Consider the following 72089-nt stretch of genomic DNA (forward strand, 5'->3'; position numbering starts at 1 on the left):
AGGCCATACATGTATTGGTAGATCGTGCGCGTGCAAATTTCTTATCACTATGTGAATTGTGCTAGAATCAGGGTGCCTAAATATCTAGACTAAGACTCCTAATAATTACATATTTGCACAAGAGTCAACATTTCAAGGTAAATGAGCTCCATTTTTATGATTTTTCATTTTTTAATTTTTTTGAATTTTTTTTTTCGATTTTTTCAAAAGAAGAAGGAGTTTTGTTTTCAATTATGGCATATTATCATGGTATCTACTCTATACCCCCAAACCTAAACTAAACATTGTCCTCAATGTTTCAAAATATGGAAAGAATTAAAATGCAACATATGGAAAGGGACATGCTGAGTAGAGTAAAAGGAGAGAGAATACCCGATTTCGGCGAAAGCAGAATTAAAACTCCGTTATTCAAGGAAAAAAAATCCAACATATTTCAGCCGAGATCATATTGGATTAGCAAAATATATACAAAAGGAATAAAAGGGTTTTAAGAAATTGTATCTACTGGATTATATACAAAAAATTCACCATACACCAACAATCTAAAGAGTTGAGGATCAACCCAAAAGACAAAGTGTAGAGGTTTCAACAGCTTCACACAAATATAACAGGAAATAAACGCAAGAGAAACTGTGAAACAAAATGAGCTACCCCCAAACCTGGATTTTTCAACGGATAAAATTTTGGAAACAAAATCTCGCAGTTTTGGGGGTTCATCATGTACAAGGTCTAGCTCAAAGTGAACTGTGCTAGGGACGGGCAAACATGCTAATTCCAACTGTGGTTCCTCAAATGTATTATACTTAGAAGCAAAATAGTCCAAGAGGACTTGGGATGCACACAGTTCCAAACCTAGATTAGGGACTCTCAGAAAAGTTGGTTTGACAATATGGGTACAAACCAAATCTAGGTTGGGTGGAAGGCCATCAGATTGCGACTCATGTAGGAGAATAGGCACATCATTATTAATCACATCAACATCTCCTAAGTCTTCTACAAGTGTCACAACATGTTCACAATCATCAAACAAATTGGCAAGATCACAATCAGAGTCATCAACATCATCAACAGATTCATTCTCATGCATCGGCAAATCAGGAGAAATATCACAATGTGACCTAGGTAGAGAATCAGACACATCACTTATATTTTCATGCATAATAACATTAGTGTCTACAGAAGATTCAACTATTCCTATGTCATGCTCATCTTCACAGAATAATTGTACGAATCCCATGTCAATATCAAAATCATATGAATTACAATGAGTATTAGAAAAAACAACATTCATGAAGGTCGAGGGCGAGAAGCCATATGTTATTGAACCAACAGGTTCCACAATATTTTCATGTTCTTCTAACACATCATCATAATCATCATAATCATCATCATGGTAGCATGCATATTGGTCCTCATTAAAAGTGGTGGTGTCGTTAGTCGATTCATGTTCCTCTAAATTAGGTTCATATTCAACATCATTTACATGAATGGACTAGACACTTCATTAGGGACAACATACATTTCCTCATGAATTTCCTCCTTTTGTAGGTGAAGCAAAATCTGATCTAAATATGCCTGAATTCGTGATGTAGATCTATCGAAGTTTTGCTCACTGAGTCTGAAAGCTTCTGTGGTGGAGTCTAAATTCATGGGAGTACAAAATTCTTCATGTTCAAATTGTGGTGATTGGTACATGTGTGCATGGTCATTAGGGTTTTAAAAGATTGATCGCAACCCTCAAAGGATTGATTATGGTCCCAATGACTACCATTCTCACAATTTATGGGCATTTCATACCTTGGATTTTCTCTAGATTGCCTAAAATTATGCAAAATATGACAATTCTCAACAGGGTGGTCTAAACTACCACATGCGGGACATGCATAGATTTCAGGTTGCCTAAGAAAATTAGATGTGACAGATTCCTCATGTGATTGCATTTCTAAAGCTGCGATTCGAGCTTCTAATTGATCCTCAAGAGATGATTGTGTGAGTGAGGTATTAGCAAAATGTTCATTTTCACGTTGTGGCGAATGATGCATGTGTGAATAGTCATTAGGGTTCATGTATTGAGGCTCGGGACTTTGAAAATGTCCATAATAATTCCTATGACTATTGACATCATGGTCTATGGGAGGTTCATAACGTGAAGTTGTCCACACGCAAGTTCTCTAAGGGATTCGTTGTATTCCCCAACTGTAGAAAGATCTAGACATGATTGGGCTCAAAGGCTAAGTAAAGAGTTTACAAAGCTCAAAATTTGTTTTTAAGGGAATGAAAAACATTTGGTTTTTGATGGGAAACATTTGGTTTTATGGGATAAAAGAAAAAAAAATTGGTTGTTAATGTGGGAGCAAAATAAAATTTGGTTTTAAAATCTGGGAGCAAGTAAATTTTTTTTTTTTTTTTTTGAACTTATCCTAGCATAAATTAGCACAACCCATAAAAGAAAATAAAAACAACTATAATAATTACAAACCCATAAAAGAAAGAAAAAGAAGAAAAAGAAAAATTATTACAAGCCCAAATAAAAAATAAAGAAAAACAAAAATTATTACAAGCCCACAAATTAAAAATGGAAGCCCACAGGTTGGGTTCTCTTAATGGGTTTAGGCTTACTTGCTTAAGCACAGCCCAGCTGCTCAGTTAGGTTGCAAAAGCCCAGTTGGGCTTTGGATCATCCTAAGCTTTGGTTTTTCTGAGGCCCAGTTGGGTATTTCAGTTGCAAAGCCCAGTTGGGCTTTGTTCTTTTTCAGCTGCTTGGAATCAGCCCAGTTGGGCTTTGGATCATAGCAACAGCAGGACCAGCAGGGGGTAGCAGCAGCTTTGGCCTGGCACCAGCAGGAGAAGCACCAAAGCACAGCAACAGCAGCAGTTCAGTTCAGCAGCAGAGCAACAAGGAGAGTAACAGCCTCAGTTCCACCAGTTCACCAGCAACATCAGAGGCAGTGCAAATGGGCTAAGCAGTTCACAGCAGTGCACTAAAGCAACATGCAATAAGATGCTCTGATGTTGTGCAAGAACAAAAAGCCAACAACTAGATGAAGATGTAAACAGCAAGAATGCCCTGTAAACAGCAAATGATGCAAGTGCAGCTGCAAGTTAAAAGCAGCAGCAAGCAAATGAGCAAGGAAAGAAAAACAACATATGCGCCGCAACCGAGTCCCCGGCAGCGGCGCCAAAAACTTGGTGGGTTTTATAAACAACCTACAAATTGACCTGCAAGTATACAGGGTCAATTGTAGCTAGAATGGGAAGAAAGGTAAAGTCCACAGGGACAAGGGGGAGCAAATGTTGTTTTCTAGCTTCTCTAGATGCTTCCTAAGCTAACATGGAGCTGAATGGAGGCAGTAAACAGTGAGTGAAACAAGTAAAGATTGTGGTGTTAGGACACCACTGTGAGCATGAGGGAAAACAAACAGAGAACAATGAAGGTAAAATAAATGAAAGAAAACAGAAAACAAGCAAAACAGTTGAAGATGGAGGTGTATGAAGATGGATGAGAATTCTCCTTCACCTAGCTAGTTCACCTTGGTTACATCCCTGTCATGTGGTTAGTTAACTACCTACAGTCCTTGGATAACCCCTAACATTGTCTATCTGATTAAAGCATAGGCAATCACAGGTCATTTAGGGTCTAGGTCTCTAACTAATATGGCTTTGTGAATCCCTTAGATTATGACTAACTCCTAGCATTAATGGTCTGTTTAAAGCACCACTAATAACAAGCCAGTGAACCTTTAGAATGTTACTAACCTAAATGTTTTGAGCTCAACAGGGTCTAACCCAAATGGCTAACCAACAAAGTTCAGTTGACTTCTCACCCTAGTGGTGAATTAGAACTTAACAAACATGGTGATTTACATGAACATTAACATACACAAGAACATGAACATAACAATGCAAAATAGAATTGCAAAAAGCATAACATAACAGGACATTGAAATTGCAAATTAAAGATTAAAGAACCCTAAATTAACAGTAAATTGACATTGGAATTAAACTGAAATTAACCCAATTAGGGGGTATCTCGGCTAACCAAGAACACCACTAACAGTGATACCCAACCCTCAATTTATACCCAAACATTAAAATTAGGGTTTCCCCCAAATCCCAAAAATTAGGGTTTGTTGAATCTTACCCATACTTCTCTGATTTGCTTCATAGCCTTCGACCCATTCTTCTGCTTCCTCCCATGCTTCTTTGGTGCGAGTTGGTGCCCTAATCCTTACCCCTACTCCAACTAATATTAACCTAATTCTTCACTGAGAGGAGAAGGTGAAGATGTAGGCTGATAATAGGTGGATAGAAGAGTGATGGTGATGTATGAGGATCGAGTAGAGATGGTGGTGAGGGTTTGTTTACTCGAGCTCTGCTCGAGTTGGTGGATGCAGCAGGAGAAGGTGGTGGGAATGGTGGTCGCAGAGGAGGTGAGGGAGAGAAGAACGAAGAGAAATTGGGTAAGGTCTGTTTGGTTTGATGGGTATAGGGTTAGGTTGTTCGAGTGTGAGGCGGGCTCATCAGATTTCGATGTTAGGCAAGTGATAGGCGTTTGATCGATACATCTGAAATGCATCCAACGATAAGATGGAACATAGCCTTCAGCGACCGTCGAATGAATAGATACAACGAAACTAACGGCGTGAGATGGAGTTAGGTGCTGTAGTGTTGGTCAGGAATTTCAGACTTTGATGCACGAAGAGGAGGCGACCGTTGGATGATGATATGGATCCAATCTGACGGCTACATGAGAAGTGGGTTATGGATTTGGGTTTTGGTTTGGGAGATAAGTTGGGCTTGGGATAATTCTGAGCCCATTTCTTCTTTAAGAACAATTCTTCCTTCTTGAGCCCATTCCTAGCTTTTTTTGGTCTTGTGCGCACCATTCTTTGCGGCTTCCTTGCGTAATTTCTTCCGGCTTTTCACCACTTTTCTGCTCTTTTCCGCTCCGCAAGTCATCCAGACTTTATTTATTACCCAAAAAATGCAAAATTAAGTAAGAAAAATATTTATTCTTGAAAACAATGAAAATACAGAATATGGGATAAAATGTAGAATTAATGCACAAAAGATGAGTTAAATGCCAAGAAAAATATATAGAAATATGCACTTTTTAGCACTCATCACTTGTCCCAGTCACTCTCCCAAATCAGATAATATATCTTTATCCTAGCCGATGCCAGCTACAGAAAATAATTTTCTCTCTCAATACGTCAAAACAAAAGCCGACTCATCCACACAAAAATGTGGGAATACCAATTGTGGTTTTGGCCTGGCAGTATACGACACATGTGACAAATACCCAGCCTATTTCCCACCGTATAATAGAGTAACGGCGGTGGAATAAAGAGATAATTAAACTCAACCTAGTTTATCTTTATCTATTCATAAAGATGCGGGAAGAGTGGTACGCACGATAAAAATACATATCTTCACCTTCCTGAGATTAGAGAAATCATCTATCAACAGGTCTTATATTTCTCCAAGCTAACACATGGGTTTTCTTATAAACTCTCAGCAATTCTTCTTCAAATCCTAGAATTCACTGATCTCTTTCTTCCCTCCCTAAGATCTTGTGAGTTTGAATCAGTTAGTTATCTCTATAAACTTAGAAGAGTATAAATCCTAATTGTCGAGGTTTTCTTTTACATCCTTTTTACCTGCACATCCCTTAAAGAAAATAGATTTTCATTGCCTTGATTATCATATCTGAAGGAAATTGAATAGATGTCATGTTAGAGGCATGGCAGCACTAGCCTTTGTGAAGTACTATGGGAAAATTTCTAAGCCTGGAAGCTCAACATTTAAAACATCTCGATTTTTTTTGCTGGGAATTTCTTCAGTCGAATAAATCTCACTTGTATCATCCTCTTAAATAAAAGTTTTGGATTTGAGAAAGTTTTAAAACTAGCTAGTTTTACAAACCTTAGCTTTTGAGAAAACTTATTTTTAGTGATAGAAAATTTGATGATTTTCGACGGGTTACTGACTGAGGTGTGTGTTTTGATCAAAAAAGTACAACGATATTTTTTTTTATATATACTTGATTGAATAGAGCTGATTACCGTTGTAGAGTCTAGTAAGAGAGTGATTTAGGGATTTCATGTTTGGGTACTAACTCCTTTAAATTCATCCCTAGGTAACTCAATCCGGTTCTCTACATATAACTCTTCAAAATTGGGATGATTTTGAGTTTCAAATTCTGGTTTAAAGACATGATTTTGGAGAATTTTGGTTTGCGAGAATCTGAAATTCCCTAATTGGAAGTGAAGCAATTTTCCATAAAGATGTAACTAACGATGTTAATATAATTATATAGAAAATTTAATTATTTATTTTTTTCTAACGGTCAAGACGGTCAACTATAGTCTTTGGATCCAAATTCTAATTTCAAACTTTCTGGAACCAATTAATGCAAGTTGAAACCCAATTCAAAGTCTATATATCCCTATCGAGTTTTCCCAAGAGGCACTCTTGGGATTAAGGTGTAATTTTGGTTCACAAGATGCAATCTCGGCCAAAATATAAATTTTGAGTCACAAGACAACTTTTCCGCTAACGAAGTAGAGTTTCAGACAGTAAACAAGCTTGGTATATATTAAGTAGATGTTAATTTATATTTTGAATATTTGAGCATGTGATGACATATCATTATAGACATGATGTAAATTTTGGTTCACTAATAAATTTGGGTTAACAAAAAGTAATCATGATAACACTTTGATTTTGACTGGAAAATTTTGTGTTGGGTAATTAACAGAACCAATATAAATTCCACAATAATGAAATTATCAACTAAAACATACTTCCTTTAGGAAACAATAGTTACTACTGCGTCAGCTACAAACATTTATTCATCGTTACACACCTTGAATACCGATGAGTGCTAAAAAGTGCATATTTTTATATCTTTTTGTTGGCATTTAGCTCATCTTTTGTGCATTAATTCTACATTTTATCCCATATTCTGTATTTTCGTTGTTTTCAAGAATAAATACTTTTCTTAATTAATTTTGCATTTTTAGGTACTAAATAAAGCCTAGTTAACTCACGGAGCGAAAAGAGCAAAGGAACGGCAAAGACTCCCGCTAGGAGGAAGCGAAGAATAATGTTTGCAAGAGCCGGATCAATTAGAAGTGGGCTTGAAGAGGAAGAATTGTTCTTAAAGAAGATATGGGCTTGGCATACCCAAGACCCAAAACCCTTACCCAAATCCATTTCCATTATCCATACCCATTTCCATGAGAGTCGTCAGATTGGATCCATCTCATCATCCAACGGCCACCTCATCATTGTGCATCAAAATCCGAAGCTCCTGTCAAACACCATAGTACCTAACCCCATCTGGAGTCGTTAGCTTCGTTGTATCTCGCAATCCACGGTCGCTTAATCCCGTATCCTTGATGCCGTTCGATTCCATCTAGTTTGTTGATCCGTCGCTTTTCAGTCGCTGACATCAAACTTTGATGAGCCCGCCTCACACCGTATCTCCAAATCCATCGACTTCACCCAAACAAGTTCTTCTTCCCCGAATATTTTTTTCCCAAAAACCTTCTTCTTCCCCCGACAGTTGCAGTCGAGCTCTGCTCCTGCCTCTCTTCCATGTCCACTGCCACCCTCTGCCTCACTACCATCTCCATACCCCGACACCACCTCAATCACCATCACTTTCCCCAACCCTCTAGCCTAGTTGCTTTTTCAAACCCACATCTCTCTTAACCCTAGGTGTGGAGTTGATGAAACAACTCGAGCTAGGGTTGCAGTACATCAATTGGAGCAGGAAGAGCATCAGAGGGACATCAACAAGCATGGGTCGAGTCTATTTGCATCAGAGGGTGAGTTAATTTTATTTATCGAAACCCTAATCCTGCTGATTTGGGGATTTTCAAATTAGGGTTTGTAGAAAATTTGGGTATTTTGTTGTAAGCTATAAAAGGGAAACGATGTAGAATGTTAAAGGCATGCCTGGATTAGCCAGAGCTTCACCCAAGAGGACTGGACTAGCCAGTTCCTCAACTGTTGGTTCATTTGTTTTGTAAATTTTCAGTCATGTTTTGTTTGATTTTGCTCTTATTATCATATGTGATGAATGTTAATTTTGTTTATATGTTGAGCATGAGCTAAATTGTTGCAGCTGAGGTTTAGATGAAACCTCAGTGCACTGTCTGATAGTGGAATGCTAGGTTAGAGCCTTAGTGCATTGTTTTGATTGAGCAATGGGAAGAGACTAATGCTCATAGTGCCTGTGATTGATTGTTCTGTCAAAAGACAGTCAATACTAGGGGCAAACTAGTGAGCAAATTAGTTTTCCTCCCATTCTAGATGTATGCATAGGATATTCAACTCAACCTAGGATCACATTGTTTGGCTAGGACACAAAGGTGGACTCTAAGCCTTAGCTTAGACCACAATACCTTATTTTAGTCACTTACAATTTCAGTCTTATTTTGCTCCCTGCTCAACTAAATTTCTTAGATATCTTGCTGTTTATTTCTTGTATTTTGAAGCCTGTTGTGCATTGAAATCAGTGCACAAACTCACCCCTGCCCTTGGCTCACAGCCTTGGTTCCATGTTGTTTTGTCATCTTTGCTTTGTTAACTGTTTTGGTTCTTTGCAATTGCCATATTACTTTGCCTTGCTCACTGCCATAGTGCCTTGTCTCCATTGCTAGATTAGGAAAATTTCTTGTATGCTCCCACTCCCTGTGGACTAATCCCTTGCTTACTCTCTATACTAAAACTTGACCTTGTATACTTGCAAGTCTTTTGTGTGTCGTTCCCAAGCACACCACCAGCTCCAGCAATAGCAACAGCAGCAGCCAAGGTTCCAGCAGCAGCAGCAACTCAGGTGGCCAGCAACACAGCTCTGCAGCAACTCAGTGGCACCTGCAATGATACTGATGAAGCTCAGACAACTCAGTGCAATGATTGCAGGTCAGGACAACAAAGGAAATCAGCAGCAGCAAGCACCACTCCCCGGCAGCAGCAAGCACCACTCCCGAGCCGCAATACATGAACCCTAATGACTATTCATACATGCATCATTCATCGCAACGTGAAAATGAACATTCTGCTAGAGCCTCACTCACACAATCATCACTTATGGATCAATTAGAAGCTCGAATCACAGCTTTAGAAATGCAATCACATGAGGAATCTGTCACATCTAATTTTCTTAGGCAACCTGAAATCTATGCATGTCCCGCATGTGGTAGTGTAGACCACCCTGTTGAGAATTGTCATATTTTGCATAATTTTAGGCAATCTAGAGAAAATCCAAGGTATGAAATGCCCATAAATTGTGAGAATGGTAGTCATTGGGACCATAATCAATCCTTTGAGGGTTGCGATCAATATTTTGTAAACCCTAATGACCATGCACACATGTACCATTCACAACAATTTGAACATGAAGAATTTTGTACTCCCATGAATTTAGACTCCACCACAGAAGCTTTAAGACTCAGTAAGCAAAACTTTGATAGATCTACATCACGAATTCATGCATATTTAGATCAGATTTTGCTTCACCTACAAAAGGAGGAAATTCATGAGGAAATGTATGTTGTCCCTAATGAAGTGTCTAGTCCCATTCTTGTAAATGATGTTGAATATGAACCTAATTGAGAGGAACATGAATCGACTAATGACACCACCACTGTTAATGAGGACCAATATGCATGCTACCATGATGATGATTATGATGATTATGATGATATGTTAGAAGAACATGAAAATATTGTGGAACCTGTTGGTTCAATAACATATGGCTTCTCGCCCTCGACCTTCATGAATGTTGTTTTTTCTAATACTCATTGTAATTCATATGATTTTGATATTGACATGGGATTCGTACAATTATTCTGTGAAGATGAGCATGACATAGGAATAGTTGAATCTTCTGTAGACACTAATGTTAATATGCATGAAAATATATTTGATGTGTCTGATTCTCTACCTAGGTCACATTGTGATATTTCTCCTGATTTGCCGATGCATGAGAATGAATCTGTTGATGATGTTGATGACTCTGATTGTGATCTTGCCAATTTGTTTGATGATTGTAAGCATGTTGTGACACGTGTAGAAGACTTAGGAGATGTTGATGTGATTATTAATGATGTGCCTATCGTCCTACATAAGTCACAATCTGATGGCCTTCCACCCAACCTAGATTTGGTTTGTACCCATATTGTCAAACCGACTTTTCTGAGAGTCCCTAATCTAGGATTGGAACTGTGTGCTTCCCAAGTCCTCTTGGACTATTTTCCATCTAAGTATAATATCTTTGAGGAGCCACAGTTGGAATTAGCATGTTTTCCCGTCCCTAGCACAGTTCATTTCGAGCTAGACCTTGTGCATGATGAACCCCCAAAACTGCGAGATTTTGTTTCCAAAATTTTATCCGTTGAAAAATCCAGGTTTGGGGGTAGCTCATTTTGTTTCACAGTTTCACTTGCGTTTCTTTCCTGTTATATTTGTGTGAAGATGTTGAAACCTCTACACTTTGTCTTTTGGGTTGATCCTCATCTCTTTAGATTGTTAGTGTATGGTGAATTTTTGTATATAATCCAGTAGATAAAATTTCTTAAAAACCTTTTTGTTACTTTTGTATATATTTTGCTAATCCAATATGATCTCGACTGACATATGTTGGATTCTTGCCTTGAATAACGGAGTTCTAATATTGCTTTCGCCGAAATCGGGTATTCTCTTTCTTTTTTCTCTACTCAACATGATCCTCTTCATATGTTGTATTATAATTTTGTTCATATTTTGAAACATTGAGGACAATGTTTAGTTTAGGTTTGGGGGTGAAAAGTAGATACTTTGATAATATGCCATAATTGAAAACAAGAACTCCTTCTTTTTGAAAAAAATGAAAAATGAAAATAAAAAATGAAAAATTGAAAAAACAAAACATAAAAATGGAGCTCATTTACCTTGAAATGTTGACTCTTGTGCAAATATGTAATTATTAGGAGTCTTAGTCTAGATATTTAGGCACCCTGATTCTAGCACAATTCACATAGTGATAAGAAATTTGCACGCACACGATCTACCAATACATGTATAGCCTCGATCTTCAAGGTGTTTGATAGGAAGTCACGATTGCCAATCACTTTAGAATACTGAACGAAACTTGACTAGCTTGTTCTTTGGTTGGTTGGGATAGAAGGTGGAGGTTACATTAAGAAAGACAACCATCGAATTTAACTGGGTGCATCAAAAAGGGCTACCTCTTGCAAAGTGTCATGTAATCTTTTGTTTCCTTTTGTATATGTATCAAAAGTGTTTCCTTTTCAAAAAAAAAAATAAAAAAAATGATGTTTTATTCAAAAAAAAAAAAAAAATCAAAAAAAAGAAAAAGAAAAAGAATGAAAAAAATGAAAAAATCAATCAAGTATTTATCAATTCCATCATCTCTTGTTCCAAAAATAAAAGAGAGTAGTCAATGTAAATAAGAGTCATGTAAATAGTCAATTTGTTGTTTCATTGTAATAAGCAAGGAAGGGTGTATGCCATTGATGTACAACGCGAGTAATTGTGAAATACCTCCTACTCATTCACAATTCTCGTAAAGTCCGGACAGCTAGCTAGATTTCGACCTTGGTTCTTAGCCTGAGAAACTATCTCTTGGTGATTAGTAGTCATAACATCCGATCTTTCTTTACACATGTGTAGATACACTTTACACTCTTATCACATGTCTTTATTTGTTATCAGTGCTAGGATTGTGCCTTTGATAGCTAGATTGACATCTCCATTTTGCTGTGAGCTTAAACTGACTTGCACATGTCACATTTGATGGAATCTGAGCTTATATTTTGACCTAGAACTTTGTAGGTACGTTCTAAGCAAACCTTCACGAGACTTAACTCGTCCACTAGGGACACTTAGTGGTTTAAAAGGCTTAGTGCATACGCTAAATGCATTCGAGAGACCAGCGACAGTGGTATAGGTAGGATTTCCTTAGTTTTGTTTTACTTGAGGACAAGTAAAATTCAGGTTTGGGGGTATTTGATGAGTGCTAAAAAGTGCATATTTCTATATCTTTTTGTTGGCATTTAGCTCATCTTTTGTGCATTAATTCTACATTTTATCACATATTCTGTATTTTCGTGGTTTTCAAGAATAAATACTTTTCTTAATTAATTTTGCATTTTTAGGTACTAAATAAATCCTAGTTAACTCACGGAGCGAAAAGAGCAAAGGAACGGCAAAGACTCCCGCTAGGAGGAAGCGAAGAATGATGTTTGCAAGAGCCGGATCAATTAGAAGTGGGCTTGAAGAGGAAGAATTGTTCTTAAAGAAGATATGGGCTTGGCATACCCAAGACCCAAAACCCTTACCCAAATCCATTTCCATTATCCATACCCATTTCCATGAGAGTCGTCAGATTGGATCCATCTCATCATCCAACGGCCACCTCATCATTTTGCATCAAAATCCGAAGCTCCTGTCAAACACCATAGTACCTAACCCCATCTGGAGTCGTTAGCTTCGTTGTATCTCGCAATCCAACGGTCGCTTAATCCCGTATCCTTGATGCCGTTCGATTCCATCTAGTTTGTTGATCCGTCGCTTTTCAGTCGCTGACATCAAACTTTGATGAGCCCGCCTCACACCGTATCTCCAAATCCATCGACTTCACCCAAACAAGTTCTTCTTCCCCAAATCTTTTTTTCCCAAAAACCTTCTTCTTCCCCCGACAGTTGCAGTCGAGCTCTGCTCCTGCCTCTCTTCCATGTCCACTGCCACCCTCTGCCTCACTACCATCTCCATACCCCGACACCACCTCAATCACCATCACTTTCCCCAACCCTCTAGCCTAGTTGCTTTTTCAAACCCACATCTCTCTTAACCCTAGGTGTGGAGTTGATGAAACAACTCGAGCTAGGGTTGCAGTACATCAATTGGAGCAGGAAGAGCATCAGAGGGACATCAACAAGCATGGGTCGAGTCTATTTGCATCAGAGGGTGAGTTAATTTTATTTATCGAAACCCTAATCCTGCTGATTTGGGGATTTTCAAATTAGGGTTTGTAGAAAATTTGGGTATTTTGTTGTAAGCTATAAAAGGGAAACGATGTAGAATGTTAAAGGCATGCCTGGATTAGACAGAGGTTCACCCAAGAGGACTGGACTAGCCAGTTCCTCAACTGTTGGTTCATTTGTTTTGTAAATTTTCAGTCATGGTTTGTTTGATTTTGCTCTTATTATCATATGTGATGAATGTTAATTTTGTTTATATGTTGAGCATGAGCTAAATTGTTGCAGCTGAGGTTTAGATGAAACCTCAGTGCACTGTCTGATAGTGGAATGCTAGGTTAGAGCCTTAGTGCATTGTTTTGATTGAGCAATGGGAAGAGACTAATGCTCATAGTGCCTGTGATTGATTGTTCTGTCAAAAGACAGTCAATACTAGGGGCAAACTAGTGAGCAAATTAGTTTTCCTCCCATTCTAGATGTATGCATAGGATATTCAACTCAACCTAGGATCACATTGTTTGGATAGGACACAAAGGTGGACTCTAAGCCTTAGCTTAGACCACAATACCTTATTTTAGTCACTTACAATTTCAGTCTTATTTTGCTCCCTGCTCAACTAAATTTCTTAGCTATCTTGCTGTTTATTTCTTGTATTTTGAAGCCTGTTGTGCATTGAAATCAGTGCACAAACTCACCCCTGCCCTTGGCTCACAGCCTTGGTTCCATGTTGTTTTGTCATCTTTGCTTTGTTAACTGTTTTGGTTCTTTGCAATTGCCATATTACTTTGCCTTGCTCACTGCCATAGTGCCTTGTCTCCATTGCTAGCTTAGGAAAATTTCTTGTATGCTCCCACTCCCTGTGGACTAATCCCTTGCTTACTCTCTATACTAAAACTTGACCTTGTATACTTGCAAGTCTTTTGTGTGTCGTTCCCAAGCACACCAAATACAATAGAAAAGAACGCGTAAATGGGGATATGGAAACAAATTGGGGATATGAATTACTTCCCCCAACCAAAGGTGTCTTCTAAGGAGTGTTTTTTGGACCGAAAATACTAAAACACCCTTACATTAATTAAAAAACATTCTGAAAAGACTTTTATACCCTTTCAACTAAAACATAAAATTAAAAACCAAATCAAATATCCCCCATTTCCACACTATCAGTTCCGGCATTCTCAGTTAGGTTAGGTTTCAATTTTTTTTTTCTTCATCTTCTTCATCATTCACACCATCGTTCTTCATCGTCGATTAAGCGTTAATTCAAAAATTTCTTCTTCGATTAAAACCAACCCATAAGAATGCCTCCATGATTGAAATCAGATGCCCAATCGAAATCAAAATCGATTGCTCAACTGAAATTAAAGAAAAGGCTTGCTTTGATTGCTCAAGAGAAAGAACACGAACAACAAGAGTTATCGGACGATCAACTACTCAGAAATATGGCTTATGTGAGAAGGTAAGTCATCTACAAACTGTTTAATTAGTGTTTCAATCGATTTGTAGCTATGGGTTTAGGTCAAAATCGTGAAACCCTAACTGAAACAGTTGAGTTTCAGTAGTTCCGGCACTCAATTTCGTATGAATACCACACCGAAAATCAATACCGGCATTCAATCTAGGATGAAAACCACACCGGTAGTCAGTTCCGGCATCTAATTTAGGTTGAAGACCGCACCAGAACTTAGTTTCAGCATTGTATTTAGGATGAACACCACTTCTGAACCTAGTACCGACATTGATTTGAACTTTTACGAGTACGCCGGTAGTAAGCTTCTAATAAACAGAAAACCCTAGGATTTTGTTATTTGTACCAACGTACATTTTAGATTAGATTACATGCCGGTACTTGATTTTTGGTATCCAGAAACTTTAGAACTACTACCGGCGTCCTTGACAAATTTTTTTCAATGCCGGTACTCTGTTTCGGCATTTCTTTTTATTTTACGTAGCTTCCGATACTGGTGTTTTCTTATCCAGGAATTTCCTATAGTGTACCGGCATCCTAAAAATTTATTTGTCAATGCTGGTAGTTACTCCCGGTATGTAATCGTTTGAATTTACAATGCTGGTATTAGCTCCCGACATGTTCGATATTTTTTTCAAGATGCCGGTATTATAAATGAAAGTTAGTTGTCTTATATTTATTTTGTGCTTCTTTTGAAATAGATCCAAAGCAAAGGAATCTAAACCAAAGGAGGCTAACAAAGGAAAAGCTAAAGATGCTGTCACTAAGAAAAGAAGGAAGGATGGTCTTGATACACCTCAGCCTCTGCCTCCTCGAGGGAAAGACCAAGGTCGCAAATCCGATTGGGGGATGATACAAGAGGTGAAGTTTGGGAGAGTGTTCGTGACCGTAGTAAACTCGTAATCCGTGAATCTACCGAAGCAGTTGAGGAGGAAGATGAGCAAGATGAGCAAGATGAAGAGGAAAGTGAAGAGGAAGATAATAAGATTGATCCAACTCAATTAGAAAACCAAAGCCAAGGAGTAGTGGAAGAACGTGTAACAACCCACACATGGCAAGGGGAAAGGCAAAGAAAAAGTAAAAAGTTAAAGGTTCGCACCTTCCTCATGTTGATGACATGATACCCGACCTTGATCGTGGTAAAATTTGGGGCGCAACTTCTCATGATCCGGGGTATCTGTTTGGCTACAAGAACTCGTGGGCTCGTACTATATATCAAACCTATGTAAGAATTTCTATCTCGTGCATATGTATTGTTTTGTATTTATACAAAACCTCTTAATCGTATTATCTCCTAATTGTAGGATCATACGAAGGCGTGCGTGTTTGCCGAAACCAAGCCGCGGCTCATTGGGATTTGTCTAAGGAGCATGAAGAGGTTCAAGCAATAGTTAAGGATTCTGGTCTATATCGTTTGGTTCAAAATTATGTGAAGCCATATATTGTGACAGTCAATTTCTTCGTCGAAAGGTATCATGGTGAATCAGATACCATGCACTTCCCGTTTGGCGAGATGACCTTGATCCCTGATGATGCTCAGAACATTCTAGGCTTGAGTTTTACAGACAAATCAATTGCAGAAGGATATAATCATTATTTTGAGCTAGAATGGACGAAGTTGCACGAGCTTACTAAAAAGTTGCTTGGTTGGGACTATAAAACTTCTGTGGAAAGCTTATATGTATCTAAGATTAGTAGGACAAAGACCATCAAGCTGACCCTGCTTAAGAAGAAGTTTCAAAACTCAAAGGAAAGAAGTTTGAAGGATGGACGGGACCCCGCACAGATTCTTTATACAGCTGCTGCGTACCTGTTATTCATCTTGGGCACTAGGGTATTCCCTGACACTAGTGGCAACAGGGTTAGTGCAAACTACCTTCAATACTTGGATCTGTTGGAAGATGTCTTTACTTATTCTTTGGGAACCATAGTAATGACACATTTGATGATGGAGATGAGAAGGGACTCTAAGGCGGTTACAAACCAATTTTTCGGGAATTTCACTTTACTCCAGGTAATTTTGTTTTTAAACTTATGTTCTTATTTATACTGTTCACATGTACCCTTTTCATGAACTTAGAAACAAAATTTATTGATTTTTATATGTATCATTTCACATTTGTATAGGTGTGGGCTTATGAACATTTCCCAACATTGTTCAAGGACAACCCCTTCTTGAAGTTTAATCCCGTTGATGACCCCGAGGAGCCTAGAGCCAAGAGGTACGAGTTCAACAGCCATCCGAAGACCGGTAACGATCATCGACTGATAAAAATGAGATTAGGATGACTACCAAAGATTTTTTGTTCGACCCTTACAAGGAGGCTAGAGAAAACCGCCAATATTTGAGGTTTTATAACGTTGTATTTTACAATAGGCCTTTGTTTCACCCAAAGGGATACGTTATGGCTGATCCTCGAAGTGTGATGCGGCAACTTGGATACAAGCACTTACACTCCTTCATGACATCCTCTATTGAAAGGTATCATATTGACATTTCTGTGTCCATGACAAGTTCCACAAGTTTGAGGGTAGAGTATGGTCCAATTCCAGAACCAACACATTGGAGGGATAGATAACCGCGTCATTTGGTAGATACTAGTAATTGGGAGCTTGCGATCAACGGTGATGAAGCCGATCCCTTCTACATTGGAAATTACTTGGAATGGTCACATCCTTTTATCGTGCGCCCGGAAGACGTCGAAGTTCCACCCCAGAAAAACCCTCCCGTTCCAACACCTATAGAGGCACCACCTACGATGACCCAACTTAATAAGACCGTTAGATTGTTAGTAAGTATTGTTAATTGCTTAAACGTTTAATGTACACATAATTTTATATTATCATATATATACTCATTTTGTGTCGTATGTATGAAACTAGCGGCGTCGGCTTGGCAAGTTGAAGAAGATGTTAAGTTGCAAGTACGAGGAAGGAGAGGTGCTATCCCTTAAAGAAATGAAGGAAGTCGTGGAAAAGCTTGATAAAATTGAAGACCCAAGTGAAAGAACTTTGTTTGGGAAAGAAAGAAGGTGCTCGTTTCCAAGAAGCAAAAGACCAAGTGATGAACTCTATAGTTGTGTTTCGTTATTGTGTTTCGTTATTTGGATGGTGGTTGTTATGTTTTGAACGATTTCTAACATTGTTGAACTCTATAGTTGTGTTTTTGGTTGAAATCTTTATTTGTTTGGTTTACTTTTGGTTTATGATACTTTGATGAAGAACATTTAAGCACGATTCAGTTGTTTGGTTTATGTTGAACATGTTTAGATTTCTAGTAAAAGGTTGTCTCTGTAAGTTTTATTTACACAAGAAGCGCCGGCATTCAAATGTTTAAGTTCCACAACACCGGTATTGGTTCCGGTATAAAAATCAATTTAAATTCTGTGCGCCATTTGTACCGGCACGGAAAAATTTACTCCAAAACCATGCCGGGCACAATGGATGAAAATGACCAAGCTATGGGTAGTTCCGGGATTAAAAAAATTATTGAATCTACGCCAGAATTCTGATTTTCTTACTCTTGCATAGTTTTGCATAATTCCAGCATTGGATTTTGATAAATATACTATACTGGTATTGTTTATAAATAGGTTATGAATGCTCTATTTATTTCATTCCTAGATAATCTATTACATTAGATTTCAAACTTTAAATTAAAACATACTAAAACATGGTAATGGAGCACTTTTGGTTTAAGATGATCTCCTATTTAGTAAGCCATCCCTTTTCAACAATTGCGGAACCTTTGAGCCTTTCTCGAATCTCTTCGAAGACATCGTCCGGAAGGAGAGTGTCAAGGACCATCTTCATTGGTTTTTCTTCTCTTTCAACATATTCCTTTCCCTTCATATAACACCCATCACACCCATCGATAGGCTTGCATTGGCCCTTGTCGTTTTCTGTTGATTCTGTTAGTTCAACAGCTTTGTCAAACCATTGAAACTCATCACACTTTGGGTAATTCAAACACCTTAGAAACATTCTTCCATTTTCAGCATCATCAGTTTTTGCAATCCAAAACTGGCATGTCCCATCACAGGTTCTTGACTTTAAATAGATAAAAGGACACTCCATGGATAGATGATAAGGTGACTTGCAAATATGACACCTGCAATGATGATTCTGTAAGAGAAGATTATATTAGTTATGCGTCATAGTAGTGAAGATTTTAACTTCCATATATTGTTAGTAATGTTCAATCTACTTACTTTGCAAATAGAGCTTGATGATGAATCTCCCATCGCTTGTGAACTTCAACCGTGCTTGATTGACCTATTTCTTGAGAGAAGGATTTTTGTTATTTGGTGGGTGCTTTTTGTTGATCTTTCCAAAGGAATGGGGGGTATTATATAGAAATGAATATCCAGCGGTCTTATTTTTCAAAAAACTAGCCATTTTTTTTTGAAATTCTCAAATACCGGCATGGTCGCAATAATATATGCAATGCCGGTATATCGTACCGGCGCTAAACCATGTTGTTCAACCATGCCGGTAATAGTTGCATATTTCTCTGTGAAGAAATTCACTTGTTCCGGCATGAACATCTAACGGTAAACTATACTGGTACTGGGGGCCGACATCCCATGTCACATTTAATTCTATGCCGGATTTTGGGTGATTTCAAAAAAACTACTCGTTGAGGTTTTTCTATATATAAGGAGAGCTAATACTTGGACCCAAAATCCCAAAACTTGTGTGTTCTTATATATCTCCTTGAGCCTCTTAACTTAGAAACCCTAAACCCTAGAATAATCATCTACAAATAGCTAAGTATAGTACCTAATCCCACATACAACAAATGGCATCGTTCGACTCCGAGGAAGACTTAGAAATCACCCAAGCATGGTACGCCGAAACTCGTCCTTCAACTATAGATAAAAACACACGGGATTCCATGTGGTTGAAGATTTTTAACAAATTTATTCATGATTACGGTAACCCGAAAGGAAAAACTGCTCAACAAATCGAGCATCGACACGACATCATCCTAAATGCGGTGGTTGAGTATCTAAAAATAAAACATCGGATCGATCAAGCTACTCGCAATAGATTGTCTTCTCAACAACTTGTAAGTATCTTTATGATAAATTCGACACAATCCACTCTTTTTCAAATTTTATGTAACAAACTAAGTTTTTGTGTTGTTTTTGTAGCATGAAGCCGTGAAAACGCGTTACTTACAGGAAAAGGGAGAAGCATTCATGTTTGATGCCAACGTGAACCACATTATAAGCAAAATCACGGAATACCATCAGCTGGGTGAATCAGAGACGGATTATTCCTAAGAAGATTGATAAGTTTAGTGGCATTTGGTTAGGTTTTTAGGGTAGTTTTTGTTAAGGTTTTGTGAGTACATCTCTATGTAAACCCTCACGAGACTAAACTCGTCCACTTGGGTCACCAGGTGGTTTAAAGGCTTGATGCACGTGCTAAGTGCGTTCGTGCTTCCTGCAACAAGGATTACATTTGAAATAAATTATAGTTCCGGCTTACATCGTTAACATAATTCAATATTGTTATATCTCCGGCATAGAAACCATATATTATTTTATGCCGGAATATGGTGTCAAAATTCTGTCTACAATAAACCATGTTCCGTCTTTGAATTTGTATACAATACTGTGCCAGTTTACACTACTGGCATGGTCGAACATCTTCCTTTAACTGCCGGAATTGAACATCCAATGCATAAAAAGTATATGAAAAAAAGTATATGTTCAATGCATGGTCGAACATATTTCGTTAACCATGTTCCGGCTTTTAAATGTGAGCTCCAACACATTTCTCTGATGGCAAATCAATCACCAACTACCGATTTAAGAGAATTTTTATATGAAAAAAAGTATCCACTCCAATAGGGAATCAATCATCATCCATCACCAACTCAATTCCCATGATACTAGAAAAACTTAGAAGGAAGGAGCAAACCACCAAGTCACTTGCCGCAATGGAAGTAGAGATACTTAGAAGGAAAAGAGTAGAAGAACAGGCAGCAATAGAAGCAAAATATTGCAAAGAAACTAAAGAGATATACGAACGTGTAAAACAAGCGAAGATAGAAGAGGATGTTGAGGAACAAACCCAATAGATTAAAAATTACTACATAGTATCGGATCTCCCGGAAGATCACCGCCCTTCAAATCTTTTTTGGGGTCTTTTTGAGGATGGTCCTTATATGCTGAAGTTTGTGGACGGCAAGTGCAATAAACGCAAAATGGATTATGGGGATGTGTTTATAGCGAATCGCACAATTGCCCTCATAAAATTATGTCGCAAATACAACGAGTTTCTCGCAAGATTCAGAGGGAATAGGTATCAATCTCAGGACGCATATACCAATTGGAGAAAAGACCCTTTTAGGAATTTCGAAGCTGCTTTGTTTCTTAAATCTCGTCCCGAGAAATGATGTTAGTTGCAATTAGCTTAAGATCTTTCATTTCATGTGTAACGTTGTTTATGCGGTTAATGTTTCTAATTTAATTTCCTTAAGATTAGTATGAGGGCCTGTTTGGGTTAATGTTATTTATTTCCTTAAGATTTTGTGGTTAATGTTGTTTTTTTCCTTAAGTTTATTTCCAGTGCCGGCATTGAAAAGGAACCAAATATTATACCGTTACAAGCGCCGGTATTGTAGACACAATTTAAACTTATTTTCAGGATGCCGGCATAGAATTATACCATATGTCCATGTCGGAATTATGACTGTTACAAACTCAATTTATGTGGCAGTTACAAACCCCTTAATTCCACTTATGAAAGTTCGACAACTAATTCTAACTCCTTATTCTTCTCCATTGTAACCGTTACATACTCCCTCATTCCATTTATGTAACGCTTACAAACTCCCTCATTCCATTTATGTAAGGGTTACAAACTCCATTACTACATAAGATTGACGGTTATAGAATGAAAACGGTTCCATCTTTCAATTTCTTTGTTTTCACTTCGCAATTCCAAAAGAACTTCCAAAACCACTGAACTCCATTATTTGGTTTCATCCTCTAAACCAAATTCATTCAATTCTTCAAACCCAAAATAGAATGGGTCCTCGCAAACCTCCTGAAAAACCAAAACCTAATCCTGGTGGTAAATCGAAATCAGAAGCATCTATTGAACAAGATGATGAGGAGGAAATAACAGAGATGATGAGGTAAGTGATGTCTATGTTTATTGAAGCATTCTTAAAGTTTATTTCATAGTATAAAAAACACAAATTGAAAATTGCATGTTTGTTGTTTGTACTAGGTAAAAGGAAATTTGAATTTGCAATTTAGTGAATTTGAAATTGAATTTAGTGAATTGAAATTGAATTTAGTGAATTGAAATTCGAATTTAGTTTGGCGTACCATTAAATTTGAATACAATGCCGGTTTATATGTCCTGTATCCCCCATTTATTGCATGTAAGTTATTAAAATACCAGAATATAAACCTTATAAATTTGAACGCCGGCACCTCTGCCTGCAGTATCGTAATGTTCATTATCCATGCCGGTTTTGATCACCTTATTTTGTTAAATCTCTGTAGACAATTCCCATATTACCGACATAGGATTTTATTTACATACAATGCGGTACCTGAAAACCTGCATAACATCCTTTCAAATTACAATGCCGAAACCTTTGCCGGCAGTATCGTTATGTTCACTGGCCATGCTGGTTCTGATTTTCTTATTTTGTTAAATCTTATTTTGTACGTAGGTCCACAGCTGCAAAAAGGAAGAAAGGAAAGGGAAAAGTTTTTGATGAAGGAAAACCTAAGTCTTCTCGGCCACGACGTAGTCGAGATGATCCGGAACGTGGTAAGGTCATGATTCAGGAGATTCCCCCGGAGACAGACACAAGCAGCAATGATGATGCTCAGTGAGAGAAATATGTACCTCCTGATCCAGCAGGTGGCTCATCCTCACATGGCTTAGGACAACCTGAAGTTGAAGCCGGTGAGAAAAAGGAAAAGGACCCACCAAAGCACCTCCCAAAAACATATGATATTATTCCACGCAATGATGGCAAACACTGGAGTCAGCCGAGAGATCCGAAACTCTTATTTGACTACAAGGACTCTTGGGCACGTTGGATCTATTCAACTTATGTAAGACGTTTGCATCTTGTTATTATATTGTTTATATATGACATCCAGTGAATTGAAGTTTGTTTGGTGTGTTTGGATATGACCACAAGAAAGCCTTCCGTGTTTGCCGCCATCAACAAATGGATACACGGGATTTGGAAGGGGAGTGTGGGCTGTTCAATCAACAGTAAGAGCATCTGGGTTGTATCCACGGTAGAAAATTATGTGGCCACTGATCAAGTGACGACGAATTGCTTCTTGGAGAGGTTTTTTTGCTTCTAACTGATACCATGCATTTTCCTTTTGGCGAGATGACCATTATCCCTGAAGATGTCCAAAGAATATTAGGTCTACAGATCTTTGGAGAAGCCGTTAAGAAAGAATATGACGGTAAGACCCTAGAATGGTCCAAGATCTAGGAGCTGACTAAAAAGTTGTTTGGTTGGGACGAGGCAATGACAAAAGAAAATATGTAATGTCAAAGAATACCATGACAACGACTATTAAAGTCATCAATCTCAGAGAGTTGTTTGGGCATACGTTGGGCAAGGAATTGAATGCCGAAAAAATTCAGCACATTATATCGCTGCTTATCTGTTGTTCCTCTTGAGCATCGCAATATTCCCTGATTTTAATGGTAACAGGGTGCATATGAACCACTTACAATAATTGGATCCCTTGGAGAAGGTTCATGAGTATTCATGGGTCACTGCTTTCTTGGCACATTTATTAGCGGAGATGCGTAGATCTTCTAAGGCGCTGTCAATTTAATGGAAATTTCACTGTATTACAGGTAATGTGAACTGGTTATTTTGTTTTTCAATTAGTTCTTTTCTTATACATTTCATTGGAAAGAACTTTCATTGGCATAGGTGTGGGCTTATGAACACTTCCCAACATTGTTCAAGGAGTACAAATATTTGGAGTCGTCAACGTATGGTTTGGCACCACACATTCCTGTATCTAAGAAATACTTTTTCGACAATAAACCGAAGCCCAATAACAGAACTCGGTTACTCTCCATGAGAGAGGCTTTGGACTCTATCGTTGTCGAAGATGTAGTGTTTGCCCCATATAAAAACGAAAGATGAGTTCACTTTACAAGGCATGACAATGTAGCATTTTACAACGGACCATTGTTTCTTCCAAAAGGATTTGTTATGCATAACCATCGCCGTGTGATGCGCCAACTTGGGTACAAACAGAAAAAACTTACGGGTAAATCTGATGCCAAATTCTCTCATGACTTTCCTCAATGTCTATCAGATGAACAACATACACTGGTAGTTTACAAACCAACTCCTCTACTTGTACATTGGAATGAAAGGGAAGAACAACTACTACTAGATAGGGTTGGTTGGGAATTGGAGGAAAACGGTTACGAGTCGGAACCAAGCTTCCTCAGGAGTCATTTGAGGTACTCACATCCTTGTATTGTACGCCCGGACACTGAAACAGTGCCTCCACAAGAAGAACCTCCCTCCACAACTGTTGAAAAACTTACTGTACCCGTACTTCTAAAGACCCTCACGTTGGTGGTACGTGATTCTTGTTCACTTCCTATTATTAGAACTATATCTATAAACTTATAAAAGTGAACATACTAATAGAATAATATGACAACAACGTTCGCGGCTAAGAAAATTGGGAAACTGGTTTAAATGCAAGAACAAGGAAGGAGAGGTGATGACCCCGACAGAAATGAAGATAGTCGAGGAAAAGATAGACAAAGTTGAAGATCCAAATGCAAAGGACTTGTGGAAGGAAACGAAGAAGAGGGTTCACAAGAATCCAAGGACCGAGTGATCTAAGATGTTTGCTAATGTTTCTTTTACAGTATTAGTTATGTCTTTTCCGGACCAACGAAATTTAGAATTCTGGCATTGATACGCTTTTCTCGATAATGCCAGTACTCTTTCTTTTCCTCACACATAAGTGATCTGTGTAGAATTCCGGAGTTATTAGGAAGTTAATTTCAATGCCGGAACTAAACCTGATAACTCTGTGTACTTATGGTGCTTTTTCGGCATAAAAGAAAAAAGACTTTCTAAGCCGGAATCAATTCCCGGCATTGTAAAGTTTGAACTAAATCATGCCGGCATGTCATAACATATGGTTTAATGATTACAATTCAAACTTCCAAAAAAACAAAAGGTTGCGTAGCAGTGAACCACACATTTCCAAATTACTCTTCATCACTTTCTAATTTATAAATAGGAATTTCTCCCTTCTACGGGTTAATTGATAGCTTCAACGCATCCCATAATTGGTGGTTCTCCTCATACAATTTCATCCATTCCTCCGAGTGATTGGGGTCTATATCATTTTTTTTTAGTCAACGGACAAACCGGTGGCAATGGACAATTTTCCTTGAGATTCAGAACAATGAAATGATTCCCGTTCACGAACGCCAAGACAACTCTTTTCTTCTTAAGAGATCCTTCGCACTTTTTCCACTTTGGCGTATAAGTTGTTTGTTCGGTGGGGGAAAAATAATGAAAAACACAGTTAAATGTATCCGCCACAAGATGCCCATAAACCGGCATTTTCATCCATTATTCAGTAGGAAGGAACTTCATCTCATGCTCTGGCCCTAACACCCGAGCATGCAAACTATCAAACCCTTCATCATCATCTACCAATTGTTCATAACAACTCTTCTTTTTCATCGACCATACTCTTTCTAGCGTATCGGCATGGTGTCATCCCTTTACTAACCGCCGTCTCAAATATTCCTAATTGTTCGGTCATGCCATGATAGACACAATTTCCATCTCCATCGACATCATCCGTATATACAATATACTCGCGAATAAACTCGGGAAGTTGGTCTACATAACCTTCTATTTTTGTATGGTAATGTCTATAAGTCTTGCCTGTTTTGGAATCCTTATACATCTTCATATTACCAATTTGCATCTTAATTATATCCGTTCCATCCTCTGCAATCTCTACACTTCCAATGTCTTCGGTATGTGTTGGGAGTGCGTACTTCCTTGGCCAACCCCTTCGCTTTTTAAAAGGGACTACTTCAACATCGAGTTGTTGATGACTAGGCATTGGTCGCTTACCTTTTTTATCACTTATCTTTGGCGTGACTTCGGAATTTTCAGCTTGATGTACTTGACTTCATGTAGGTTCCTTATTCGGTTTTTCATTTTTTATATGCAAAGCCGCCCCTTCGACTATGGGTGTGATTTCAGAATGATCTCCTTGTTGAATCATTGTTGGTACCTTCCTAGGCCTACCCCTTTTCTTTGTAACCTCCGCTACATCGACTCTAGGCGTGGCATCCGCTTCCTCGGCTTGTTGTTCTTGTTCCATCGATGCGGGTACCTTCGTCGGCCTACCCCTTTTCTTTGGAGCCGGCACTTCATCGGCTTGTGGTGTTGATACGGAATCCGTCATTTGTTCTTGACAGCGGTAACTTCTTCGGCCTACCCCTTTTCTTTGGAACCGACGCTTCATCGACTTGTGGTGTGGATACGGAATTCCCCGTTTGTTGTTGACTTGATGACGGTTCCTTCCTCGGCCTACCCCTTTTCTTTTGAACCGGCGCTTTCCGCGAACCTTGCTTCTGAAAGCTCACATCTGGTTGGGTCTCGTTTCTTACTTGCCTCGTCTTCACATTCGCGTTGACTCATTGCTTTCAATTCTTTTCTTTGTTTTCTCCTTGTGGTTTTAATTTGTGGTCTACCGGGCGGATCTCCCTTTGTTGGATCTTCAGTTTTTGCTATCCATGGGCGTCTAATTATCCTTAGTTGTCTCAACAATACTTGTCGGTTAGCCGAGTTTCCACGTGAGTAAGCTTCATAGAATTCCTTTGCTTCGGGAGTATCCTATGGTGATTGTCCGGGAGCTTCCGTAGGGGGAGGGTCGAAAGATAATTGCTTCCAAAACGGATCAATAACCTCAATAGGTATCACTTCTTCATACTTCACAAGCATAAGACGACACGAAAGCCCCAATGAAGACATGTCGGGACAAATACACACATCACCCGGTCTGCCGTAGTTTCTCTCCTTTTCATTTCTTTAATCATATGTTTTATTGCCCATTGCGAGACGCTGAATTATATTACTTGGAGAAAATTTAAATATCGAAGATGTGATGTCATCCTTTTCATTGAGCTTTTCTCAAAGGCCTTCTTGATCCTATCGATATCTGACTTAAAGTATTGCTCAAAAGCCTCGGTGACCGTAACCACGTTTCCTTGGACGGACTGGATGAGATCTTTAACTCTTCCATGAGTGGACTCCGCAATACTAGTTGCTTCATTCCCGTAGTTTCTACACCGATTTTTCCATGCACGCACAAATCTTTCCTTGAACTTAGCCAACACTTTATCCCGACAGTACGAGACGACACTTGGATACACTTCGTTATATTTGGCACTAAACATGTTCAATCTGTTTTCATACATATCCTCGGTGAGAGAATAAACTTTCTCCCAATCCTTTAGAAATTCCAACCACTTTTTATGATTTTCGTCGTGTTCTTTGTCCACTCGCTCTTTAACCTTTCCTCTTTCATCTTCTTCTTGCTCAGGTGATAGTTTCTTCTTGAGAACATCTTCCTCTAGTTGAGCAATCATTATTTTCTTAATATCCGCCTTAGAGGGTTCAAACAAAGAATGACAATGTTTTGTCACATTTTGACCTATATGATACGTACATAGGAAATTTTGTGCATCCGGAAATACGTCGGATATAACATTCATTAGTGCGTCATCTTGATCGGTTATGACGATCCTCGGAAATTGATTTTCCGGGAACAATAGTTTCAATTGTCGCGCAATGATAATTGTAATCCCTTTCGTTTTCCATTAAACACCAAGACAACGTGAATGATACCTTGTCTGATGTTTGACCCACGATGTTGAACAACGGCATGCTGAATTTGTTTGTCTTGCAGGTGCAATCTATTATAAGAATACCACAACATGTATGAGCCAATTGTGAAAGCAAAGGATGCGCAATGAATGTTTGAAGTGGCTTGTTGTCCGGTCCTCTTTTAATGATACTCGTGTAGTTGTGATCCCAAGCTATCTTCTCAAATTCTTGCATAACGTTCCTCCCTTCCCATTCCACCCTTCTAATGGTTTCTTGCGCGCTATAGATTGTACTTAGAGAAAAAACGTTCGTCCTATCCTTTTCCTTGAAGCATCTGAGAATCACTCGTGGTTTGATACATGCTTTGGTCATTCTCTTTACATCATCGAATTCATGAGGTTTTAGCTTCGAAACTAGGGAGTGACCAACAAAATCTTTCGAATCCCGGTGGTTATGACGGCCAAACCACACCATACAATCCCATTCCTTTTCATTGGTTTCTTTGTCTCTTAAATAGAATACAAGCTTAAAGGGGAAATCATCCTTCCTCGAATGAGTCTTGTGTATCCTATTAGTCTTCTTTGCATATACATAACCCTTTATCTTATGACTATCCTTCTTATTGTATTTCCCACTTCTCTCGCAAACCATCTCAAAACGATAATCTGAACGTTGGGTATTCCTCACCAACACACACATGTGTTTAAGTGCCATCTCTTTTTCCCAAGCAACTGCTTCCTCTGGAGATTTTATTCCCTACATGAGGACAACAATGGAAGACTATAAGGTTCATTACAATCAATCCCCACATAAAGTTTTAAAGACTAGGTGAAAAGTATTGTTTGGTAACATATCGGAGGTATTTTATAGTATTCGGACGTATCCGGACCAAGCGGTTTGGAATTTGTTGGCTCAATGTAGGGAGCAATCTAAGGAATGAATGAAAAGAAAATTGAATTATTTCACAAAAAAATTAAATTACTATACTAGTTCTGGCATGCTCGACGACACTTCCGCCGAAATAACCAAAGCCGGAAACAAGTGCCGGCCTTCAAGAATAATGTTCCGGCATTTCGTATATAAACTTGAAAAAGAGGACCTAATTTTAAAAACTACCAGAATTGTATTTTCATGAATATTAACGTCGGAAAAGATAATATCGGCATGCATGATCCACAAGGATTGAAGCCGGAACATGACGCCGTTATGCTCGATAAATTTAACACCAAGCCGGAAAACTACTACCAAAGTCCGGATGTTTTTTAGTGGTACCGACATTCTTGAATATGTAAGGTCCCAAGCCGGTAGCCGTTTCCGGCATGGTACCTTAATTTTCAAACAATGCTGGGATTTGGTTCCGGCGTGCTCGATAACTTTTATACCACGCCGGTACCTATGTTCAAAATTCAATTAACTCCTGGATGTTTTTCTTGTGGTACGGCATAAAAAGTTAGGAGAGAACCATGCCGGTTTGAATATTCCATGGAATATACGGTGGTAGGTAAAAAGTTAACTGCGTGTCGGCATGGTTTTTTTGGTTGAAGACCACGCCGGAAGTTGTTTCAAAATGGGGGATAACAAGCGTCGGCATGCAAATAGTATGAATACCATGCCGGTTTTGGTAGTTTCGGCGTAGTATTCATACTACGTGTATGCCGGTACCAAGCTTTTTCAGAGAAAAAATGGCGGTTTCAAAAAAAAAAAAATCAAATTTTCGACCTCTTAGCAACATTACTTGTGTGTTGGGGTTGCTTGTATGTTGAACATGTTTACTTTCTTGTGTTGGTTCTTCAAAAAACACTTCATGCTCACGAAAATCATGATCCAAAGGTGTTGGTTCATCATATAACTCCAATTGTGAGTTGTTATCATTAACCGAAAATTGAAGATATGATTGTTATTGTAGTTGAGCTAAAGATTCAGCAGCTGCAATTCTCTCCTCACAATCATCTTCCATTTTCACAAAAAAATTCCACCCAAAAATAATTTTCCCTCCTTCTACTCTCACCTCACTCAGACAAATTCTCTATATAATAATAGAGTTTTTTCGAGCGTTCTCATTCACCGGAGCTCCTGGTTGATTCTCACTTCTGGTTGATTCTCGCTTCTGGTTATATTTATTTATTTTGGAAATATTATAATTTTCGGCCAGGAACAAAGAAATTACCTAAAACAACTAAATCCTATACAATCTTACAGTATTACCAAAATTATATCAAAAAATCATTATGAATATATTTAAGCCTAATTTAAATCCCAAATAAGTAAATAAAATCCTCCAAAATATATTACATCTTAATTAGAATATAATTTTAAATTTGAAAATAAATTAAAACTAAACCACATCAAGATAGACATTGTTCATCGTGATTTCATCATAAGATTAAATCAATCATAAAAAAAATTCAAAAAATAATTCCAATGTCCAATATCCCATTACATTTTTTATAACTAAAATAATCCTAATTACAGTTCCAATCTACTGATAAACTAATTTTACATACAATAACAATTCCAACGAGATAAACGAAACCTTGATCAAATCTAGATCAATGATTGAAACTTAAAATCAGAATACTTAGAAAATTTTGGATACTTACCCGTAGATTGAATCGTGCTTCTTATTCTACAAAATAATCGATTATTACTCCCGTCCAATAATCGAAATACGAGTTTGTCAATAAAAAAGATGACAATACATGACATCAATTAAAAATTTGAAAACGAGAGAACAAATTAAAAAACGTTAATAGAAAAATGCAATACACAAAAATGAATGAGTTTCACTATTATTTTTCTTAATCATTTTAATTTCATAAAAAACTGAAAAATAAATAAAGTTTCTATCTATTGCTGGATACGTAGGATATGCTCAATGTTTTCTTGGATGGTAATATTGCAACAATTAATTGTATGGTGCATTAAAGAAAAAAAGTACATGTTCCTATCCAAAAATATACCTGGTATCCAAATATAAATCATTTCGAAAAAAAAGGAAAAAAAAACCACAAAAATTATATATTTTAGGTGTTTTTATAACTATCAAATATTACCTACGAATTTATGGTAATTTATAAAATCGAAACAAAAAGAATTAGTGGGGATCTTTTTCTCCCATTTTACTATAATGACTAAATAAAGTATTATTTACCAATTATTCAAGAATAGTACATCAAAATGTGATACGCTATCCAAGTTTAATAAAATTTTACATGTTTTTAGATTTAATCAAGATTATTTACCTAAAATAGTCTGCATGTCTCTCTATTAAAGGTGTTCGAGCAAAAGCCAAACCTCATTTGATTTGCCCATTTCTCGACCAGAAAATTTCTGGTTTTGAAATCTGTAGTAGTGAACATGCCGGTCAGTATTCTCCGGAAAATTTGCATCTCTGACATTTGGATAGTTTTACTTATTTTATTTTTGAAAATTTAAATTTCGGATCTCTTTGTTTGCTTCTTTGTTTTTACCTTTTGGTTGATTTTCTTGACATTTGAATTTGAATAGGTGGTTTTTTTTCTTTCGATGAATATACACTGTTTGAAGTTTGATGGCACTAAGGAGATGCGGAGTTACGCAAGCACTTGGAAGATTAATAAGTACATAAAATCCGGCTCATGGTTAGGCTATTTTCGTGTTTGATTAGGACACAAAGGAGGTACCGGTTGAGGGTAGTCTGATCGTGACATGACGATTTCATGTCACTCTAACTTCAATCTTGGGGCTATTTTCATGTTATGGTTGCCGACGTGGTACATAGACTATAATGTACTTGGCTAATGGATGATTCAGTTTGGTGTTTATCAATGGTGTGGATGTGAGAAACTTTATAAACTTAGGTAACAATTTATATTTGTGATTCCTCGATATCCTTACATGCATTCTTTTTATTCATTTTATAGTTATTATAGAACTTTGATAATAATAACATTATAGAAGGTTGTCTTCATTTATTAAAGAACTTTGATTCTATTTAGAGCCCAATAGTGCTACACATTTACTGTCAAAACATGACGTTAATCTTTTAGTTAAAGAGGATAGGAATGCAAACTATCTACGGTGGTTAGAAGTTTGCATTCTACCAGATATGCTAAGCTCTTAACTCATAAATGCATATTAAAAAAAAATGTGGGGACATGGAAGTTTTTAAAATGGATAATTCTATAGAAAAAATCCGCACTAGCCATGAAAGAATCTAGAGACGTGTGGAATAAAATTTTTAAGAGATGTTTGGCGGATGATTACTTGATCAGTGGATCCAATTTTGGAGTAATGGGAGAAATGTTTCAAACTTTAACAACAAGGAGTGTTATTTTTACGGGATGATACGGGAAGGAGTGAAATCTGGAGTGCTTTTTTTAAGAAATGCATGTGGATTATTTGTGCACTTTTGCACCTAAATGAAATATAATGTGATGCATGCTCTGGTATGAAAATCACGAGGAATAGAAGTAAAAAATAATAGTCACGACAGACTTTCTGATTTAAATTATTAATAGAAGATATACGTTGGTAACGCTTAGAAACCTGAGACTGCACATCACCGATCAAACACACATTACTGGAGAACTAACCATATCGATATCCTTAACAGTTGAACCAGTTCGTGGAGTTGCATGGAACATAAACTGCATAATAGTATTTTCTTATAATTAAATCTATATTTTGTTCCCGCTTTGTAATTTCTTTATGCTATTTAAATTTTAATTATTCTATATACATTAGATGATTGACATATAAAATTATTTTTAGGTTTGTTTAGGGGAAAGGAACATCAAAAGAAAACCACTAAGCTATTGAAGTAAATCAATACTCGACATCCATTTTACCTAAAAAAAATACCAACATGATCTAATGATAAAATTGAGATATAAAAATTTATTGGGAGAGTTTCACGGAATCCATGCATACAATCATTTAAGCAATATACAATTCATTATATAATGCACGCATTCATCTTATAATTTTGTGTTACCTCTACACTCTATGTACATATTGTTTCGAGGTTCTTATGGACATTTGGATGTTCATCCTGTAGTTCCAAGATAAGTATATACATAGATGCATACAAACATACATTCATGCACAAACATATACGTACATAAACTAACTCAATTTATAAACAAATTTTTTATTTTAATCCAAAATATTGTATTGCGTCGAAGCAAAACACACATTCTCAATGGATTGGAATTTACAAGCAAACATACAATTGTGTAAATTACTCGACATGCACCCAATAAGTTACGAGTTTAAAATACACAAGATATTATAATTCACGACTTTACACACACTCGATATATATATATATATAATTTATTAATTATTAATTGCTTATATGTTTGATAATTCATAATTTCCATGTAAAATTATTTTTACATTTGCGTGGTAGAGATATGGAAAACCAAGAAAGTCTTTAAGTTATCGAAGAAATTAAATCACTGCTCGATGTTTATTTTACCTTAATAAGGTACCAACAAACTCTCATGACATAATCAAGATAGAGTAATCTATTTTAAACAAGCGGTGAAATGAGATTTTTTTTGGAAGATATGACATACATGACCTCTACAACGCTTCTCCCGATGATCTATATGGAAATATTTAATGAATACGGAAATTTGAAGAGGGACATGAGCACCATAACATTTAGCAATTCATAAAGTTACAATAGTATTTGTTGATTTTGGACTAGAAAGTCCATGACATTTTAATAATTGTTTTTTCTTTTATTCCATTGATATTTTATAGGTTTGTTAAGATCTTTTATTAATTTTAAAGGTGATTCGCTTATCGAATGTTTTATGAAAAACTAATTTTAAAAAACTTATGAGAAATTAATTTTAAACCAACTTATATTTCATAACCGAGAAACAGACCCGTGCATCACATTGGTGAAAAACTAGTTCAAATAAAAATAAACACTAATCTATCCCCCAAATACTTAAGATTTTACTAATTATTATTAACCACTAAACCTGATTAGTTATGACTAGATTAGGAATTAAAAAAGTAATTACATAATGGGTGACCCAGATTTTATATTAGGATCTCTATTTTGTCATGTAGCTATATCCCCCAATTAGTTTCCATATCCCCAATTGCGCGTTCATAGAAAACAATAGTCACTAGTAAGGAATCATTTAAAAAATAGCATATAAAGATGAACACACATTTTAGTAGGACAAAAAGAAAAAGGAAACACTCATTTTTTATTCGATGGTGGGAGTATCATCGGTGCGGTGAGCATTAAGATCCTGAACCCTCATGATCATAATGTGTTTGTTGAGAATTGAGATCCTTCTCAAATCTCATAAAACCTTAAAGGACATTGTCTTCGAGACAACCCTACAAATTTATATGTGAAAACTACAGGGAGACCCATTTTTTCATATTTTCTCCACCGTGAAACCCACGGACGGAAACGCTCACACGCGCATCCAATTTTCGTGAGAAAATTTCTCCCAAACCCAAAATTTATAAAATTTGGTATCTTCTTATTTTCACTTCTTCTTCACGCGAATTTCTTCTTCAATTCTTTTTCTTTTCTTTCTCCCAACTGTGACTCCCGGTCAATAATATTGATAGATAGTATAATCACATGAAGATTGGAAACAATAGATGAATGAAATCGAAAGTTAGGGTTTGAGGTGATGTTCTGAGATGAATCGAGATCTTGCTATTTTGTTATTTCTGAAATATGTATGAATAGTTTTTTTTTTTAATTAGGTATTATGATTGAGAAGATGGATCTGAGATGTGTTTTGAGATGGAGATAGGGTTTGTAATTGTTTCAATCAAGTAGATTTTTTTTTAATTAGGTATTATGATTGAGAAGATGGATATGAGATGTGTTTTGAGATGGAGATAGGGTTTGTAACTGTTTCAATCAAGTAGAACATGAAGAAAAGTTGATTTGAGATTTAGAAAATACAGGGAATAATAATAAAGCTTATTTGAGTTGGGATGATGAACAACGAAGAAGAAGAAGATGATGCTTTTATGACTGCATAACATGTCATGCAGTCGAGAAACGTCTGCATAAACTTTTATGCAGTCGCAAAAAATGGATGCATTACACATTATCCGACATCTTTGTTATTTTGTGCGAAATTGAAAATCGATGCATAATGCATCATGCAGACGAGAAAATGGATGCATAACCTGATATGCATCCAAAATACGGCTGCATAATGCATCGAGAAAATTGTTGCATAATTTTTTATGCATCGAGAAAATGGATGCATAACCTGATATGCATCATTAAAATATGGATGCATAACGCATTATGCATCAATTTTTCTGTACGAACTAAAATCAACCAAAACAATAGCTACATAACTTGTTATAGATGCATAACTTGTTATGTAGTAGAAAAATGGTTGCATAATTCGTTATGCGTCTGCATAATGTGTTATGCATCTTTTTTGGAGGCTGCATAATGAATATGCAGTTATTTTTCGAAATTTTTCCCTAAAACGATGATCACCTCCGATTTTTTTGTGAAAAACAAAAATTTGATATTGTTATACTCGTTTCGTATCTCTCTTTAAAAGATTTCCAACGATGTAAAATTTGTAAATTTCCAAAGCCCATATTTTTAAATATGTTATATTAAGTTTGCTTTACAATTATACCCCTGAAAAAATAGTATGCATAACGAGTTTCCCTGAAAAAATAGTATGCATAACGAGTTATCCCTGAAAAAATAGTATGCATAATGAGTTATGTATTAATTCTTAATAATTTCGGATAATTATGGGTGTCACAATACCCAAAATTAATTATGGACCCGACAATGAGAATATTATTTATTTTGGGTCTCCCCCAAAGTTTCCCAATTTATATTTTTGCGAGCCCAATGTAACAACTAAGAGATGTTTACCCATAGAAAGCCCAAACCCAGAATTTATTTCTCTATCCCTCTCGTCTTCTAGTTATAGCTTTTCTCCTTTCTTGCTGACTGTCTTTTTGAACAGATCAGTTACCATATCAAAAGAGAGAGATGAGGAAATATATACTCAAACTCATCTCAACACGACAGCTATAAGTAGTATACATGAAGCATGGCGTGAAACGTCGAGTTCCATCTTGTTATTATTCTAGTAGCTTGCATTTCAACGAACTTTTTGTATATTTCTTTTATTATGGAAAAGGGCCAAGGAAGATGTTGGTAGAATGTCAACTTGAGTTATTTAGGATAGACGATGTCATTTTGTAGTTACTTAAATGTAAAGTAAACAAAGAACAGCAAATAAAAGTAAACTAGATGCAGCAAATAATGTAGACTTTAAGTTGTAAGATAAAAGCATACCGAGTTCTGTTGAACAACAATATAAATTTAACGGTTTTTCCTGCCGGGATAAGTAAATCATAACACACTATCTTGAATGTAAGTTGGATGGATCTTGTTCGGCATTTGGTGAGTGAGTGGAATCTTTGAGGCAGGTAGCCCTTACAAAGTGGATGGGTCTTGTTCGGCCTGGATGGGCTTAAGCCGTCAGATTTGCTAAGTAAACGAGAAATCTAACAGTTTAAGTGCATGCTTACTGTGTACGACTTGAAATAGATAAACCTAATTTTAGGAAACAGGTGACAAGTAGAGGCAACTGCTCTCCTTGCCTAGACTCCATCCGTCCTTGGTTTGTTTGGTCATACACAAACCGGACATGTAAGAAACGCCAACAGTAAATATTTAGGACAGTTATATAATTCTACGACAAACCAGGTAAATATATCATCTCATCATCCTCCACGATTTCCTCGTCTAATTTAGATTTCTTGGACCAGGGACTTTTTACCAACATAATTTATTCAATAAGACTGAAATTCAAGCTATTCATAAATACATCAAATTCTTTAACGAGTGTAGTAGATAACAATAAGATTTTGGTAACCATGATAAGCAAACGGTATTCCATATGGTTAAAACTCTAGCCTAAAGATACTTTTACTGGATCATTATCCCACAAGGATAAAACTACTACCCGTACGGGTAAATAAAATCTACCTCAAATTTTACTCGCAGATTTTGAGACAGGGGGTCAGTTTTGGGTAGGAGTTTTATGTGTATAGAAGTTTTTTATTCGTGGACGGGACTATTCATGACTTTGCAGGAGTGTGCCATGACGCGAAAGAAACCTTTATAAAATTCAGGTTGCTATGGGATCGGATCCACTCTATATTTGGATTAAGGATACAAATTTAAAATAACGAAATATTTATTTTTTCTACCAGTAAAAAACTTGATATCGATAAATTTTAAACTCAGATCACTTGTATAACTTTACCATTATACTGTAAGGACATCGGTTATAACAATTATATATTTTGGACCGTAAGTCAAATTTTGAGGTATATTCAATCTTACAAGTATTAATCCTTTTGTTTTTGGTGCGTGCAGTCGTACAAGTACAAACTTGGAAGAGTTTTTTTTTTTTTTTTTTTTTTTTTTTTTTTTTTTTTTATGGAAACTTGAAAGAGTTTGCCTTTGACGGTAAGCCCAAAAAATGCAAAATGATATTATTGTTCATTAAGTGGTTGATCATGTCAAAACAGAGAAAAAAAAGAAGAGAAAAGTACTCAATTTTATCTTTTTGAAATACATGTTGAAATTCATAGTCAAACTCAATACGACAACCATAAATGGTATGTGTAAAGCAGGGGTCAATATGTGACGTCTACCATGTTATTTTAATAGCTTGCATTTCAACCAACTTTTGTATACTTGTTTATAAAATGGGAAAGGGCCAAGGAACATGTTGGGAAAATGTCAAACGAAGTTGATGTGTATATCATTTCGAAGTCACGTAACCTTGAAGATTAATAAAGAAGTAAGCAAAGAACAGCTAATGAATGGAGGGTTGAAAATTTGAAGTCTACGGTTTCGGTTAATGTCAACTTTGTACTCCAATAAAATCTTCACTAGTTATTTTGAATTATTGTCGTAAATTCATAATAAATATTTTCAAAGCTGCTGCACGGGATTACTTATCCAATAAATCCAATGGTTAAAATTATTTTTGCTTTTGGTAATTTTTCGTGAAATTTCTTAATCCACGTAGTAATATTTTGAGATTTTCTACATTGTGATGGATAGTAAGAATCATCATGAATGGATAGCTGAGATTTCGGCGGAAATTCAAATTGTGGCTGAGCGGGGAAAACCAACTAAACGAGAGACTAGCAAGATGTTTGTTTACATCTGATTATTAACTATCTAGATCTGAGTCAGATCCTTGACTCGACACGAGTTAAATGTTGGACCGTTTATCTTTTAGTATGAGTCCGATCTGACTTGTAAATTGACTCGGACCTAATCTCTGACTGCTCGGATCAACCTGTTGATCCACATATTTTTGAGTCGATCGAGTGAGGTCTGACTCATATTTAGTCAAATCCAGATGAGTCAGATGATTTCAATCAGATCTTGGAAAGCCAAATCCAAACATGTCAGATATAGAAATGAACACCAAACATAATCCTGGTTATGTTTGGCTGGTTAATCAAATAAAATTTTCCTAATAGTGAATAGACACAGAAAGGGGATAGTTTCTTGACAAGTACTTAGTGAGCATTGTTTGTTGAGAAAGAACACCCTCAGAGTTGGTAACGCCTCCCTTACCCAAGACTGCTAACAGGGGTATCAGTATATTAGGGAAAGTACTAAATTCCATATAAGACAAATAAAAAAGGCCTTTATATATGAGACTTGATATCCTCCCCAATAAACTTGTATCTCCTATTAATAATGTTTCCCTTACAGCCGCACCGTTCACATATTAAGTCGTTCAATCATGTTTTACACCACAATCGGCAATTGTGCATTCATCTACATTGTTTCCCAGAACATGTTCTTTTTTTTTTTTGCTCAGTAAAGATATGGATATATTGGAAATGGCTAAAGCTGACAAATTACACAAGGAGAGCCCCAAAAATACATAAAAACAGGAAATGAAATCCCGAAAAAACAACTCGGTTACAAAAAAAAAAAAACAAGAAGTGAGAAAAGGAAAAAAAAAGTTATGGAGGCTCAAAGAATGGCTCTTTCCATTTTACAATAACGTTATCTAGATAAATACCAGCAATCGAAATGGAAGAAGAAGCCCAATGAAAATCCCGAATTTTCACGTCAGTAATCAGATCCTCCACCTTCTTTTTATTTGTGAAAAAAGTTTTAGAATTGCGCTCTGAACAAATAACCCAGAAAATGGCAGCATACAATCTCTTCCAAATTTCAGGACCTGTAGAATTAAAAGTGAAAATATCTAGTTTTTAACCACTTCCAAAGCAGTAGAACCTCTAATTGCAGGCATAATAGCAGATGAAGTAAAGAAGTGCCAAATCTTCTTCATGAATGAACACTCCAGAAACAAATGTTGACAAGTTTCAGGAAGCACATTATAGAAGGGGCAAATATTCCGAAGAGGCTGGCCATTAGAAGCACTACTCATCTGACTGAGATTTGATATGGTAGGCAGCTTGTCTTGCACTAGTTGCCTAAAAAGAAGCTCACTTTTTGTTGGCAATTCTTAGATTAAGTTTTCTTCTTAGGAAAGCCCAACATAGTAGTGTCAGAAACTTCACACAAATAAGCGAATTTAACAGAAAAGTTACCTGAATTTTCCCTGATCCAGATGAGTTCATCTTTCTCATCATAATTAATAGAGACAGTAGATATGATAGGCTGAAGTACAACCATCTCAGAAATTTCAAAGTCGTAAAGTCTGTTCCGGTGAATCCCCAAATCCCATGATGTAACTGAATTAGAATAACCAACAACACTTGCAAAAGAGAATTTTTTTCTGGATGAGACATAAAAAGGATTAGGACAGATAATTTTGATTGGCTCTTCAGTGCACCATTTATCCTCTCAAAACTTAATAGAAACCCCATTTCCAAATCTTGAATTGAGTGTTTTTAAAGAAATCATCAGGTACATTACAAATGGTTTTCCATACACTAACGCAGTGACTTGTCTTCCATCCCATTACGTCGACTCCATATTTCTCTGAAATGATCTTTTACCCACAAAGCAATTCCTTCATTACCAAAACAACAACACCACTTCTTGAGGAGAGCTCTTTCCATTGGCCTCAGCTTTCTAATACCGAGCCCACCTTTATTAAAAGGTTTACAAAAAGATTTCCATTTAACCCAATGATGCTTTTTATAGTTACTTGCATCATTCCAAATAAAATCTTTGATGATCTTTTCAATCGTCTTGATGACAGAAGAAGTAGCTATAAAAAGCGAGAAATAATACACGGGAATGCTTTGCAGAATACTCATGATGAGTGTTAGTCTACCGGTATTTTTGAGGAGACCCCTCTTCCAAGACGCAAGTATGGATTTGCAAATTTCCATGACTTTATTCCACTTAGACTTATAAAAAGCTTTTTCTCCGAGAGGCATACCCACATAAATAGCAGGAAAAGTATTACTAGAACAACCCAACATATAATCTAAAGACTCTAAATCTAAAACTTCACCCACAATAAATAAACCACATTCGTTGAAATTTGTCTTTATCCCCGACGCAGATTCAAAGAGAATATGGATGTACTTAAGAGCTTGTATCCGAGCAATTTCAGCATCCAAGAACACAAGAGTGCCATTTGCGAACTGAAGGTGACTGTTCAAAGTTCAATCCACCTTTATATTAAAACATCCTATTAATCCAGCAGCTTGAGCATTTTTAAACATGTTGAGCACCTCAGAGACGAGAAAAACGAGGAAACGAGAGAGAGGGTCCCATTGCATCATTCTCTTTTCACTAGTGAATCTGCCATAGGATCTTCCATTCACAAGAACAAAGAATGAAATCTTTATGACACACCCTTATAATCCACTTTCACCAGACTAAGGAAAAACTCATTCCTGAAATAACTTGATCAAGAAATGACCAACTAACATGGTCGAATGACTTTTCTAGGTCGATTTTGTTAGAGCACTGCTCGGTCGAACTTGCAAGCATTGCTATCTCAAGCTTGTTTGTCAAGTTTAGTGATCGAAACTATAAGTCTTGATTTCTAATCTACTTATAGCTATGTCTCGGACTAGGATAAACTGTGTAGTTGAGCTTTAGATTTCACGACGTTCATCAATTGAAGACGAACAACTACTAAGGAGAGCTTGTGAAACTTCATCAACAAAAGGTATGTGGAGACTGAAACTCATCTATCACTCGGAAAGTCTAGTTCTAATCTATTTCCTATTTGAGACAAAAGTCGTATAGTTATATAATATTCGATTTATACATATTTGATATTTCGAGCTGAGTTTAACTCGCTTACATATTTATCAAAATATGTGTCGGTAAACTTTCGCTTTAACCAAGTTCATCTTATATTCTTGACGAAAGTTAAGAGATGATCGTGTAAAAATCGCCCGGTAACATCTTATATGATTTTTGTGAGACAGTCATTTGATGTAGACTCGGAATGTTTCGTATTGATCATTCAATCACTTGAAAATTGCTTTAAAGCTAATAGTTTGTGTGAAACAGCTATTGTGGTCTTCCAATAATGTTTCAATGATTGAAATAGAGTTAAGAACACTTAACCTTAATTGGATTATAAACATAGTATACATACTGGCATACATGTTGATCCAAGACCGGTGAAGTATGCGTATCCGTACGCGTTACTGGCGAACTCAGTTGGATTCCGGGAACTTTGGTATGCGTACCCATACACATACTGATTTGAACTGATGTTTGGATACATGACAGTATGCGTACCCGTTTGCGTACTATAAAACACTTTCCAAGTCCGGCTACTTAGGTATGCGTAACCGTTTGCATACTTGAGTGAGGTATGTTCTAAAATCGGTTATGTCATGAACCAATACATTAATGTAATAAGGAATGCAATCTTTTGCAAACTGTGGCTATAATATTCATGAATCGATTCGAGTGAATCAAACTGATTTTGCTTCAATTGTGTCTTATATACTTCTATGAGAATATAAACAATTGAACAACTCTAGAACTAGTTTCATTTGAGTAATTTGAACTAGTTATGATTAAGATGAATATGGATAATATGAAAGTGCTCATATGGCTAACTTCGGTTAACTAGTGTTGAGCCAACAAGCTGTACACGTTTAGGTACGGTTACTCATACCTAAATAAAGTCACTTTTCATTTTTGTATGACAATCTAAGTTTGATCTAACAGTTGACAGATATTAGCTTGAGTCTAATCAGGTTTTCATCTAACGGTGAATATTGAATGCTTTGTTACCAAGGTAACATTGATTGCAAACCATGATAAGAAAACTATATAAGGGAGAAATCTAGCAACTGGGAAACCTAATCCCCACACCTCATTTGTGATACTAGTTGCGACTACAGTCCATTCTCCTTTAACCTTAGGTTGTTTCCAAAACCTTGTAGGTTAACGACTTGAAGACTTCATTGGGATTATGAAGCCAGACCCAACTGTTTTCTCTGTAGTTGTGTGTTCTAATCTTGTTGTTCACTATCGTGATTGAGTACTATCTTCTCTAAGATTTGCTCGAGATTTAATCTCCGATAGGCAAGATAAAAAGTAGTCACAAACATCTTCGTCTCATCGTTTGTGATTCCAAAATATCTTGTTTCGCTACCATACGGTGATTGATAATACTAGACTGTTCTTCGGGAATATAAGTACGATTTATCATTTGGTTTCTGTTCACCTTGATTTATCAAAATACGAAACAAAACACATAGGTATTTCTGTGGGAGACATATTTATCTATCTCAATAGAATTTTCCGTGTGAGACAGTTTGGTTTGTCAAGTTTTCGACTTTGGGTCGTATCAACTCTTAGTTTTGGGTGAGATCAACTAAGGGAATCAAATGCGTAAAATCCTGCCGGGGTTCAGAGACGTAAGGAGCGCAACTGTACCTTGATCAGTGTGAGATTGGTTAGGACTCAACCACATTCCAGTCTGAAGTTCACTGGTAGTAGGCTAGTGTCTGTAGTTGCTTAATACAGTGTGGTGTTCAAAGTTGGACTAGGTCCTAGGGTTTTTCTGCATTTGCGGTTTCCTCGTTAATAAAATTTCGGGTGTTTGTGTTATTTCTTTTCCGCATTATATTTGTTTATATAATTGAAATATCACAGGTTTTGCGTTAAGTTCAATGAGTTCTTGAATCCGGCCTTTGGGTTGTTGATTGAATTGATTGGCACTTGGATATTGGTTTGTGATACCGTCCAAGTTATTTCTCTTATTCAATCGGGATCGCAAATTCTTATTTGTTTAATTGTGGATTGAATTATGAAATTGAGATATAAACTCTTTGATATATTTTTCTAAAGATTGAGTTTGATTGTCTAGTTTATTCTCTTGAAAGTATATTGGAGTTTGTCCATACAGATTTCTAAGCGAAATATTGGGTGTGGTTGTTAGACCCTCGTTTTTTCAGATTTTACATATTAACCCCAGCCTTTTAGACTTGAGCCTAGCATCCAATCATTCATTAGCTAAAAAGTTAATTATGGGATGTTCTGATACAATATCAAATGTCTGGATTACCCTTCATTGTGACTTTTTTTTACGGTTGACTAGACAACCTTGCAAATCAAATCCATCTGATGGAATATATATCTACAACCTAACCTAGACGTAAAGCTTCATTTACGGTTAATTAGACAACCTAACCTAGCCGTAAACTTTCATTTACGATTATCTACAACCTAACCTAGCCGTAAAACATCATTTACGGTTGACTAGACGACCTAACCTAGCCGACAAACTTCATTTATGGTTAGAAATTCCTAATTGTAATAAATCTGAAAACCTGTTACGGTTGGAAGTTACTTATTCCTAGCCGTAGATAGTATGAAAATATATATCTACCGCTAGAAAATTGGTACATCATAGCTAGAGCTGGCAAACCAAGCCAAAACCCGCGGGTTGGCCCGTCCCGTCCCGTGAAAACCCGCACCCGTCCCGGACGGTAACTAAACAAGACGGGCGCGGGTTGTACAATTAGTGGGTTGTGAAGAAACGGGATAACCCGGCCCGTACCGTGAAACCCGCGGGTTGGCCCGTAACCCGTAATTTCATACCCTGCTGAAACTGAAACACGTAGCTTGTTACGTGTCATCCAAATTTTAATCGTATAAAACGGAAAAAACCTATCTTTCTTCTTCGGTTCGGAGAGATTTCTCAAGTTGAGCTTCAGAGGAAGAAGAAGAAGCGGCTGCAAATCACAACATGGTAAGTCCCTCTTTCAATCAAATGAATCCTAAATCATGTTTCAATCTTCATGATAGATGTTGATTTATACAAGTTTATGATTTTGAATTTCTGGTGATTTTGTTTTGATTTCTGTAGACGTTTAAGCGAAGGAATGGTTGTCGTAACAAACATGGTCGTGGTCATGTTAACTTCATCCGTTGTTCAAACTGTGGTAACTAATTGATTTCATTTTCACAGATTTGATTTGATTTTTTCTTGGGATCTGACATGAATGGATGTAGATTTTCTGATTCAGTAGTTGTTTTTTGTGGTGGTGGTGGTGATTTGGAATAGGATAAGGCAATCAAGAGATTTTTGGTGAGGAACATCGTTGAACAAGCTGCTGTTAGAGATGTTCAGGAAGCTTGTGTCTATGATGGTATGTGTTTTTTGGAAATGTTTTTTTTTTTTTGTTTTTTGGATTGATTTTGGGTGTTTACTGTGATTTATAGATTGATTTTGATTTTGGGTGGGTGATTGATTCTTTATGTGTAGGATACACTTTTCCTAAATTATACGCCAAGATGCTTTACTGTGTGTCCTGTGCTATTCATTCTCATGTGGTGAGAGTTCGTTCTAGATAGAAGAGGAGGAACCGTGACCCACCTCAACGTTTCAAGCGTCGGGTATGTGCCCTGCACTTTTGTTTCTCATTATGTACATTAAACTTAAACTGCTTCCATTGATCATGCATACTATTAGGATCTCTATGCTTTGTGTATTAGTGGTTTAACCAGTTAGTAGCCACAGTTGTGGACTATTGTGAATTTTTTTTATGTGAAGTGTCCAATTTGGTTTTTAGCATTATGCAATGTGACAATGGATTTGTTGTGATGGAAATGTAATTCCAACTTTTATAATTGGTTTAGTGTAAGTATTAACTGCCGAAGAGGTATATTACAGGCATTCTTGTAACCATTCCTCTGTTTTGTTCTTTTACGATGCTTCTGTTTATCATACACATCATAATGCTCTATAGTTAGGTTCATTTATGGTAGTGTGTACCTTCCCTTCACCCTGTTCTTTTCAATGACTTGCAACTTAAACAACTGTTAATTATCATGAAATTGTATGTGGTTGTAGTTTTCAATGACTTGCAACTTACCAGTATCTCCAAATATTGCATAGAAAAGAGATTGGAGATGTTTTTTTGATAGTTAACACTTTTTTTGATTAACCACACAATATATATTTTGTGCAGGAAGTGGTTATTAATATTGTCGCACTTGGTGATACAAATTAGAAACAATGGTATCTACAGTCTCGGTCTTGAAAGTTTATTTTCATTATTTATCAATTATCATCATGAACTGATGAAGTACTGTGTAACTGTAACTAAAGTACTTAAGTACTAAAGTAAACTACTAATGACTAGTATGATAGTATCTGTGTCTGTGTTTCTTTAAATGCAAAATTAGTTTAGTTTTGCAATTTTGAGTTTTTGAATTGATATACCAAATGAATTGGATGAATGTTAGATACTTAGGTTGTATCTTGTAGGAAAGGAACTTTAGATGGCCTGAATGTGGAAGAAAATAGCCCAGAAATCGATTTCTGGCGAGTTGACTCAACAAAAACCAGGTAATCCGTGAGCACCCGTGAACCCGCGAGCTTTACCCGGGACGGGCACAGGTTGGATAAATGACCACCCGTGAAGAATTTCAACCCGCAAGCTTAGGCTTGTATTAACCAGTAACCCGCGGGTTGGTCACAAGCCAGCCCTGTCCCGCCCGTTTACCAGCTCTAATCATAGCCGTAATCCAAAAAAAATAATGTTTCAGACAATTATGAATCATAATCAGTAATTTAATCTAAAAATTTAGCCACTATGAAAATATTTCATATAAGGGATTTTTAGATTTATTTATGGATTTTTAGATTTATTTATGGGCGATCCTTTTTGTCCTATTAGGTGACGCCCCTCTATAATAATAGTCTTCATATTTTTATACTGACAACAAAAAGCGGGGTTCGGTTTTAAGCTATCTATAGTGCTAAAATGAAATTTTGACCTTGACCATTTTTGATGCTAAAATAACTGTCCTCGCTAAATTTGTGCCATATCAAAATGCCCGTTTATAACTCAGTCTGTCCGGTTTTACAACAAGAGCCAACAGTAATTTTTTTTCTTAGGACAGTTATAGAATTCTACGACAAACCAGGTAAATAGGACATCATCATCACCTCATCCTCCGCAATTCTCTCATCTAATTTTACGATTTCTTGGACCAGGGACTTTTTACCAACATAACTTATTCAATAACACTGAAATTCAAAGAATCCATAAATATATCAAATTCTTTAACAAATTTAAGATAACAAATCAAGATTTTACTAACCATAATTAGAACAATATTTCGATATGGTTCAAACTCTAATAAAGAGAGATATATTTTTTACTGGATAATTATCCCCCGGAGGATAAAATTCCAACCTGTACGGGGTTGTACGGCCGTGGGGTGTGAAAATAAGATTAGAGTGAATTTGATAAAAGTGGATTGGGTGGAAATAGTATTTTTCCCAAGAAGATTAGATTAGGATAGAGATTAATTTAGTATAAATTAGGTGTTTTACTGATCCTAATTTCTATCTAATCCTCCCCTGTCTTTTTTATAGCTTTCATTACCCTAAAAACATCAAAATCAACAATCTAACCTTCGCTTAGGGTTTCAATTTTCCTTTCTCTTTCTGCAATTCTGAATCAGAAAATCAAGTTTTTGTAACTCAATTTTTGTTTTTCATAGTGTAGTTTATTAGATCACAGATTCAAAGAGCTAAACAAAAAAAACAGCAAACAAAAAATCTCTGTATTTGGATCCAAAATTTTAGGGCGATTTTGTTTTTGGTTTTTGAGATCTGGGGGTTTGTAATAATCAGTTTTGTGATTGATTCCAATAGAGAAATTATAAAAGTTTGGATTTTTAGTTTTAAGGTTTTTTGATTTTGGATTTGGTTATATTGTGATGGGGAAGGTAACAGTAGGAGTTACAATAGTATGTGCAGCAGCAGTATGTGCTGCAGCTACATTAATTGTAAGACATAGGATGAAAAGTTCAGGGAGATGGACAAAAGCGATGTCTATATTAAAAGAATTTGAAGAAAAGTGCGCTACTCCAATTGGGAAGCTTAGACAAGTCGCTGATGCTATGACTGTTGAGATGCATGCTGGTCTTGCTTCTGAAGGTGGTAGTAAGCTCAAGATGCTTATCAGCTATGTTGATAATCTCCCCACTGGGTATACATCTCTTAAACTCTCTGGATTTTTTTCTGATTCATGTAAAGTTTCTATATCTGTTTAATTGATTATGGATTGGATTGGGTTGGATTGAATTGGATCATAATAGGATAAACCCACATTGATTGATTGTTCATGTACATTCTTTTTAAGAATCGGTATGTTTAATTCTTGAATTGTAATTGATTGGTAGGTGGAGTTTGTGCAATATGAAATTGGGTTTATTTGGTTGGTGACGTAGCTTGCAGGAGATTTTAACTTATTGAATGTGTGTGATATGTTAATGTAGTGATGAACATGGACTATTCTATGCTTTGGATCTTGGAGGTACAAACTTCCGTGTGTTGCGTGTACAACTGGGTGGTAAAGATGGGCGTGTAGTTAAACAAGAATTTACAGAAGTTTCAATTCCTCCTGAATTGATGACTGCCACTTCAAGTGTATGTGTATTTGTGGTTTTAATTTTGACCTTCTGTGTCGATTTCGGTAATGTTGTTTAGCTACCCGTTGCTGATGTTTTTATTTCATGTTAAATATTTCAGGAACTATTTGATTTCATTGCTAAAGAACTTGCAAGATTTATAGCTACAGAAGGAGAAGGTTTTTTCCTTCCTCCTGGTAGTCAGAGGGAATTGGGTTTTACTTTTTCATTCCCTGTCAAGCAGTTATCCATTGCATCTGGAACTCTTATCAGGTGGACAAAGGGTTTCTCCATTGATGATGCGGTTAGTTTTTTCATACCTGGAACTCTTATCAGTTTGCTGTTTATCCTCTTTATACAGTTTGCTGCTTACTCTTTTCGCACTTGAACTTCCTGAACAATTTCATCTTTCTGATGATGATTCCTTTGGCTCTTGTGCTAGGTTGATAAAGATGTGGTGGGAGAACTAACTAAAGCCTTGAACAGACAGGGAATTGACATGCGCGTGGCAGCTCTGGTAAGTCAATTTTGTTTCTTTGGTTCAGAGCTTTCTGATGCTATCCTTCCATACTGGTTCTTCAGTTCCAATTTTTTAACTGGCATTGTTGATGCAGGTGAATGATACAATTGGTACATTAGCTGGAGGCAAATATTTCAATAATGATGTTGCAGCTGCAGTTATCTTGGGTACAGGAACAAATGCTGCATACGTAGAGCGTGCACACGCGATTCCTAAGTGGCATGGTCTCCTACCTAAATCAGGAGAAATGGTATGTTGCCTTCACCGGTTATTACTCTTTAGAACTTTTATCCTCTACTTTAAGTGATCAATTTGGTCAAAAGATATATTCTAATATTGCTTTCTAATTCTTTAGGTTATCAACATGGAATGGGGTAACTTCCGGTCATCACACCTTCCGGTGACTGAATATGACCAGGCATTGGACCAGGAGAGTCTCAACGTTGGTGAGCAGGTACAATATGCGTCTTTTTTTTCTTTATTAAAAATTAGCTGGCGTCTTTTCAGTGGTTTTAAATTTCGTATCCTTTATTACTGTGAACAGATTTTTGAGAAGATTATTTCTGGTATGTATTTGGGAGATATTGTACGTAGAGTCCTCTGCAAAATGGCAGAAGACGCTGAATTTTTCGGTGATGTTGTTCCACCAAAACTTAGGACTCAATTCATTTTGAGGTACACTCCATTTCACCTTTAATAGCAGTAATTATGTGCTTAGTTCTGCATTTGACTACCCGCTTCTTAGGTTTTTGCTTGAATTCTTGGTAAACAAACCCTGAAATGTGAATTATGCAGGACCCCTGAAATGTCTGCCATGCATCATGACACATCCCAAGACTTGAGAGTGGTTGGAAGCAAATTGAAGGACATCTTTGGGGTATGGTTTTGTTTGTTCCCTCCTATATGGTAGAACTCTTTACTCATATTCGTTTGTTCACAAGACAATTCTAAATGTTTGATGGTTTCTGTTCTCTTATATCAGATATCTAGTACTCCCCTTAAAACAAGAAAAGTTGTTAAAGAGCTCTGCAACATTGTTGCCACACGTGGTGCCCGTCTTTCTGCCGCAGGGATCTTGGGTATTTTGAAAAAGATGGGAAAAGACACAGTGAAGGAGGGAGAGAAACAGAGGACTGTTATTGCCATGGATGGAGGATTATTTGAGCACTACACTGAATTCAGCTCCTGTTTGGAGAGCACCCTCAATGAGTTACTCGGAGATGAAGTTGCACACACCGTTGTTATTGAGCACGCGAACGATGGCTCTGGAATTGGAGCTGCTCTTCTGGCAGCTTCTCATTCTCAGTATCCCGAAGTCGAAGAATCCTTATAAGACACTATCGAGGAAACAAATATTTTGTTAAGTAATATTATTATTTTTTTCTTTTTTTTCTTTTTCAGTCACTTCTTTCTCTGTAGTCATTGTTTCTTTCTACACCAGAGAGAATTTTCTCTCCTTTTTTTTAGTGGTCAGTCGCTGGGCATGGTTAATGTGATAGGTGGATTGAATTGTGTATAATTGTAAAACCTGAAAGTGTCTTGTGATATCGCACTTCGGTCTGCCTTCTGCCCATTTTCTTCTTTCTTGCTATAATTTACATACTTGATGGCTTCTTATATTGGCGTAATATAAGTCAAATACACTGTATTATTTTTTTCCTTCTTGTTCTGAATAAAATGGGAAATGAGACTGTCTTTTTACTTGGTTGATTTCTGTTTTCCGCAGAACTGCCAAAAGCATCAGACATGCAACTAATGCATCACTAAACACTACAAAATGCTAACAGAGCAGAATGACCTAACAGCAGAAACCAAGTCTTTCTCCCTGTATGCGTTTCAAGGTACATCAATGCTTCTAGCTCTAATAAGTTCTTTCTAGGTACAGTATAAAAATGAAAATCTTGTTCCTAAACAGTATAAAAATCAGAAGACAAAGACCTACTAATATAGAGGATAACTGTAAGCATGATAACTGCAATGTTCAACCATACTAATGATCCAAAACATACAGGAACAACTTATGACCACTATGCGATATACTTATTCACAAAACACTGCATCGTGTCAAATATGAATAGAAGATTTGCTTTTCAACAAAAAGTACAGTAATGAAAATTGTGCCAAGTGACTGCAGATTTTAAAGAGAGGAGAAGAAAAGAGAGGCAGCTCCAGTTAGTTCTTTTCGAGCTCATCGTCGCTTTGGCGTCCCTGGATTATTAGAGTCTGGTTCATGGCTTCCAAATTTACGGTCAAGTCCTCAACCTTCTTCTTAAACTCTAAATCCGCATCATCACATGCGATGTGCGTCAAGGCTTTCAATCTCCCTGTCAATAAAGCCCAAAGTGTGTGGGGTGCGTTTCACTGGACCGTCAATAGCGTTAATTGGATGCACATTAGACTTCTAAATCAGGAGGAATCCAGCGACATCCCGGATTTAATTACGGGATTCTTATGATCAATGTTGCTTAGACTTCGGAAAAGCTTTTCCCTTTCAGAGACGAATTGGGAATCCGAGAGGAAGATTTTTTTTTCCCAGATCCAGTCTTTGAACATCTTATAAATACACACAGGTTAACCACATCTATCATATCACAATTACATTCTTTCCCTTCTTTCTTTGAGAGTCTAGTTTCTTTTAAGAGTCCTCTTTTCTTGTGTTGTACGTACGTCTTGTGAACAACTTTTAGATTCTGGAGAAAACAACAAGATCAGAAGATTTGGCAGTCGAGTCTCCTCTTTGCTAATGCACGTTTCAAGCCAATTTTCCTAGGAACTCTTCAACCTAACGCTACCTTGAGTAAGCTGATGAAGCGTGTTCGTGATACTCAAAAATATATTCGCGCAGCAGATGCATGTGTTGCAGCGACAAAAGCTATGTCTATATTCAAAGAGTTTGAAAAACAGTGCGCTACATCAATTGGTAAACTCAGACAAGTTGCTGATGCTATGAATGCTGAGATGCACGCTGGTCTTGCTTCTGAAGGTGGTAGTAAGCTTAAGATGCTTAATAGCCATGTTGATAAACTCCCTACTGGTAATGAACGTGGTCTAATTTATGCTTTAGATCTCGGTGGCACAAACTTCCGTGTGTTGCGTGTACAATTGGGTGGAAGGGATGGGCGTGTTGCTAAACAAGAATTTACTGAAGTCTCGATACCACCTGAATTGATGACTGCCACTTCAACTGAACTGTTTGATTTCATTGCAAAGGAACTTGCAAGATTTATAGCTACAGAAGGACAAGGTTTCTTCCTCCCTCCTGGTAGTCGGAGGGAATTGGGGTTCACCTTTTCGTTCCCTGTGAAGCAGTTGTCGATCTCATCTGGAACTCTTATCAGGTGGACAAAGGGTTTCTCCATCGATGATGCGGTTGATAAAGATGTGGTGGTAGAACTAACCAAGGCCTTAGACAGACAGGGGATTGACATGCGTGTTGCAGCTTTGGTGAACGATACAATAGGTACACTAGCTGGAGGCAAATACTTGAATAATGATGTTGCAGCTGCAGTTATTTTGGGAACTGGAACAAACGCAGCATATGTAGAGCGTGCACATGGTCTCCTGCCCAAATCAGGAGAGATGGTAATCAACACGGAGTGGGGTAACTTCCAATCATCGCACCTTCCTGTAACTGAATATGATCAGGCTTTGGACCAGGAAAGTCTTAACGCAGGTGAGCAGATTTTCGAGAAGATCATCTCTGGGATGTACTTGGGAGATATTGTGCGTAGAGTCCTCTGCAAAATGGCTGAAGAGGCTGGATTTTTTGGTGATACTGTTCCACCAAAACTTAGGACTCGGTTCGTTTTGAGGACTCCAGAAATGTCTGCCATGCATCACGACACATCCCCAGACTTGGCAGTGGTTGGAAGCAAACTGAATGACATCTTTGGGATATCTGATACTTCCTTTGAAACAAGAAGAGTGGTTGTAGAGCTCTGCAACATTGTTGCGACACGTGCTGCCCGTCTTTCAGCTGCAGGGATCTTGGGTATTTTGATGAAGATGGGAAAAGACACGATGGATGAGGGAGAGAAACAGAGAACTGTGATAGCTGTGGATGGAGGATTGTTTGAACACTACACCGAGTTCCGTTCCTGTTTGCAGAGCACCCTCAACGAGTTACTCGGAGATGAAGCTGCCCACGTTGTTATTGAGCACGCAAACGATGGCTCTGGAATTGGAGCTGCTCTTCTCGCAGCTTCTCATTCTCAGTATATATAGCGAAGTTGAAGAATCCTGAAATAAATATTTTGTAGAGTTATATTATTGAAAGTGTGTACAGTTGCAGAACCTGAAAGTGTCTTATGATTTCACACTTCATGGCTTCGTATATGGATGCTTCTGCTGTATTTGTTTTCCTTCTTTTTCTGAATACAATGGCTGGAAATGAAACTGTTCTTTTATTTAGTTGATTGCTATTTTCCTCGAAACTTCTACAAACATAGCAAAATACCTGCAAATGTAATTTTTCTGCATCACTGAACACTAGAGTATTGCAGAGTGCAGAATGCTAAGAAATTTGCTGCACAATAGTGTCAATGAAGCAGTCCATAACTCTCTCAGATGCAAATGTCTTGTAAAAAGGAAACAACAATATTTTACGGTCCCTAAGTCAGCCTTGTAAATTTTAGATACTACCAATGGTAAAAGAACAATTTTTATGCCACGTCAACAAAAAAAGAAAAAAAAAATCCTATTTTACTTGGGAAGTGGTTTCTTTCTCATCATTAATCTTTCTCTCAGATTCATTTATCTCATCTCAATCAATCCGCTGATTCTGATGGTAAGTTGGGTTTTCTTGTCTTAAAGGTGGTTTTTGGTTCATTTAACGGTTTGGTCTGTCTGTATGGATACCCGCATGGAAATGTTTGTATTTGTAACCCCTTGACAAAAGAATATGTTGAGCTACCAGAAACTAATAGAGATTTGGACCAGAGGGTTTGGTTACCTTGATTTAAGTAATGAGTATAAATTTGTTGAAATTTATAGGTTAAGAACAGACCTCAATATTGTTGAAGTTTTGGTGTATACTCTTGGCAGTGGCAATGGGTGGAGAAATGTTGGGAGGTTTGATTTTCAGTCTGACAAAGCTGGTCATGTCGAAAAAGGTGTCTTTGTGAATGGAGCGCTGCATTGGATGGAAATAGAACAAGGTTCTACATGCTATGGATATAGTCTTGTAGGGGTTTCAGGTGGAGTTTTATATCATGGTATCAAATATTACTGTCGAATCACCAAATCCATATGTTATGACATATGGCCACTGAAAGGGAAGAACGATATTGGTGACATGAAAGAGCAGGTGGAGCAAGAGACATTGGGTTGGGGTAAAGAGTTTGTTTTTCACGGAAGACAACCATTTTCTTTTACTAAGAGTGGCGGTGTTTTATATTTCGATGATAGGTCTCTTGGCATTTACAATGCAGTTGCTTCAACTTCGAAAGAGCTTGTGCGTTTTAGTGGAGTTAGTCAAATATATCCTTACAAGAACACCTTTGTTTCGTTGAAAGAATTAGGAGAAGATGATGTAAAAATAATGGATGCAGCCAAATCAAGTGAGGACAGAAAGCCGTGTTTTTCAGCAACGGAGCTAGCAAGATAAGCTCCCTGGATGCACTTGTTAACAGGTAATCTTCGCTGAGCTGCTGAATTAAAACATTATGGATTAAACCTTTTGGTTATAAAGCTTACAGTATTTATATGTCATTAGTTTCAACTCGACGTCATCTTTTAATTTTTTTATTTAAGCTATTCTGCTTTTTCGATGTGCAATTTGTTAACTGCTCGATCTAAATGCATTTGGAGCACCGAGTGTGTAATGCATACTTCAGTAACTTGTTTCTTATAATCAATAGATAATTTGGCATCCAAATTTGCCGTTAATTAATTTCTTAAGAACAATAGAGTCAAGTAGGCAGGTTTCTGTGCGATAGCTATCGAGATTTATGTTTCAACTGTCGTTAACTACAACTAAGATAATAGTTTGTCTTGAAACATGGCCACACTTCCACCTGCAGTGGAAAGTGTGATTCTAGCGAGGTACTTGACACACCAGTACTAGGATGCAGGATATGTATTCTGTCTGCAGTGAGTATTTTGCCATCTTCTTATAGATGGAGTTTCTTATAATTGTAGTTAATCACACATATCATGCTTGCATCCACAGTTTCATCAATTTTCGTATTACTTAACCCCAGGTCAGTTAGATTTTAATTTGCATTATTCTTAACATAAGAGTTGCTGGGGATTTCACCTAATGCCTGACAACAATGGCATCAATATGTATCTTACCTTGTTCTCAGCTTAAGAAGAAGGATGTCATTAGTGTTGTTTTCCAACCCAAACCATTGAGTTGATGTTATAAGATCAAAAATGATATCTCATGTTCAAGAGGCATTTCCATAATCATGTTTAGGCTTGAGTAGTGCTTAAATGTTATCCAAGTCCATGTTTCTAATTTTTGCACAAATTTCTCATTAATTATGTAATAGAATGTCCTGCAACTGAGATTGTTTTAGGGGGAGACTCTAAGCTCACAGAAAATGGTTCTTCCTTTCAGAGAAGAACCTTAGGTCCTTAGCCATAAAGAGGAAAAAAAAGAGACAGAACAGCAAAGATATAACTATAGCTGTAATGCACAAAAGTGTCAGTGAAGCAGTCCATACCTCTTTCTATATGCCAATATTTATCGCCCTATATCTTCTGAATTCTGATGCAATTGTCTGGACGAACCATTATGAGGGAGTCTATTTTGTTCTTTTTAGTCTTTAAACCATGCTACGTTTCCATCTGCATTGGAAATTAATCTGTTGCCAAGGTTGATAACATTTTAATAAAAGCTTACTGCTTGTCTGTTTTATGTCATCAATCTCAACCTGAAGTCATCCTTCTCTTTTTTTGGTTAGGCTACACTGCTTTGTTGATGTGCAATTTGTTGCCTTGCCCACTCGATCTAAATGTCATTGGAGAATGTGATGCATACTTTAGTAACTTGGTTCATGTAAGCAATAGATAATTTGATTATTTGGGGATCCAAGTTTGCACCTCCGCTTTTTATGTTAAGGAAGAATCACTTTGGTACCGTAAAATTGGATGCCCGAATAGGAAACAACACTTAAATCTGTCATCATTCATCAGTAAATTTACTAAGAACAATAGAGTAAGTAGGGAGGATTCTCTGTTGTAGATATCAAGATAAACGTTACAACTGTCAAATACAATCAAGTTAATTGTTTGTCTCAAAATAATGCTATGTGAACAATCTATGTTTCCATATCCATTGGAAGACTCATTTCTGGCTAGGCACCTGACACCCTAGTACCAAGGATGCTGTAACTGTAACTGTTTGCAGCAAAGATTTTGCCATCTTCTTATGATTGGGTGCGTTATCTGTAGATGTAGTTATCCACATATTTCATGCCTACCTCCACTCTTGCTTCACACTGAGGTTCAGTTAGATATCTTTCCGGCATCATTCTATGTATATTTTTTGTTTTTTTCACCTTAAGAGGAGGAGGCTAGGGTACGAGGAGATTGGTAACTCGGCAACCTGATTTGAATGGACACTAGGTCTGTTGCATTTGTTTCTGCTAAGTCTATGGAATTATGTAAGGTCCAGTATGCTTGACTCATCTCTGTTTTCCCTATGATATTCTTCTTTTTATTTTCTCAATACAAAGCTTAAGCTTCTCAACATGGCAGCAGTAGTCATATTTCTTCATAAGAGAAATGAATGTGGTGAATAACTTTGCATCTTAAACTGCCATCATAAAACTGGTGATAAATAGGTCTAGCCTATGGATTCCTGTCTTATTTTTGATGTGTTTTGCAACAGTGATTGACGTGTCCCTCAGGGTAACTGGAAGCAGATATCAAAAATTATGTAAACAGTTGGCTTAGGGTTCATCACCCATGGAAATGTCTACCTGGTTGCTTGGTTTTCTACAATGTTCAATTGTCTATACATTTTATTCCTGGTAAACCTAGCCCAGTCCAGTTTTTAACCCCAATTTATTTTTGACCATACGGCTCAGTGGCCGCCAGAATTCCACCAATACTTAACTGTGGGTAAAGTGAGCTCCATTGTGCCAAAAATGAGTTCAATAATGCCTAGTTACTTTCTTATTACACACGTATGTATGTATAACCATTTTTTATTTTGTCTCGAAAAAGCAGAACACCAATGCGGTGTCCTCAGATTAGAATACGATGAGTCATCAGATTCACCATGTACACGTGTTCTCATCCTGTGTCCATTGTTGACACGTCTCTACTCAATCCCACAACCAATACAGAAGCCTTGTAACTTTTTAGATACTACCGATGGTAAAAGAACAAATTATGTTCCACGTCAACAAAAAAGAAGAAGTGAAAACACATCCTTTTTTACTCGGAAAGTGGCATTTTCGAACCCCAAACGCATTCGCTTCACAGCCGAAATTCTCAATTCTTCTTCAAAACCCTAAACATATCTCTGTTAATCAATAATGCGGAATTTCAATCACCTCCCAACAGAGATCATACTTGAGATTTTGATTAGGTTACTGTTGGTGTAAAAATATTCACTCCAACAATCTTCGAGATGCGGAAAGGTTGATCCAGTCGTTGCCGTTGACGAAAAATCTCCAAAGAACTGATCAAAGTGGTGAGGGTACCTGCAAAAACACTCCAATGCTAAAGTCAGCGGATGTTCTATGCAAGTATATTGTGGTGAAAAGAATAATATTTTGTACCCTTTGATTTGAGATTTTGCCTCTATATATAGGCAGAAAATTGATGTAGCTTTAGGGTTTTGATAGTTATCCAAATAACCTCCCTCATCTGTATAAATCCCAAATAACAACCAGATTCATGATAAATTCTAATATTTATCAAAATCTTCACTTATCCTAAATAATTATTATCTTGAATAATAATTATAACTACTTAAGATAAATGTCCTCTTTTATCAGGATTTATCTTAAATAATATTTAATAATTATCTATAATAACTATTCCATGAAAATCTTAACCTCTTTTATCAAGATCTTTTAACCCATGGAGTTGTGGGTTTCCATAACAAACCCACCAGTTTCCATAGTAAACCAAATCCAGGCTTCCATAATAAGCCTTGTGGGTTTCCATAACAAACCCACCGGTTTCCATAATAAACCAAATCCAGGCTTCCATAATAAGCCTTGTGGGTTTCCACAACAAACCCACCGGTTTCCATAATAAACCAAATCCAGGCTTCCATAATAAGCCTTGTGGGTTTCCATAACAAACCCACCGGTTTCCATAATAAACCAACCCCAAGCTTCCATAATAAGCCTTGTGGGTTTCCATAACAAACCCACCAGTTTCCATAATTAACCGACCGGTTTCCATAATAAACCGGATTTAGGCTTCCATTATAAGCCTCATGTGATACGCACGTACGCTATTTTAATAGGGTACAAACATCGCCTCCTCTTAATTCTCAACTTGTTGATGGATTAAGAAAATCAAAAGAAAAACTAACCTTCGTGGCTCGCTATAGGTTGTTTATCCGATAACCTTTCGTGGCCTTGGCCAGCTTGTTCTGCGGATTAAGAAAATCAAAAAAGGAACTAACCTTCGCGGCTTGTTCAAATTCGTCATATGATGTTTATTCGATAACCTTTCGTGGCCTTGGCCAGCTTGTTATGTGGATTTTCCCCAAAGTTGGCTTAATAATTCGAAGCACCAAAAATGTACTCAATCATCTCATAAGCCATTGTTCTTTAATCACCAAACACGTTCAAAGTACCAACAACGTACTTAAAACTCCATATAGTATTACCCAAACGCCAAACATATCAACATGTTATGTTCTCTTGCTTTTCCATTAGCTAACATATGACCTAAGTGTTGGTCTTGTAAATCTTCTCTAATCTCATCTCCCACCCTTATGGTCAATGAAGCATGTCCTTGGTTTTTCTCTTTGATAGAAAAACGCTCCAATTTATCTCTTTAATAGAAAAATTATCAGGATCAAATTAATAATTCTACTTCGACTTTGAGAACATACCTTACTTGAATGCAGGTTGCTCCAGTAATTTGCTAGGCACATTGGTTGCCCACTTGTTCCCGTACTGGTCTAGAACTTGCCGAATCAATGCTCGTGTGTCCTGAATAATACACGATAATCTCTGGTCTACGGGTTGACTGTCTCTAGATTTTCGTCGTACATTTCCTTTCTTTCGCTCCACCCCCTTTACTAAACGCTTTTCGTTTTATTTTTCTCTTTATTAGAAAGACATTGCAGCCATTTCCTTGATAAGCAAAACACTTTTTTTCTTCTCTTTATTAGAAAAACATTGCAAGCATTCCCTTAATAAGCAAAACACTTTGTTTTTCTCTTTATTAGAAAAACATTGCAAGCATTTCCTCCGCATGTGTTCTTCAACATTTTTCGTTTGATCCTTTCGCTCCATTATAGCTTCAGCTTAATTATATTGTAATACTTTGTTTTCTCCTTTCTCTTTACTAGAAAGACATCGCAACAACTTCCTTCATAACCAAAATACTTCGCCTTTGTTTTTCTCTTTTATAGAAAGAAATTGCAAGTATTTCCTTCGTAATTAAAATACTTCGCCTTTGATAACTAAAATATCTCGCCCTTGTCTTCCTCTTTATTAGAAAAACATTGCACGTATTTCTTTAATAAATACATGCAAAAAGTTCTCATTTGTGATTATAAATTTTCTTTTATAATGTAACAATTAGTGAGTACATACCTCCTCGGGCGTTCGTTCCTTCCATCTTATTCTCCCCAGTACTTGCCACGATACTGAAAAAGATGTCTTCTATTATTCGACTTCTTTAAACAAGTTGGTTTTGATTGCATGTTAGGCGTCACTTTAGCCGCCCCCAATATCTGAAGAGATATTCTCGAATAGAAAAGACGCCCCCTTGTGAAGCAGGAACTAGATCTATTATATCCGCTCCTCACTTGCTAGATGGATCTGGGCCTATGGTATCTTTTCCGTTGCCATCTTATTTCGGGGTTCATCATGATTTTTCCTTTTGGAATCGCCTCGAAATGTTATCTTGGTGTGGCGTGTCCCTCGGTTCCGGACCCTTTCGCCGCACATGAAAACTTTGATTTCTTTGCTTATCTTCAATTGATTATGTTGCTGACGAACCTTGAGCAATATATCAATAGAACTTTGAATTCGATCATGTTGCTATGCACGAACCTCGAACTCAGTCATATTTCTGATTTTCATTTTTTTTTCCGTATGTGCTGACGTGGCACAAGAATGACGTATCACTAAGCTGACATGGGAATTTAGAAAATCAAATAACCAACCATCCGTCACGGCTCGTTTATATTCTGTCCGAGTCAATTATCTGGCGCCCTTCATGGCCTTAGCCAGCTAGTTGTTTGGAGTCGCCCCAATCTCAGCTTAATAAAAATTCAAAGCACCTAAAAGGTACTTAACATTTCATATTCCTTGAACACCAAACTCGTCATGTTTGGTATAACCTCGTGCTCTTCTTTTGCCCAAAGGTCCGTGCGATATGTTCTTTTAACTTGGTAATCTTTGCCTCGAGCACTATACGTTAAAATGGGCCCATTAGCTTTTACCCATCATCAAGTCACACGTCACAATTACTTTGGAATGAAAATGTAGCCGCTAGAAACTCTGTGTAGAATAACCGATTTCCTCGCGATTCACGCCAACTTTTGGTGTTTCGGCCAAATCGTAACCGCCAAAAATCCCAATAAAATATTTGCATTCTTTATTAATGCCTAAATTCTCTTTTGCACTGTGTCTCATGAGGAAACGAACTTCCAGGATCAAGACTGGTGGTTATACGGGACTGGACGCCAGTTGGCTACGCGTGGCTTCCTGCCTGCCTTCCTTGTATGGACAGTGTTTCTCCTACTCAAAGTAATCTCCAAGTCCAATGACTCTTTTAAGAGGACTGGGATCGTAGGAAGCCCCATATTCTTCAACGAATTTGTTGTCCGATGTACTCGCCCAAGTTTGTGTCTTTTGTCCGCGTGGCTATTGCAATGTCTTTAATCTTCTAATCTTGTAAGAAATGCGCCACATTTCTATTGCCTTTTCTTATTGAACTGAGGTAAGCTTAGTTTGAGTACTTTGGTCTTTAGTCTTCTGGGAAATTTACGCCATCGATCCTAAGTGGTAGCGATGATGATGACACCACAAACCGACCGCTTGTCCTCTCTTTCCATTAGTGGAGCTTTGTCTTTTGATTTAGTCTTTTCACCCCAATTGCTGGCTAGAGCTAGTTGGTGGACTAGCGGCTTCCAAATCGGATAAGATTGGTTCTTCTCTTATATGTTGGAATATCATGGAGGCTTCCTCCTTTTGATGAGTATGTGAAGGCTGAATTAGCGTTTACTCCGGTAATATTTTCTGCCATCTTTACACCTCAAACTTCTGGCATTGCAGGTCCTCAAACATTCGCATAGTTGATCGTCTGCCATCACAGTTTCATAGTATGGTGATCGCCAACATGTTATGTAGCAGCAGTGTCGACGTCGAGCTGCGGTACAGGATGACGTCTTGCCTTTGTGTTGATGTCATAAGGCTTGTTTTGCTGCTCGCTGTGAGAGTGTCCTTTTTACCGCCTCCCGCATCAAGCAAGAGTACTAACAATTAGCTCTGTAAATCCAACTGAAGTGTTGTCATATGTCATATTTCATAATAGTCTGATACTGCTAATAACTAGTTCCTTGAACTTGCAGGCTGGAGAGTTGAGTGGGCTCTAATTACTTGCACTCGTAGATGACTTGGTTACGCACTCGTTTATCGAACATAAACAATATGCTGATGCTGGTATCGATGAAGGTTCAAATTGGAACCTGAGCCAGTAACTTTTTGTGCAACTTAATAATCTCCATAATCTGCAGTATTTGCTGTACTGCAGTTTCCCCACCAATTTTCGTCTCCATTAGCATTAACTTACAAAGTAAATTGGTCCAATATCAAGACGGATAGCATTGGATCTTGCGTGGCGTCTCATAGTGAAACGACATCCTGGATGTATCATTGGTGTGGCAATATCTTTCTGTGGATTCTTGAACGTCAATTCGAACGATCAAGGCTGGACTAGGTTGAGAAATGCTGCTAATTGAAGCTGTAGTGAATTGAGGTTTTAACTGGTACAACTGGGTTGTGAATTTCGAGCACCCAAGCTGGATCGCGGCTTATATCCGGTCGTACAAGTCTTCCATGGCGTATTCAGTTTCGATCACGTCCCCCCGTAGTCGTGAAATTTCTAGTTCTCACAGAAAAGGTGAGGCTTTGATGTGGCTATGGAAAGAATGATGCAGTGATCGCCTAAATCCGGGGAATCATCAATCAAATCATCACTTGTATCCTTACGAATCGAATAATATGGCAGACAGTTTGATCGAACTTCTAACAGTATGACATGATATGCTATTAAATCCATAGGCTTATTTTATCGCATAATCAAGTTAAGCATGAATCTGTAAGAAAAATAATTATTTAGAGTGGATGATACTTAGCTTGTTTTCTCTGAAACTTATTACTTTTCCTTTGCCAGACGTTTTTTTTTTTTTTTTATCCTTCATGCTTAGTTGCCGCCTGTTGAAGACGTCCTCAAATACCCTGGACTTAATGGAAGTTAGGTGCTTATGATCCATTGGATGACTTTTTGATCGTGGAAAAAATCTTTTCCCCTCGGCGCCAAAAAAATGTTGGTGCAAAAATATTCACTCCAACAATTTTTGAGATGCGGAAGGTTGATCCAACCGTTGCCGTTGACGAAGAAAATCTCTAAAGAATTGATCAAAGTGGTGAGGGTACCTGCAAAAACACTCCGATGCTAAAGTCAGCGGATGTTCTATGCAAGTATATTGTGGTGAAAAGAATAATAATCTGTACCCTTTGATTTGAGATTTTGCCTCTATATATAGGCAGAAAATAGATGTAGCTTTAGGGTTTTGATAGTTACCCAAATAACCTCCCTGTATAAATCCCAAATAACAACCAGATTCATGATAAATTCTAATATTTATTATAATCTTCACTTATCCCAAATAATTATTATCTTGAATAATAATTATAACTACTTAAGATAAATGTCCTCTTTTATCAGGATTTATCTTAAATAATATTTAATAATTATCTATAATAACTATTCCATGAAATTTTTTAACCTCTTTTAACAAGATATTTTAACCCATGGAGTTGTGGGTTTCCATAACAAACCCACCAGTTTCCATAGTAAACCAAATCCAGGCTTCCATAATAAGCCTTGTGGGTTTCCATAACAAACCCACCGGTTTCCATAATAAACCAAATCCAGGCTTCCATAATAAGCCTTGTGGGTTTCCATAACAAACCCACCGGTTTCCATAATAAACCAACCCCAAGCTTCCATAATAAACCTTATGGGTTTCCATAACAAACCCACCAGTTTCCATAATACACCGACCGGTTTCCATAATAAACCGGATTTAGGCTTCCATTATAAGCCTCATGTGATACGCACGTACGCTATTTTAATATGGTACAAACAGTTACCAACGGAATCGGTATGCAACTGCAAATTGGTATGTAAACGCTTGAGGAATCTTGTATCTCATCATCCATTATTCGCTCAATTGCATCTAACTCATCTTAATCGATCCACTGATTCTTCTGGTAAGTCGGGTTTTCTTGTTAAAGCTAAGAATGATCAACTTTACTATTTTGAATATGATGATGAGGCACCTGTGCATAATATCAGAAGGTTCAATTTCACCCCTGCATTTGCATATATTGGTGGTTATGGCGTTCTTGGTTCATTTAACGGTTTGGTCTGTCTGCATGATTGCGGATATCCTACTGGTTATCGTATTTGTAACCCCTTGACCAGAGAATATGTTAAGCTGCCAGAATTCAAAAGAGATTCGAGGTGTATTCCTTGGACCAGAGGGTTTGGTTACCTTCCTCTAAGTAATGAGTATAAAGTTGTTCATATTGATATGTTAAGAACAGACCTCAATGTTGTTGAGGTTTTGGTGTATACTATTGGCAGTGGTAATGGGTGGAGAAATGTTGGGAGGTTTGATATTCAGTCTGGCGAAGCATGTGTCGAAGATGGTGTCTTTGTGAATGGAGGGCTGCATTTGGTGGAAACAAATGAAGGAAGGGTTTTCGTTTTTGATTTGATTGAGGAAAAGTTTTGTGAACCTGTTTCACCACCTCCTTTGCCACCAGGTTCTGAGTGCTGTGGATGTAGTCCTATAGGTGTTTTGGATGGGGTTTTACATTATGGTATCAGATATTCCTGTCAAATAACCAATTGCTTATGTTATGACATATGGCCACTGAAAGGGAAGAATGATATTAGAGACACGAAAGAGAAGGTGGAGCAGAAGCCACTTGGTTGGAGTAAAGAGTTTGGTTTTCCCAGAAGACAACCATTTGCATTTACCAAGAGTGGTGGTGTTTTATATTTCGATTATAGTTCTCTTCGCATTTACGATGCAATAGCTTCAACTTCAAAAGAGCTTGTGCGTTTTAGCGAAGTTGGTGAAATATATCCTCACAAGAACACCTTCGTTTCGTTGAAAGAATTAGGAGAACATGATGTAAAAATAATGGATTCAGCCAAATCAATTGAAGACAGAAAGCCGTTTTTTTCAGCAAGATAAGCTCCCTGGAAGCACTTGTTAACAGGTAATCTTCACTGAGCTTCTGAATTAACATTATAGATTAAATGTGATAGCTATCGGGATATACCTTTGAGTTGATGTTGTAAGCTCAAATTTGATAACCTTTGTTCAAGAGCATTTTCATAATCATGTTTAGGCTTGAGTATCAAGACATGAATTTGATTGGTTAATGTAGTGCTTATCATACTTCCAACGAACTGTGAATGGTGCAGGCACGGATCTTATTTTACATTATTATGCTGGAGAATGACTAGCAAATTTGGAAATCTCAGCAAGGATTTGGGAGGCAGAGCAGGCCGCACAAGCTCTAATTTTGCTGAAGCTGTAGAGTGGATCCTTATATGCTGCTACTATCTCATGCTTATCGTAGTAGACACCGGACTTGCTCTTGGGCAAGTGGGCTCCAGTAGACAATGTGCTTCATATGCCCTTCTACATTCTTATTATACGTGTAACAGGTTTTATCTTTTATTTTGGGTCCGGAAAGAAAAACACCAATGCAGTGTCCTTAGATTTATGCTGGAATTTGATGAGTCATCACAAATATAATGTACACGTGTTCTTCCCTGTGTCCGTTGTGCGACACGTCTCTACTCAACCCCTCAACAGATACAGGCTCATGTGCAGGAGAGAGTATAGTAAAACAAAGCACCAGTATAAATCCTAGAATTTATGGAGCTTGAAGAAACGCAGACTGAAAATGTACACAAAAAAGAAGAGCAACCAGCAGCAACTGAACAGTCTGGGAGCCATCAAATCAGTGTGGAGAACAACAAGAACAGCAACAAAGCTGTGGACGCGGATGAGATGGATGGTCACAAAGGAAATAGCCAAAAAGATTACGAGCAAGATGTTGAAGCGGTAGTGAGCAGAGGTCTTCCTCATCAACAAGTTCCTCAACCTGGAGATTTCTCAACCGAGGCTCTCGAACGTTTGTAATACTAGTTTATTTTTCAATGTCTTTCTAATTTTCAATACAATGTAAAAACAGAAACAGGATTCATAATCCCAAATCCAATCAGCCTAATGGCAATTTATATCATGTGCAATTACAAAAGGGAAAATACCGTTTAGTCCAAAAATCAGTCCAAAATACAATTTAGTGGAGTCCAAGTTAACTAGGTACAGATTTTGGACTATGGAAAGTATACTAATAACCCTCGTTATTTACTATTTAGTCCAAATATTTACAATTTAGTCCACATTGAATCATGACTATGTCAGTAATTTTGTATAAAATAAAAAATAATTAAAAACAATTTATCTTTTGAACCGCTCATCCAAAACCAACAAACTTTATATATTTGGAAAGCATTTTCGGAAAGCTACAAAAAGAGTATCCATATGACTATATAATTTTCATTTTTAAATTTTTTTAATTTACATTGGTGTGTACAATTATGTACACCGCTGCAAAAATCCAGAAAACCCAAAATCCATGAATAGCTAGACTGTCACTCTAGTATGCACATATTGATAAAATATCAACCACGTCAAGCTCCAGTTGGATAACATCCAGATTTGCAGAGATAAGTTTAGCAGATAACCTGCATCGAGGACAAAACAATAAACATAAGAAATCGCAGTTTGAAAAGAAAGTGATTATCCTTTCACCAACATCCACATAAGAAAATAAAGCAAGAAAACGATCAAAATAAAAAGTTAGTCAGTTATGGTCAGAGACACAATCCATGCAGGCATTACTACACAAACTTAATATGGCTTTGAAACATCCCAGTACAGTGATTCATTGTACTTTACCCGAATAGTAGATTACTAACATGCACAACATATCAATCATACTCACACCCAGACCTACTTTTTCATGAGAAGTATAGTGGTGCATCAGTATATTCATCCCTTTGAAACATTCATAAAACCGATCCTTCATAGCCACAAACAAACCTACTTTTTCATTGAAAATACACTGTTGCACCAATGTGTACATCCCTGCAAAACATGCATAAAATCGATCATTCATATTTACATTCGGGCATACTTTTTCATGGGAATTATACAGGTGCACCAATGTGCACACCCCTGCAAAACATGCAGAAAAATGATCATTCATAGCCACACACAAACCTACTTTTTCATGGGAATTACAGAGATGCACCAATACATACACCGCTTCAAAACATGCATAAAGCTGATCATCCACAGCCGCACACAAACCAATTTTTTCATGGGAGTTACTTCCCACAGGTGCACCAATATGTACACCGTTGTAAAATAAGTAAAACCTGCTTTTTCCTAAGATTTACACAGGTGTACCAATATGTACACCTGTAAAACATGCACAAAACCCACAGGTGCACCAATATGTACACCGTTGTAAAACAAGGGAAACCTGCTTTTTCATAAGATTTACACAAGTACACCAATATGTACACCCTGTAAACATGCACAAAACTAATCATTCATATTAAAAATCAACAAGTGTAAAACTATATACACATTAACTATCTAGATGTGTATAAATATGTACACATTAAGAATCAATATGTTGTTTCATTAAACGAAGGTTGTACTTATCAAGTTCAACTAAGAAATCCCAAAGCACACATCATGTTTTCAGTTAGGACCAATATTTAGGTAGGAATCGTCAAGGGAACCAAAGTATACAACTAGAACAAATACCTTGCACCGTGTTGTAGCATCTTGGACTGCAAGCATAGCAACATAAGTTGGGAACTCATGTTTATCATCTTTGACCTTCACTACACCTGCAATTGGGATAAATAAAAAGGTTGAGAACTTAAAAATATACTAACAAATAATATGCTTAATCAAATCTAAGAAATCAAGTTATAAGAAGACATGACACTGAAAACAACAATAAATTACGGTTTCCTTCAAGTTTTATACTACAAATAACAATAGAATATTTGTTAATTTAGTCATAATAATAACAACTAATTCTCCTCCAAAGCAAAGCTGTAGCAATAACGATGGACATCTGACAACCTAAATTAAAACGAACAAAAAGTTAATCACACGCCAGCAGACCCACATATAGTAATACGCCAAATCAATCTTATAGTATATAAATATGATCTCAAACTGGTAAAATAACAATTGAAGAAATACAACTCACTCCGGTGATTCAAAATTTCAAATACATCTAAAATGAGCATATTATGAACTAACAATTTAGTTTTCTTCCCATAATGAAGGAAATGAGAATTGTATATAGGTGCAACACATTTCTGATGATGTATTGTACCTTCTTGTGCACTGGTTATGTTGCAGTGTACCATCTTGTACACTGGTCTACTAAGTAAAATCTATGATGTCCATGTGTTGTAAATTCAAAATCCATACGGTAAATTAAGGAAAACCAAATCAATGAAGTAAACATTAATGTTTACAAAAATTGAGCAACAAAAATAGAAGATTCATATAAATTACACTAGATTTTCACTAAATTAGGTTTATCATGTTCTCTCCTGTTGATTTTCGAATATAAAATTGCCGCCCATCCTTTAATAATTACAATTAACAAAATTCAATAATTCATATCTTTTGATTAATCATCTTAAGGTGAACAAATAAGTGCAAAATTTAACAAAAGAAATCCAAAGAAGTCAAAATAATAAGAGAACTTACCAGATCTGTTCTAATGGTGTTTTTCTTTCGTGCAATCGATGAGATATGAAAATCTCGAATTAAATAATGAAGATCGGTAAGTTACCCGTAGTTTCAAAAGAAACTCAGATGTAGAAATTAGGTTAACTTTTAGACATTCTAGTCTATATCGGAAAAAAATCAAAAGATTAGTGAAACGTACATAAACTCCTGCATCAACTGAGATAATCTTCTGTTACCCGATGTACAAACACACTTTCTCTTGATGGTTAAAGATTTTTAGATTAAATCTGAAAATGGGAATGAGAACTTGCCTCTCTTTCTCCCAGCAAATCTCAACATAAATCGCCTCTTTTTCTCTCTGTAAATTTCATCCAAGTTCTCAGATCTAATCCAAAAATAAAATAAAAAACAGAGTCGTGTTTGCGATTAAACAATGAGAGGGTATTTTAGGTAGTAGAGAAACTTGGATCGGTTTCCATTTGGACTAACTCGTCTAAAAAAGGATTAAATTGTTCCCGATTTTGTGAACTTGGACTAGCGAGTACTAGGCTAAGGACGTTGGACTAGAGTGTCCAAAGCCCACAAATTTTGGGACTAAACGTCAATTTCTACAAAATCCAAAGTGTCTCTAATCCCAAAGAGGTCCTAGGTTCCACCGGCATTAATCTCGGCTGCGTTTCACTGGGGCGTCAATAGCGTTGGGTGCGCATTAGAGTATTAGACTTCTGACGTTGCTTCCTCCTGATTCTAGAACAGGAGGAACACTTATCCTAATCCGAAAACAACCATCTTTCAGCATCTATGAGGGGTACCAATTTGATTGGGAGGTATACCAGGATTCATATACCCCAAGCATTGAATTTGTACACCCCCCAAGAAATTAGGTACCCCTATTAGCAATGTTGTTTAGACGTGGGGAAGAGGTTTTCGGATTCAGAGCCGAACATCTTATAAATACGCAAAGGATTAACCACATCTATCAATCATACTACAATTACCTTCTTTCTCTTACGAGTATTATATTATTATTTTCTTGTGTTGCGCTGTTCGTCTTGTGAATATATTCTTCTTTGCAGCAGAAAACAAAAAAAGATGTCAGGAGGAATAGATCAGCCAGATTGGCCTGCTGATAATAAAGTCAGAAAGACTTTTCTTAAATTCTTGAAACAATAAGATCAAAAGATTTGGGAGTCGAGTCTCCTCTTTGCTAATGCCAGGTTCAAGCAAATTTTCATAGCAACTCTTCAACCTAACACCACGTTGAAGCGTCTTCGTGCAGCAGAAGTATGTGTTGCAGCCACATTAACTGAAACACATAGGATGACAAGTGCAGCTATGTCTATATAAAAAGAATTCGAAGAACAGTGCTCTACACCAATTGGGAAACTCAGACAAGTTGTCGGTGCTATGACTGCTGAGATGCACGCTGGTCTTGCTTCGGAAGGTGGTAGTAAGCTTAAGATGCTTAATAGCCATGTTGATAATCTCCCAACTGGTGATGAACATGGACTGTTCTATGCTTTGGATCTTGGCGGCACAAACTTCCGTGTGTTGCGTGTACAATTGGGTGGAAGAGATGGGCGTGTAGCTAAACAAGAATTTACCGAAGTCTCAATTCCTCCTGAACTGATGATTGCCACTTCAACTGAACTATTTGATTTCATCGCTAAAGAACTCAGCAAGATTTATAGCTACAGAAGGAGAAGATTTTTTCCCCCGTCCTGGTAGTCAGAGGGAATTGGGTTTCACCTTTTCATTCCCTGTCAAGCAGTTATCGATCTCATCTGGAACTCTTATCAGGTGGACAAAGGGATTCTCCATCGACGACGCGGTTGATAAAGATGTGGTGGTAGAATTGACTAAAGCCTTAGAAAGACAGGGGATAGATATGCGTGTTGCAGCTCTGGTGAACGATACACAATACAAAACGGAAGGCCTCTAGGGACGGTCATAAAAACATCCTAAGAACCTGAAAGCCGTCCCAAAAAGCTATTAGGGGCGTTTGTTGCTGCGTCCCCAGATCCACCGTCACTAATACTTCTAAGGACGGATTTTCCTTCTAGGGACGGTTCTGAGTGGCCGTCAGTAGTACTATTAGGGACGGCTTCATCTTCTAGGGACGTTTCTTTTGGGCCGCCACTAATACTTCTAGGGACGGCTCCATCTTCTAGGGACAGTTTTAAAACCGCCAGAAAAACAAGATTAAACTGGAACAATGGGGACGGTTTAAAAACCCTCCCTAATATCTGAATATTGAAGCTCTGTTCCCCTGCTTTAATTGGCAGAATGCCATCCCCTCATAGGATTTGATGCCATACATCCACAGAACAGAGACAACTAGAATGCCATACATCCACAGAACAGAGACAAACTCATAGAAGACTTTTTTTTGTATGGATACTCAAAAACCAAGTTATTTGTTTACAAAAGAGACCCAACCATTCTCAAAAAACAAGCAAAAGTTTAGATGTTCATATAATATCTACAATAAATGGTGTCTCATCTGTTAACTATAATTAGCGGCCTGCGGCGTTTGAGTGCTATTTTATCATCTGTCTATCATCTGTCAAAATCTGGCAACTAACCTTTCCTACACCTTTCCATGTCACATTTCCTGCAAAAAATTCATAATGGCAACAATCAGTTCTGAGATTCTAATGGAGACTGTTCTTTTCTTCAATTAACACAACATAGAGCATTAAGGTAAATTTAAGACATAGGGTCATAGGCTGACTTTAAGTCACAACGCACATGTTGCTAAGCCACTCCAGATATTCAGTACTTACTCCCCAGTTCTTAGAGACCATCATGAAGCCTAAACAATGATGCTTAAGGCATAGTTGAGAACCTAATTTTGTGTCAGGTGGCCTAAGAGATAGTGACTTAGATAACACTGAAGCTCATACATACCTAAATAACCACTGAGTCTAAGGTTAATCATATGAATTCAAAATGGCAACAATCAATAGTTGCATTCTGCCAAAATAATTCCACTATTGACTGAAATTGCATGTACAAGAAAAAAAAAGTGAATGATGTACGATACCTCGAGTCCTTCGTTGTTCTGATTTGGTGGTAATACTGCAACTTGAGCCTCCAATTCTGCAACCCTTCGTTTGAGCATTGCATTTTCCTCTGTCAATTGAACGACTTTACTTGATGATGATGACTCGCCCCAAAACTGTTTTGGCTTCACAGTGCTGCCAAAGCAACGGACCAGACCACGCCTATCTGGTCCCATTACAGCCGCAAATGCATCATTTCGTCCACCTAAAACGACTCCAGATCCAGGTTGGTTAGCCTGGTTGTGTATTTCCACCATTCGATCCTACAAGTAAATCAATCTCGAAAATTAGGCCAATTCGAATTACAAATGCAAAAAACAGATGACCCGAAAGAAAACTTAAAAGTATAAAGGTATACGTATTGTTCAGCAGCAACAGGATCCATCACTTCTTCATTTGGATCTGATGTTTTCCTTTTCTTTGTCCTGGTCCTACGAAATATCTCGTGTCGTTCAGGGAACCTTCCTGTTTTGGCTAGCATCTGTAAAATGAAATTTTGTGATGTTGGTTGCATATAACATACGAAACATCCTCACCAAGATCAAACTGAACAGAAGCTTTACCTCTTTTGCATATTCCATATGTGGCTTGGAGCCACCAGTGTGTTGAATTGTTTGTTTGGACCTATTTTGTTTATTCTTAGCCGCCAACTCCTGTTTCAAAACAAAATCATAATAACAAACGACGCTTGTTGTGAGCCTTGCGCTAGTGGGAAAATGATAGAAGGGCTAATAAGAGCATGGATAACAACAAATACGTACTTTATTTTTCTGGGTATTCCACATTTTAACTAACGGCGCCCACTGACTTTCCACAACATCTGCAGGTCGGTGTGCAAGATTTTGCGCCTCACTTCTGTTCGGATCATACCCTGCTGATTTCATTGTATGTTTGTGATCCCTCCAGTAATGATTAAGCCTACTCCTGATGGAAGCATCAAGTTCTGGTCGGTGGGAAGTCAAATACATTCTGTCATTAAATACAAAAACAACACAATTATTAGGAAATGAATGGCTCCGTCAATAAATTTGATGCAAACTTGAACAAAATGAAACCAATTAGATGTCAACTTAAACTACTATCCTGAATTATTACCAAATAATTTGAAGGGCAACGAACTTCACCTTTATATCATCCAAATCTTTCTGAATCCGATTAGGCGCCATATACTTCCAATTGGATACGGACAATGGCAGCATGTAACCATCTCTAGCTAGACGACCGATATAATGAGCTAGATCTGATCGGTGCTCCCCAGAAGGCTGACTCGTGAAGTTTTCCACTGGTAGCTTCTGTCCCTCTTCGACATCTTCTAGGAATAACAACTTTCCTTTTCCTCGAACGCCCTTTCCTTTTTTCCCTTCTTGATCAGTCATCCTACAACACATGGAAACAAATGACGTAAAGGGAACCAATGATGTTAGTACAGAAAACAACATCAGGTCCCCTGCAGTTCTTGCTAAGGAAATAATAAGCACAAATCATAACGTAGTATAATAAGGACAAATAATAATGTAGTATTATAAGCACAAATAATGGTTCAAAACTTGTACAGAACTAGTTCGCAAATAGAAAATCCTAATTAAGTTACAAATGATGAACTTAATCATCATCGATTCAGTTGTTCAGGTCAACACTATCACCATCATCTTCACTATCACCATCATCTTCACTATCACCATCACCACCATCATCATTATCTGTAACCCCATCTACGTACTCTTCATCTTCTGATTCTTCCTTGTCCCCGACGTATTCTTCTTCTTCGTCATCTTCTTCTTCTTCAATGTTTTCATTAACACTTCCGTTTTCTACACCTTGTTGACTATTAACATTCCTTGCTGGAGAATCAACAAACACCCCACTCCCTTCATCTCTAACAACGTTGATATCATCATCTTCAATACCGACTTGCTCAGAATCCCTTCCAAATGGATCAGTTTCAAGTAGTTCATCAATATTACCCTCACCCATGTCAAAAACATCCCTGGGTT

General features: G+C 37.2%; 3 protein-coding genes, 1 long non-coding RNA gene and 1 pseudogene across 4 annotated transcripts; all 5 read left to right on the forward strand.

The window, feature by feature from the left end:
- Positions 1-30661: 30661 nt before the first annotated feature.
- Positions 30662-31317, forward strand: LOC113295254. The gene is made up of 2 exons (XR_003332798.1): positions 30662-30727; positions 30872-31317. It is a non-coding gene; the product is annotated as an uncharacterized LOC113295254 (long non-coding RNA).
- A 14718-nt stretch (positions 31318-46035) lies between these two features.
- On the forward strand, positions 46036-49172 carry LOC113296344 (hexokinase-2-like). The gene is made up of 9 exons (XM_026544652.1): positions 46036-46831; positions 47121-47271; positions 47374-47556; positions 47695-47769; positions 47867-48022; positions 48128-48226; positions 48317-48447; positions 48568-48649; positions 48755-49172. The coding sequence occupies exons 1-9, from the start codon at positions 46560-46562 to the stop codon at positions 49103-49105; spliced, it is 1500 nt and encodes a 499-aa protein (XP_026400437.1). The 5' UTR covers positions 46036-46559; the 3' UTR covers positions 49106-49172.
- Positions 49173-50643: 1471 nt separating this feature from the next.
- On the forward strand, positions 50644-51996 carry LOC113300650 (hexokinase-1-like). Its single transcript, XM_026549851.1, has one exon. It carries the CDS (start codon positions 50647-50649, stop codon positions 51994-51996), a length of 1350 nt encoding a protein of 449 aa, XP_026405636.1. The 5' UTR covers positions 50644-50646.
- Positions 51997-62286: 10290 nt separating this feature from the next.
- Positions 62287-63418, forward strand: LOC113294230 (F-box/kelch-repeat protein At3g23880-like). The gene is made up of 2 exons (XM_026542637.1): positions 62287-62332; positions 62448-63418. The coding sequence occupies exons 1-2, from the start codon at positions 62287-62289 to the stop codon at positions 63416-63418; spliced, it is 1017 nt and encodes a 338-aa protein (XP_026398422.1).
- A 5004-nt stretch (positions 63419-68422) lies between these two features.
- Positions 68423-72089, forward strand: part of LOC113296348 — a 9981-nt pseudogene continuing 6314 nt past the window's right edge.

The sequence above is a fragment of the Papaver somniferum genome, chromosome 7 (genome assembly GCF_003573695.1).
Source record: "Papaver somniferum cultivar HN1 chromosome 7, ASM357369v1, whole genome shotgun sequence".
Classification (NCBI taxonomy): Eukaryota; Viridiplantae; Streptophyta; class Magnoliopsida; order Ranunculales; family Papaveraceae; genus Papaver; species Papaver somniferum.

What these genes read in the sequence shown, in the direction of transcription:
- LOC113294230 (XM_026542637.1), top strand. Translation starts at nt 62,287, where the DNA reads ATGGTACAAACAGTTACCAACGGAATCGGTATGCAACTGCAAATTG. An exon ending in CGGTATGCAACTGCAAATTG is followed by an intron (nt 62,333 to 62,447) that starts GTATGTAAACGC and finishes TTCTTGTTAAAG; the next exon opens with CTAAGAATGATCAACTTTAC.
- LOC113296344 (XM_026544652.1), top strand. Translation starts at nt 46,560, where the DNA reads ATGGGGAAGGTAACAGTAGGAGTTACAATAGTATGTGCAGCAGCAGTA. An exon ending in TGATGACTGCCACTTCAAGT is followed by an intron (nt 47,272 to 47,373) that starts GTATGTGTATTT and finishes TAAATATTTCAG; the next exon opens with GAACTATTTGATTTCATTGC. An exon ending in AATTGAAGGACATCTTTGGG is followed by an intron (nt 48,650 to 48,754) that starts GTATGGTTTTGT and finishes CTCTTATATCAG; the next exon opens with ATATCTAGTACTCCCCTTAA.
- LOC113300650 (XM_026549851.1), top strand. Translation starts at nt 50,647, where the DNA reads ATGTCTATATTCAAAGAGTTTGAAAAACAGTGCGCTACATCAATTGGT.